Source organism: Gossypium arboreum, chromosome 9, assembly GCF_025698485.1.
Source record: "Gossypium arboreum isolate Shixiya-1 chromosome 9, ASM2569848v2, whole genome shotgun sequence".
NCBI classification, from domain to species: Eukaryota; Viridiplantae; Streptophyta; class Magnoliopsida; order Malvales; family Malvaceae; genus Gossypium; species Gossypium arboreum.
The window spans coordinates 3996081-4068169 of NC_069078.1; the positions used below are offsets into that span (position 1 = coordinate 3996081).

General features: G+C 32.2%; 2 protein-coding genes, 1 long non-coding RNA gene and 2 pseudogenes across 4 annotated transcripts; 1 reads left to right on the forward strand and 4 right to left on the reverse strand.

The window, feature by feature from the left end:
- Positions 1–14124: 14124 nt before the first annotated feature.
- LOC108455036 (wall-associated receptor kinase-like 22) lies at positions 14125–15782 on the reverse strand (annotated as a pseudogene).
- Positions 15783–23787: 8005 nt separating this feature from the next.
- LOC128280824 (uncharacterized) lies at positions 23788–29111 on the forward strand. 2 transcript variants are annotated; one of them, XR_008271002.1, is made up of 3 exons: positions 23788–24019; positions 28530–28643; positions 28751–29111. It is a non-coding gene; the product is annotated as an uncharacterized LOC128280824 (long non-coding RNA). The 2 variants fall into 2 exon arrangements; XR_008271003.1 differs by lacking the exon at positions 23788–24019 and adding an exon at positions 28270–28433.
- Positions 29112–30202, reverse strand: LOC128280746 (wall-associated receptor kinase-like 1). The gene is made up of 2 exons (XM_053019087.1): positions 29167–30202; positions 29112–29122 (listed from the first exon to the last, which is right to left on the reverse strand). The coding sequence occupies exons 1-2, from the start codon at positions 30185–30187 to the stop codon at positions 29112–29114; spliced, it is 1032 nt and encodes a 343-aa protein (XP_052875047.1). The 5' UTR covers positions 30188–30202.
- A 2947-nt stretch (positions 30203–33149) lies between these two features.
- Positions 33150–34309, reverse strand: LOC128280823 (wall-associated receptor kinase-like 22). The gene has a single exon (XM_053019368.1). It carries the CDS (start codon positions 34136–34138, stop codon positions 33632–33634), a length of 507 nt encoding a protein of 168 aa, XP_052875328.1. The 5' UTR covers positions 34139–34309; the 3' UTR covers positions 33150–33631.
- A 26159-nt stretch (positions 34310–60468) lies between these two features.
- Positions 60469–61047, reverse strand: LOC108455038 (wall-associated receptor kinase-like 1; annotated as a pseudogene).
- Positions 61048–72089: the final 11042 nt, after the last annotated feature.

The window sequence follows — 72089 nt, forward strand, 5'->3', positions numbered from 1 at the left end:
TAAAAATATTAAATTAAAGTAATAAAAACAATACTATATATAAATATATTTATATATATATATATATACATAAAAATATACACTAATATATAATAATAATAGTAATAGCAAAAATAATGAAAATATGAGTAATATTAATAATATATTAGAATACAAAAGTAAAGTAATAACAATAGGGTGATAATAATAATAATAATAATAATACAAACAATAATACATATATATATATATATATAATAATAGTAGTCGAAATAAAAATAATAGAAATAACAATAATGATAGTAATAATATAAATAAATATGGAGAGGGTATATATAATACAATAATAATATAAATAATAATATATATGTAAGAAATAATAATAATAATAATAATAATATAAATAATAGTAAAATAATAAAATAAAATAAAACAAAGCTCTCAACTCTCTCCCTCTTTCTCCATTCCGGCCATGGTCCGGTCAAGACCAAAGTGGGAATCAAGCCGCTCGCCATCTTTTGTTGTTGTCATGGCCATCACAAGACTGATGGCCAAAAAAAATATATTATTTTTTGTTTTCTTTTTTATTTTTATATCTAAATATATGTATACTATTTTTGAAAGAAAAGAAAAAAAGAAAAAATGTTTATATGTGCAAAAAAAAGTGAAAATAAAAAGGAAAAAAGAAATAAAAATCTTAACGCGTTTGAATCTTTTCTTCTTCAATACTCGTCTTTTTATTTCAGATTTGCTTGCAAACCTTTTGCTTTTGTATTCTTCTCCTTTTTTTGTATCAAAAAAACTTTTCAAGAATACAATTCTTTCCTCCTATTTTTTTTTTACAATGGACTTTTGGTTTTGCTTTTATAGCCATCTTACATACATTTCTTATCATTCTATGTCTCTTCTCCATTTGATGGTGTAGGTGCAAGTGGGGACAAGGTGGTGGAGTAAGTGCAAGTGGGAGGCAAGGTGGTGGAGTAGGTGCAAGTGGGAGGCAAGGTGGCTAGGGTTTTGTCTTTTTTTTTAAAAAAAAAAATAAGTTTAGGTTGTATCGGGCTAGGGTTTTTATTATTTGAGCTTAGTTTTGGGTCTGATTTTGTAATTGAATTTGTGAATTGGGTAGGATTTAAGTTTGATTTTAATTTGTTGGGCCGGGCAAACTTGGGCCTCTACAAAAGTCAAATGAAAAGTGTTACTCTAAACAAAATTTTTAATTAAATTTGTGTGTTATTTGTGACATTAAATTCAATAAAGGATTTTTTATTAATATAAATCTTATGTTTGAATTTGATCAAATTCAGTATTTCTAATTAAAGATACTTGCCCTTCAAAAACCTTTAACGTGTAAGTTTTCTTTCCCTAAAACTTTTAGGTATAAATTTTGAAAAAGAAAACATTAATATACAAAATGAATGATTGTAAAGACTGATTTTAATCAATTAGCAAAATCTATAAATTAACTGAATTAAAAGAAGAAAAATGAAAGCCAAGCAATTGAAATGACAGCGCGTGACTGACCTGGGTCACCGCAATAGGTGGAATTCCAGTTGAGCGCGGCGGGAACATGCGTGGTTCCAATATTGATGCCACTGGGTAATGGGTAAGCACTACGTACAAAGTACTAGCTAAAGATGAAAGCAGATGCGCATCTGTTGCTGTTAGGATACATGGCTGTCATTTTTACAGTATAGGAAGTGAAAATTTCAGTAATTTCAGTAACGCAGCCAGATTCAGAAGCACAATCGTCACACCTTGGTTGAACGCAGCCGCCAAGTGAATCAGCTTCGTTACTTAAAATAGTAGCCAAATTTTCGCAGCCTACTGACCCGAAAAGATTTTTATCACTTGAGAAGAAAAAGGGAGTGCCTGAGAGATCCACACTCACACTAGCCTCTTTTATATGATTACAATTAATATGAGTAATTGGATTACTGATGAGAATGGCGTCTGCGTCTGCATATGTGGATTCAAGTACCTCCAGATCGATGCCATTTACGTTTATGAAAGGCTTTTCCCCATTGCGGGTTGGTTTGCAAATCACTCTAAACCAAGGTTTAGTATAGCAGCTGCTATGGATTCCAAAAGGGGATGAAATTGTAATATTTCCACATACTTCTTGTCCACAGGCAGGTTCTTGAAATTCTGCTGCTTGTAAAATTGGGCAGAACAGGAAGAGGAAGAGGAAGAGGAAGAGGAAGAGGAGTAGGAGGATGAAGTAAAGCGGTAAGTGAAAACCCATTTCCGTTGAGGGAAATGAATGAAGATTTAGATTGGGTTACTGAAGAAGTCAGATTTTAAAGACAAAAGCAGAGTTAAGTAGCATTTTCTTTTCTTTTTAAAATTAGCACCACTATGATCTGAAAATAAATTATAACTGTTTAGTTGTAAATTTAGTAATATGGTCTCTTAAACTCATGTTTTTATATATATTAATTTTTGATGTGTGAGATAGGTTTATTTCTTATCAAATTGTGTTAAATTAATTTTAAAGTAACATATCTTTCCCTTTTAGGTTAGTATTATTTGAAGAATAAATGGTGAAATATGATGACAGGTGAAAAACCAAACGATTTTTGCCTAACACCCGATTCCCACACAATATTAGTATCACTGTAAAATCTTAAAATTGATATTTCTTCCACCTTTCCTCATCCTCTCTCTTCATGTTTCTTCTTCTGTTTTAACTTTGATTTTAGTTGAAAACTTCAAATTTAAGCATGGTCAAGAATTAAAAGGCTTCTAAACAAAAAATAAATAAATAATTTCCAACACTTCTATCAAATAATGGTCCATACATTTTAAAGTAGGTATACATTATCATTTTAAGATATCCTATACTTTATAATTCAATAAACAAATGAAACTCCGAATATTAAATAATATACTGCACAGGTATTACCATCTAAATGCACAAGATGCAAGAATTTTAAATATTTAATAACATACTGCACATGTTACAATGCCACCATTAAATATTAATCCCATAGTACAAACAAAGGTATTCATACTTTATAGCTCATCCTTTTTAATGTTTGAGCCGTTTTTATGGACTGTAGTTGCCCAACACCATTTGGTCCGCAACATGTGAATGCATTATGGATAAACTATTGTAAAGGTGACTAAACACTTTATTTTTTAGTTACTTAATTATAAAAAATTATAAAATAGTAATTCAATTATTAGTAAATTTTTTTATGGTTACCTAATTATAAAAAGTTATAAAATGATCAATTAACTATTTAATTTTACTTTTTTGGTTACCAACCGGTTAACTAAAACGAGAAACACCCAAAATTTTAAGATAGTTTGGTGACTAAACAAAAATAAAATTGAATAGTTCAATGACCATTTTATATCTTTTCGAAGTTGGGTGAAAAAAAAAATTCATAGTTAGATGACAACTAATGTACTTTACTCATATAATTTAATGTACTTTACTCATATATTATATTATATTATATTTTACATGTAAAAGAACCATATTTGCTAAGAGTCAGTTTTTTTTTTTGTCCTCCGTTACCTCTATAAGGGGTGTAAATAAGATATTGATACTTGTAAGAGTTTTCGAGTTTGAATCGAAAAAATTTTGAATTCGATTCAGTTATTATTGAACTGAGCACGAGCTATCAATCGAGCCAAATTCTAACTTAGTAATACTTGACTTGAATAGCTTGCGAGCCTTAATATGTTTTTCATATTTTTTATATTATTGAGTTACGTTATTGCCCTTAATTATTGAGTTGAATTCAAGTACAAAAATTGATAAACAAGCTTAATCGAGTTCGAGTTCAAGTAGCTCAATTATATCTCAAGTGAGCTTGAACTTAATAGTAGGTGTTCGATTGAACTCAAACCGAGTATCGAGTTCCAAATTTTAAGTTGAGCTTAACAATATTCAAGTTCGACTCAATTACACCCCTACCCTCTACAAGCTAATCAGTAGAGCAAGTATCTGCCCCATAAATTGTGCAATGCACCTCATTTGCTCTCGTGACATCTTCTTTTCTAATTCATTGTACATTAGAAATTTCCAAGAAAAATTTGCAGAGAAGGAGGATAAAATGAAATCCGAAGTTTATTGACAATTTCCTCACAATCAAGCTGAAGTTTTCCAATTCAAAATCTCATCACATACAATCTTTATTTTATGTAAGTTTTTTTTTTTTTCGATTTCAATATATTTTTAAAAACCAGCAAGAACAATAAACAATATCAAATTTGTTCCCACGATATTTGTGGACCTGCTGCTGTAATTTCATCTTAAATGTTCAATATTTCTTGCTTAAAGTAATAATTAAGAGTTCTGTAAATGACTAACTTTACGTGTGGGGTTTTATGATGGGAAACAACTCAGAAACCTTCTTTCAACTTTGGGTTTTAAAAAATAATAATAATGCACTTTAGCAAAACCTAATCCATGATCAACGCTTTTTCACTTGTTTGCCAACTTATTTTTTAGCTTTTAGAGGCCAACAAAACATGATTAATTGGTTCTTAGACTCGTCTAACTAAACGCGGTTTACGCGATATGATAACAAAGAAATTCTCCAATTTGATCCACCTTTGTGCTTTCTTTCTATGTGAAAAACAATAGTCAATATATTAAATTTCACAAAACTCTCATAAAATACCGCAAAAGTTTATCGAGAATTAGCGAATTTCATATGGAAAATTCTAATTCAAGAGTTTGAGACGTCATTGTTGGTAGTTAATAGGTTCTGAATGAGCTTGGGTTAAGTTGAAAGAGAGGAGAAATTGAGTTAATTGAGATTTTTGGACTAAATTGCAAAGGAGATATTCTCCATAATAGCCAAAAAATTGCTTCATCTACTATGGATTGATAGCCCAAACTAGTGTGATATTAAGGATTCTATACCCGGTACATGGAGATAGTTGTTTCTTTTCTTTGGATTAAGTAGTTGAAAATTTTGTATTTACCCTACAAGCATCATGGCTGCTACAATGTTTACACCTATTAAAACATTGAGGATTAAGCACAAATTGCAGATTTTAGCTTTCACATACCGTTGATTCTATACTTGATGAGTAGTAAAGTTTTGTATCACTTTTTTAAGAAAAAGATTTGTTTTTTTTAAATAAACAATTTATTTTGGGAAAGGTCCAATGAAGTTAAATTTGCTAAATTATAAATTTCTTCAAGAATAGGATCTTTCAATAGATTTGAACCAAGGCTTATGTACTGCACCTTCAATAAACAACCAATACAAGAAGGGATTGTGCCACTTAATTTGTTTTGGGAGACTAAAACGTACTCCAATTTCATCAAATGACACAAAGCTAGAGGAATTTGACAAATGAGGGATAAAAGGTTGATGTTCTTCAAATTTTCAAAATTTCAAAATCTTGAGGGATTGAACCTTGAAGTTGGTTATAATAAAGGTACAAAGTTTCCAAATTGGTTAATTGGTATAGAGTAATGGGTATTGAATTGACAACTCTATTGTCACAGAGATCCAAATTTCTCAAATATCCAATTTTTGAAAGGATAGATCTATTTATTTTGTTGCCGCAAGGAATTGAATATTGGAGATTGAATAATTGACCCAAAGCAAAAGGGATTGGACCAACAATTCCACATTGAGTTAAGTGTAAAGTCACAATACCTCTCAAATTCCACAAATTTTAAGGGATTATATTATTACCATCATCAATCTGATACCTATCCGAGCGTAAATGCTTAAGATTGGTCAAAAGCCCAAGAAATGAAGGAATTTGTCCTGTAAGATTGGTAAAACTCAAATTTAAGCTAAAAAGTTTCTTTAGATTCCCTAGTTGTAGAGGGATGGAACAATTAATTTTATAATTGTGAAAAATAAAATAGAATAAAATAAATAAAAATAAAGAACACATAAATTTTACGTGGAAACCCTTTCGGGAAAAAAACCATGGGCAGAGGAGAAGAAAATTCACTATGTCGAAAAATTTTTACTCAAATACAAGAGGAATAGACTATGTCTATTTATAGGCTTGCAAAGCCATATTCTAGTAGGATTGAAACACCTTATCCTAATCAATATAAAATAGATGGAGTTTAATAAGGTTTAAAACCTTATTCTAAAATAAAATAAAAGAAGTCTAGTTCTATATGGATTTTACTTTTATTTTATTTTCCATCGTATTTTATTTAAATAAGAATTTGGGTCACTTAATTCTAACAATCTCCACCTTGACACAAATTCTCAATGAACAAGTTCTTCATCGCGAACTTTCAATAAACAAGTTCTTCACCTCTTCCAAAAAACCCTTAAGGGTTTAACTTCAACAATGAACACCAACCAAGTCTAAGCAATGCTCAAACTTGGTTATAGGAAGTGACTTAGTCATCATATCTGCAGGATTTTCATGAGTGCTAATTTTGCTCACAACAATATCACCACGAGCAATAATATCACGAACAAAATGATACCGAATATCAATGTGTTTTGTTCTCTCATGAAACATTTGATCTTTTGTAAGAAAGATGGCACTGATTGTCACAAAATCATCGTGCTGATTTGAAGGTCTTCATTGAGTTCACTAAATAGTCCTTCAACCAAATAGCTTCTTTACAAGCCTCAATTAATCGCCATGTACTCAACTTTGGTAGACAAAGCGATGTAGTTTGCAAAGTGGCTTTCCAACTAATTGCACAACCTCCGATTGTAAAGACGTAACTCGTGAGAGATCTTCTTCTATCAAGGTCTCCAGCAAAATCAGCATCAACATACCCTATAACTCCATCTTTAGTTCTTCCAAACTGTAAGCAAACATTAGTAGTGCCTCGTAAGTATCTTAAAATCCATCGAATCGCTTTCCGGTGTTCTTTACGAGATTCGCCATGTATCGCTAAGCTGACCGATCGCATATGATAAATCGGGCGTGAACAAACCATAGCATACATGAGAGATCCTCTTGCACTAGAGTATGGAACATGTGACATGTACTCAATCTCATTATCGATTGAGGAGATAAGGCCGATGAAAGTCCGAAATGGGTGCTAAAGGAGTACTAATAGGCTTAGCACTCTGCATATTGAACCGCAAAGAACTTTCTCAATGTACCCCTTCCGACTTAGGTACAATTTACTTGCTTTTCTATCTCTGAGAATCTCCATACCAAGTATCTTCTTTGCTGGTCCTAAATCAAATTCTTCACTTAGTTGGGCTTTAACCTTTCTTATCTCTCTTTATCTTTTGTTGCTATCAACATGTCATCAACATAAAAAGTAGATACACAAATGAACCATCACTGTTTTTCTTAAAGTAGACACAACTGTCAAAACTACTTCTTTTGAAATCATGAGAAGTCATAAAGGAATCAAACCTCTTGTACCACTGTCTTGGTGACTTGTTTCAAACCGTAAAGGGACTTTTTCACCAAGCAAAATTAGTCCTCTTTTTCGAGACTATAAAACCCTCTGGTTGTTGCATGTAAATATCTTCCTCAAGTTCTCCATGCAAAATGCGTTTTACATCTAACTGCTCAAGCTCCAAATTATGCATGGCCACAATACCAAGCAAAGCTCGAATCGAACTATGCTTAACAACTGGAGAGAACACATCTGTGAAGTCCACTCCTGGAATTTGACTATAACCCTTTGCAACAAGCCTTACTTTATATCTGGGTTCTTCAACTCACGAGTCCCTTCTTTCTTTTAAACACCCATTTACAACGAATGACCTTTTTACCTTTAGGAAGTTTTACAAGATCCCATGTTCTGTTTTTTGGAGTGATTCCATCTCCTCTTGCATAGCAAACATCCACTTTTTCGAGTCTTCACACTAATCGCCTCGAATAATTAAATGGCTCTTGATTCGCATCTATATCTTCAGCCACATTTAAAGCATAAGCAACTAGATCAACCTCGGCATACTTCTTTGGAGGTTTAATTTCTCTTCTTGTCCTGTTTTTGGCGATAGAGTATTGCGGTGAAGAAGCAACTCTATTCTCAATTTTGTCTTGGCTTGAGGAGTTGATTACGTATTAATCGATGCTCCACCGCTTTTGGTTTTCTTTATTGGAAGAGTCTTTAAGAGATAAGTTAGGTAGCATAGCGGTTTCATCAAAAACAACATCTCTCGCTAATCACAACTTTTCTATTTTCGGACACCATAACTTATAGCCTTTACACCAGCTTTATAACCAAGAAAACGCATTTAATGGATCTCGGTTCCAATTTTCCATTATCAACATGAGCATCGCAGGACACCCAAAATCTTTAAATCGAATAATTAGCGGGATTACGGACCATACCTCTTGTGGAGTCTTTTTCTCAATGGCAGCGGATGGAGATCGGTTGATCAAAAACATGCGATGAGAGGTACTTCACCAAAATGACTTTGTAAGTTGGCATTTGACAACATACATCGAACCTTCTCCATGATCGTTCTGTTCATTCGCTCGCAACGCCGTTTTTTGTGGAGTATGACGAATCGTCAAGTGTCTCATGATCCCTCCGACTTGCACAATCTATTAAACTCATCGAGCGTAACTCTAAGCCATTGTGCATGCGGAGGTATTTTATCTGCTTTTCCGTCTGCTTTTTCAATCATAATTTTCCAAGACTTAAATGTGGAAAACACATCGCTTTTCGCTTGGAAGAACGCCCAAACTTTTCGGAAAAATCATCAATAAAGGTTAGCATATAATTAGCTCCACCTCTCGAAGGCACTCTCGACGGCCCCCACGGATCGAATGGATATACTCCAACGTTTCCTTCGTGTTATGGATTCCTCTAGTGAATCGAACTCTCTTTTGCTTCCCAAAACACAGTGCTCACGAAATTCGGTTTGCAAATTCCTTGCCCATTAAGAAGTCCTCTTTTGCTTAATTTCGCCATGCCATTCTCACTCATATGCCCTAGGCGCATATGCCAAAGTTTAGTAATATCATCATCGACAAGGAAGAGGAAGCGGCAATTGCATCACCGATAATAGTAGAACCTAAAACATATAACTTGGCAATCTTTCTTTGCCCTTTCATCACAACAAGGGACCCTTTGAAATCTTTAAAACCCCACTTTCAGTGTGTATCTGCCCTTTTGAATCAAGAGTACTCAACGAAATTAAATTTCTTTTCAATTCGGAACATGCCGCACGTCACTAAGTGTTCGACAACTCCATCAAACATCTTAACTTTAATTGTTCCAACACCGCGATTTTACATGAAGCATTATTTCCCATCAAAACAACACCTTGAGATCATTGTTTCATAAGTTGTAAACCAATCCCGATTGGGACTCATGTGGAAGGTGCAGACTGAATCAAGTATCCACTCCTTGCTTACTTTAGAATCATTGATGAAGCAACTAGAAGTTCACCATCATTGTAGTCTTCTACAACATCGACTTCACCGAATTTTTCGGTTGTTTTCCTTTTGATTCGCACCTCCTTTTAATCTTATTTTGTAGCTTATAGCACTCAGATTTAATGTGCCCTTTCTTCTTGCGAAGTTGCAAGTTTTACCTCTGTTTGAAGATTTCGATCTACCCTTAGATTTACCACGAGGATTCCGTTCCTGTGTTCTACTACGATCATCATCAACATTCCGGTCTTGTCTCCCACGAACAATGGGACCCTCTCCCTGAGAGTTGGGTTTAACCACAAGATGCTTCATCTTATCATACGAGGTTAAAGAATCATAAACCTCATCAAGCTGTGAGAGACTCGCGGCTATATAAAATCGTGTCTCTAAAGGTTGAATAAGACGAGGGCAACGAACAAAGTAGAATCAACCCTAGATCTTCCTTATCATACTGAACCTCCATGGCCTCCAAGTTTGAGAGAATTTCTTTAAACACTGTTAAGTGTTCGTGTACAGACGCACCTTCCTCCAAACGATGAGCATAAAGACGCTGCTTCATATGCAACTTGCTTGTTAGAGTTTTCGACATACATATTTGTTCTAGCCTCTTCCATAATGCAGCGGCAGTTTTCTCTTTCATCACATCCTGTAAAATTTCGTTTGACAAATGCAGATGTAATTGTGTTAATGCCTTTCGATCCTTACGCTTCTTCTCTTCATCTGTTAATGTCGAAGGCATCTTATCTATCCCTAGCAGGGCATCCTCTAGATCCATTTGTGCAAGAACTGCTTGCATCTTAATTTGCCACAACGCAAATCTAGTGTTGCGATCCAACAGCGGAATTTCATACTTCAAAGACGCCATTACCGTGATCGAGATGAATAACCCGGAAGCTCTGATACCAATTTGTGAAAAATAAAATAGAATAAAATAAATAAAAATAAAGAACACATAAATTTTACGTGGAAACCCTTTCGGAAAAAACCACAGGAGAGGAGAAGAAAATTCACTATGTCGAAAAATTTTACTCAAATACAAGAGGAATAGACTATGTCTATTTATAGGCTTGCAAAGCCATATTCTAGTAGGATTGAAACACCTTATCCTAATCAATATAAAATAGATGGAGTTTAATAAGGTTTAAAACCTTATTCTAAAATAAAATAAAAGAAGTCTAGTTCTATATGGATTTTACTTTTATTTTATTTTCCATCGTATTTTATTTAAATAAGAATTTGGGTCACTTAATTCTAACAATAATTAATATTATAATGATATGAAATGCTAAGGTACTCTAATTAAGCTAGGTTTCCTAAAGGAGGAGGTAACTCACCAGATAAACCACATCTAGACAAGTCGAGTTATTTCAATTCGAATAGATCACTTATTTGATGCGGAATATTTCCATGAAATTGACAACCACTAAGATCAAGAAGGACAAGATTTGGAAATGAAGGGAAATTTAATTTCCCAAATCTATCTCCAACCTCGGTAATGAACTCATAACATCTCTTAATTTCGGAGGTGCTTCCAGCAGTGTTGCATGATATACCTGACAACTTGTAAGGTTGTGGAGCATTGCTGCCATAGGTACTCCACCACTCACTTTCTACCACAACCATCACTTCGGACTCCAATGGCGGCAAATATGCTGTTGACACAATTGCAACAAAGGAAATTAGAAGTATCCCTAGAACAAGGGAAATGGTTAAGGGTGAGGCCATGTTTAAATTAGCTAAGCTTTTTCACCTGTTTTCCAATTTTTATTAGTCGTAGAATTTAGATGTTAGGTTTTTAATAGATTTAATTTTATTTTTGTATAAAATTTGGATTCCAAAGGTCTTTCAATTTATAGGTTTTAAATTTTCATTTTCTATATTTTAGAATTTTTAAGTTCTTAAGGTTAGATTTTAAAATATTAGAATTTTAACTTTAATTCAGCTTTAGTTTAAGAATTTTATTTTTTTAGTTAACTTTGAAATTTAGATAATAATTGTAGAATTTTGAATTTTTAGATATTTGGATATCTTCACAGTTTCCTCACAATCAAGCTAAAGTTTTCCAATTCAACTTTACTGACAATTTCCTCACAATCAAGCTAAAGTTTTCCAATTCAGAATCTTTTATGGAAAAATCTAACTCTCTTCATCACATACAATCTTTATTATATGTAACCTTTTTTTTCAATATAATATATGAGATTTATGTTGAATATATTCAATATATTTTGAAATACCAGCAAGCTAATAACCAAGTATACATCATTAGCAAGAAAAATAAACAATATCAAATTTGTTCCCACAGTATTTATGGACCTGCTACGTGTGGGGTTTTATGATGAGAACGAACTCAGAAATCTTTTTTCAACTTAGTTTTTTTTAACAATAATAATACACTTTAGAATTATTTAGAAAACATCCAAGCAAAACTTAGTCCACGATCAATGCTTTTTCACTTGTTTTTTAATTTTTTTTAGCCCTACATTTTAGTTGTTAGAAAGTTAATAGATTTACTTTGATTTTAGTCTAAAATTTTGATTCAAAGATCTTTCAATTTATTGGTTTTAAATTTTCATTTTCTACATTTTAGAATTTTAAGTTGTTAATGTTAGATTTTAAAATCCTAGAATTTTAAGTTTAATTCTGCTTCATTTTTAGAATTTTACACTCTTTTTTAGTTAACTTTGAAATTTAGACAATAATTATAGAATTTCGAGTTTCATTTAGTATTATATATTTGGACATCTTCTTTCCTTTAGATTAGGTTTATTTGAAGTCAATTCTAGAATTTCCAAAACCTTAAACACTAAGCTTTGTAGGATTATCTTCGAATAGGTGTTGTGAGGGTACTTTCATCTTTTCTACACGTAACTATACTCTTGAATCCAGATTTGATCATGAGATCGTTCTTTAGTTTCAAAATTTTCCCTTACATTTGTCTTAGGATTAACCTTAGAACTTTGGTGATAGGTGACTAACCGACAAAACTCGAATTGGTTAATGACAACCTCACTTTTTAGATTTTCGTGTCTAGCTTGTTAAGTTCATCTTTAACATGTTATAACAACTTAGCGACTCCACTGCGGACTTTAGTTTCTAGAGTCGATCTACTTTAAGGCTTGGCTTTAAGGTTTTTGTTGTAAGTTGTATTTGTGACTTTATTGATCAATTGATGTGAATTTTGCTTTCTATTACCTGTGATTATATTTGCTGTAAATTGTTATTCACTTTACACATGAATTTAATCCTATTCCCTATATGTCCTATTAGGAACAGAGGTCTCGAGGTTTCATGTGGTCATTTCTATACTATAAATTGTTTTTTAAATTGATAGTAAATTTACCATTTATTTATTTATTTCTTGAAGCATTTATACGTTTATATATATAATTCATTAAAAGCAAAATATATATAGTATTCAATGGTTCAAATATTTTAAAAAATCAATAGTACAAAATTATAATTCAATGTTGTTTAAATCATATTGGATTATCCGGTTGGACTAGGAATCGATCAAGATATCGATTTGGAAAGGTAAAAAAAATTATCTCATATGTAAACTGGGCTAAAAACAGTGAACTAATTGAATTGTATTTTATAATTATTAATGTTTTTATTTTTATGATTTTTAATAATTTTCTTTATTTGAACCGAACATACTGCAAATCGATGGCCTAATTGGTTCGATCACTGATCTGATAACAAAAACGTTGATAAAATATTCTACTTGAATTGTAAGATTTTTTTTTGTTAAATGAATTGTAAGCTTTTAAAATTACGTATTGAGATGTTCAAATTTAATTTACTCTAATTTAATTTGGATTCTTCGACTTAAAAATAACCAAGCTTGTTTAAGCTAAACCTAAGTAGTTTACATCTCTAGTATTTAATATTATTAGCTTCTAATGTCACAAGTATTACATGTGATTTTACGTATTTAATATTTAATTAATTTTTAAATATTTTATTATTAATTATATTAATTAACATAAAATCATATTTCTTATTTGAATTATTGGATATAATTAAAATATATTAACTTATTATAAAATATATATTTCTTAAATTATTTTTGTTAATAACTTAATGTTACACAATTCTATATATATATATATATATATATACACACACATATATGCCGGAAGTAATGGATGCTCAATTATCTGTCAATATGCAGCCTTAATTGGATTTGTGTTTTTGTGTGTTTCAAATATAGTTTTTGTTGGCTTTTCTCTATTTGATGTTATTTTCTTATGGAATTGGATGTTTAATGCTAGTTTGTTTATTTGCAGGGGAAATCTGAAGAAGCATATGAACAATCAGAGGGGTTCCGAGGATAGGAGTTGAAATTGAAGGTTCGAGAGTTGTTGATAGAGTAGGAATGGCGTCGGAGAAAAATGGCGATAAGGGTATATTGGATTCTGTTAATATCCCTTGCTTTATTTACTTGTTCTCGCTCAATGAAGGCTTACTATTACTATGATGAGTTAATCACCTCTTCTTATTTCATCTTCAGATATCAGAAGAAGAAGAAGAAGAAGGTCAATGATAAAGAAGAGCAAAAGGAGATGTGGATAATTAGGGTTACCTTTCTTTCGATGTATGGTATCCTTGGATTTTGTATCCCTGTTTGGAGGTCTTTTTTATTAATGAATTCATCGGCTTAGCAAAAGAAAAAGAAAACATATCAGAACTTGTATAATAAATACCTTCAAGAGGTCAAATAACATTGAGTGTAACAAGTATGAATTTTTGGGCACTCCACCAATGTGACAAATAGAGAAGCTAAAGGCTATCAATCAAGAGAACTTGTTTTAGGAGTTTTGGAAACTAGAAAGATTAATTTAATGGAAAAGTTACACTGTCGGTTGTAATTGTCCTAGACATTGAACAACTAGGATTGGTCTCCCCTGAATGGATCATGTCATCTATTTCAGATTCTTCATCACCACATTCTTCAATAACATTTCCACCTGAAGCTTTAACCAACTCTAGCTCCATTGCTACTTGTTTCATGGTGGGTCTTTTCTTTCCATTAAGATTCAAGCATCTTTTTGCTAGCAGAGCCACTACTATAATCTCCTGTTCTGGACCATCCTTTACTACCATTGGATCAATAATGTTAAACAAGGAATTCTCCTGCATTGAATCCAAAAAATAAGATACCAAGCTTCTCACTGGCTCTGATTGTTCTGCGGAGATGGGTTTTTGTCCTGTTAAAAGCTCAATAAGAACAACACCAAAGCTATAAACATCACTCTTCTCTGTAAATTGACTTGATCGAAAATATTCGGGATCCATGTATCCAAAAGTTCCTTGCACCGAGTGGTTAGATGTGTCATTCAAGTGTAACGATCTTGAAGTTCAAAATCGATACTTTTGCCCTATATTTATCATCCAAAAGTATGTTACTAGATTTGATGTCTCGATGATAAATAGGAGCAGAAGCAGCTGAATGCAAATAGAACAAGGCATTGGCAATTTCGATCGCAATTCGTAAACGCATTTCCCATGTCAATGGTAATTCTTCATTTTGGTTACGAATGAGATCGTATAATGTACCATTTGGGATGAACTCATACACCAATAGAGGGACTTCAGCTTTTAAACAACACCCTAAAAGCTTAACCACATTCCTGTGATTAATTTGAGATAAAATTATCACCTCGTTAATGAACTGTTCAACCTTCTTTTCAGCAAATTTCTTTCCTTCCACCATTTTGGATTTCTTAATAGCCACAATGCTTCCATCTATTAGCATTCCTTTATAAACAGTCCCTTGACCTCCTTGACCAAGGATTCGATTCTCATTATAATTATCTGTCGCCTTGTCCATCTCTTTTGAAGTAAACAACTTAATTTTTTCAACATTACCTTCATTGCTAGACAAATGTTGTTGCAGTAACAAACCTCCATTCCTTTTGAAGTATTTCTGCTTCAACATGATTTTTTGTTTTCTTTTGAGGACTTTGTACATACTCCATGTTGCGAGTAGTAAAAATAGTGTACCAACACTAGTGCTGCAACCTATATAGATATAAAAATTAAAGGTGAATTTGAAAATTAAAATACAGGCTAAAAAACCATGAAAATGTTTCAATAAAGTTTTACTCATATTTGATAGCCATTCATTTTAAATGAACAATGAGAGAACCTTATTACAGCATCCATTACTTTGATATTTAACTTTTACAAATTTAATGATAAATGATTGTTACCGTATCATACATTCAAAAGGAAATAAATCACTACTTGAATTGACATAATCCAATAATCAAAATGATTCTATTTTAAAAACAAAATATGTAAATTCATCACGTACCTATGATAATGCTTTTCAAGCTACGAGTGTTTTGAGTCCGTATTTTGCGCTCGCAATAAAATCCGGTACTATTGTATTTATAATGAGGAGGGCAAGATTCTGACAAGCAATAGTTGCTAGGGGTATTCAAACAAAGGAGTTCGCAAAGATAATTCTCACATTTCCCATCTGTCATTTATGAATTGAAAAAAAATGCTATAGTCATATAGTTCACTTAAAGTATCTGAACGGTCCTTATACTATATGGACTAGATTAAATTAGTTCTTCTATTATTAAATGAATCAATTTAATCTCTATACTATTAAAAGAAATTAAATAAGTTTAAGTTATAACAATGTTAACATTTACTATATAAAATTCCTTTAATTTTTTTTCAATTGCTATTGAATTTCAAACAAAATATTTCATTTACAAAACTATAAAAAATTTAAAAATAATTAACAAATGTTAACTCTATTCTTTGACTTTTTTATTCTTTTTTACGCACAGGATTAGGTTAATTAATTTAATAGTAGAAGGATTAATTTAATCAAGTCCCTACAATTGAGAGACTTTTAGATGCATTCGCCCATATAATTCAATAGATATTAATTAAGTAATGCATGCAAAATAGAAGTTATTTTGATATCTAATTTCATTTTCATTTTGTTGGTTCAAATTATGCTTAGGGTATTCTAGCAATATGTATACAAAACCCTTATTTGAAAAAACAAAATTTAACATATGAAAAAAAAAATCATTGAGTTAAAATATTAGCTATCATGCTGCTTTGTTGAAACTTAGTTATATTCAATTTTTTAGATTTTACATAAAATATAAAATGACAAAATCTCTCATAATGATATTTGTTCTTTTATAAAATAATAGATTTTCATAATTTCTTAACCAAGTCGAGACTTAGTTGATGAGTAATACCAACTCAATTAGCCCTTTAAAAATAATACGAATTTAAGGCACACTCATGATGAGTGGAAAAAGTTATGTAATAAACATATTTATTAAAAAGCTTATATAAGTATCAAATGAATTCTTGGTTGAAATGATAAAGTTAAAATTTAAAATTTATTGTGTGAAAAGTTTCTCACCATGTTAGATTTATTATGGATATAATATAAAAATGTAGGAAAATCAAAATATCCTTAAAATAATATAACTTAATTTGTATATAAAAAGATATTTTAATAAATTTTCAATTGAGATAATATGGATGTAAGAAAAAAAAAGTTCTCTAAAAAAAGTTAACTCGTACCTTTGCATGACTTCAAATAACTGATATCATTGATAACCTTGCATGCACATAGATGATTAGAGCTCAACCTCGACCAACAATATTCACCATTGGATGTACAAGAAGTGTCTGAACTATCATTCAAATAGCACTCTCCAAACATTGGTGTGCCCCATTGCAGTTGCGTTGGGATATGCGTCCTTTTACTTATATCAAAATCATCTAACTCAGAGGTTAGATCAAAACTAAAAGAAATCAAGGAAGCAAATTCGCATGATCTTTTCCTCCTATAATCACTAGAATCAACCCTACTACTCATGTTTACAAAGAATGAACTGAGACCTTGAGGAATAGGAATAGAACAGCCAACAATAGAGGAAGTCTTGTTGTGAATCCTGCAACTTGGTTGCAAACATCCGCCTATAAGATTATTTGTTTCGTTGCCAAAAACAGTAACCAAATTACCGCAACCGGAAGACCAGAAGACATTGAAGAAATTTGAGTAGTAAAAGCCGGTGCCTGTTAAGTTGAGACTCATTCCACTGTGATGGTTTTTTGAACAGTTTAAGTAAGTTATTGGATGGTTGACCTTGACGATGCCATCCAGAAAACTAAAGTCAAGTATTTGCAGATTCATGCCATTTATGTTTAATAAAGGCACTTTTTCCCCATTGGCGGTTTTGTTGCAAATTACCTTAAACCCGTCATTGGAATTATCTTGGCCCTTCATTCTAAAAGGATAGAGAAAAGTAACATTCCCACATGAATCTACATTGTAGGTGTTGATGTTGGTATGTCCTAATCTTGGTCTTCGTCTTGTGCATCCTGCGGGCTTAGCAAGAAGGAAGTAAATTGCAAAATCTACTAAATGTATGTACATCCAATGTTTGTAGGAAATAAAAGCAATGTGTCATTAAAAAAATATATAATTATCTAAAAAGAAGGTACATATGCTAACAATCTATTCGCCTAATGACAAAAATATTATATTGTAGATATGAAAGTTTAGATTTCATCTCAAACAATTCCATTCTTTATCTCTAATTATCAAAATAAATAAATATTTACTTAAAAGTCATATTTAAAGTGTTACAAATTTTAATAAAGGATTTCTTATTATCTTATGGTTGAATTTGATGTCATTCAATATTTCTAATTAAAGATACTTGCCCTTCAAAAACCTTTAAGGTATAAGTTTTTATGTAAAACTTTTAGGTATAAATTTTGAAAAGAAAAATATTAATATACAGAATGAATGATTGTAAAGATTGATTTTAAACTATTAGCAAAATCTATACATTAACTTAATTAAAAGAAGAAAAATGAAAGCCAAGCAATTGAAGTGACAACGCGTGACTGACCTGGGTCGCCGCAATAGGTGGAATTCCAGCTGAGCACGGCGGGAAAATGCGTGGTTCCAATATTGATGCCAGTGGGTAACGGGTAAGCAGGAGGGAAAAAGTTATTTTTAAAGATGAAAGCAGATGCGCATCTTTTGCTGTCAGGATACATAGCTGTCATGTTTACAGTATAGGAAGTGAAATTTCCAGTAAATTCAGTATAGCAGCCAGATTCAGAAGCATCATCGTCACACCTTGTTTGAACGCAGCCGGCAAGTGAATCAGATTCTTTACTTAAAAGAGTAGCCAAATTTCCGCAACCTACTGACCCGAAATTATTCCTGTCACTTGAGAAGAAAAAGGGAGTGCCTGAGAGATCCATACTCACACTAGCCTCGTTTAGATGATCACAATTAATGTGAGTAACTGGATTACTGATGAGAACGGCGTCGGCGTCTGCGTCTGAATATGTGGAATCAAGTACCTCCAGCTCGATGCCATTTACGTTTATGAATGGCTTTTCCCCACCAGGGGTCGGTTTGCAAGTCACTCTAAACCAAGGTTTAGTATAGCAGCTTCTATTGATTCCAAAAGGGGAAAAAATTGTAACATTTCCGCACACTTCTTCTCCACAGGCAGGTTCTTGAGATTCTGCAGCTTGTAATATTGGGCATAACAGGAAGAGGAAGAGGAGTAGGAGGATGAAGTGAGAAGCCATTTCCGTTGTTTGAGGGAAATGAAAGAAGATTTAGATTGGGTTACTGAAGAAGTCAGATTTTAAAGAAAACAGAAGCAGAGTTAAGTAGCATTTTGTTTTCTTTTTCAAAATTAGCAGCACTACATCTGAAAATAAATTATAATTTTTAGATGTAAAAATAAACAAATAATTCCCAAAACTGCTATCAAATAATTGTCCATACATTTTCATTTCAAGATATTATATAAATTACAAATATCCTATACTTTATAATTCAATACACAAATCGAACTCCAAAGATAAGAATATTAAATACTAGCATTTAAATGCACAAGGTACAAGAATATTAAATATTTAACAACATACTGCACATGTTACAATGCATTTAAATGTCACCATTAAACATTAATCTGAAAGTACAAACAAAGGTATTCATACTTTATAGCTCATCGATTTTATTGTTTGAGCCTTTTTTATGGATTGTAGTTGCCCAACACCATTTGGTCCGCAACATGTGAATATATTATGGATAAAGTATTGTAATGCTGATTAAACTACTCAATTTTTAAAAAATTATAAAATAGTCATTTAATTATTAGTAAATTTTTTTTTTGTCATTCAATTATGAAATGTTACAAAACAATCATTTAATTATTTAATTTTATCTTTTGGTCGTCATCGACTAATGTAAAACTAGAAACATCAAAAAATTTAAGATAGTTGGGTGACCAAACAAAAACAAAATTGAATATTTGAGGACCATTTTATATCTCTTTGAAGTTAGATGAATAAAAAAAAATTCATAATTGGATGACAACTAATGTACTTTACTCATATATTATATTATATTATACATGTAAAATAACCTTATTTGCTAAGAGCCAAGTTTTTTTTTGTCCTTCGTCCCTTCTATTAGGGGTGTAAATGAGACATTGATACTTGCAAGATTACTCAAGTTTGAATCCAAAAAAATTCGAATACGATTTAGTAATTATTGAGCTGAGCTCAAGCTATCAATCAAGCCAAATTCTAACTTAATAATACTTGACTTGAATAGCTTGTGAGTCTTAATATGTTTTTCATATTTTTTATATTATTATGTTATTGCCCTTAATTACCGAGTCGAATTCGAGTACAAAAATTGATAAACGAATTTAATCGAGTTCGAGTTCAAGTAGCTCAATTATATCTCAAGTGAGCTCCAACTTAATAGCAGGTGTTCGATTGAACTCAAATCGAGTATCGAACTCCAAATTTTAAGTTGAGCTTACCAATATTCAAATTCGACTCGGTTACACCCGTACCCTCTACAAGCTAATCAGTATAGCAAGTATCTGCCCCCATAAATTTTGCAATGCACCTCATTTGTTCTCGTGACATCTTCTTTTCTAATTCTGTATACATTAGAAATTTCCAAGAAAAATTTGCAGAGAAGGACGATAAAATGAAATCTGAAGTTTATTGATAATTTCCTCACAATCAAGCTAAAGTTTTCCAATTCAAAATCTCATCACATACAATCTTTATTGTAAGTAAGTTTTTTTTTTCGATTTCAATAAAACCATCAAGAACAATAAACAATATCAAATTTGTTCCCACGATATTTGTGGACCTGCCGCTGTAATTTCATCTTAAATGTTCAATATTCCTTGCTTAAAGTAATAATTAAGAGTTGTGTGAATGACTAACTTTACGTGTGGGGTTTTATGATGGGAAACAACTCAGAAACCTTCTTTCTGTTGGTGTTAAGCACAAAGTGCAACCAAGTTCAGCTTTGACTTGAGCAGCAAGGCTCGAGACTTGCAGAAGAGACAAAAACAGAATTCAAGAATGGAATTGAAAGCAAAGAAAATAGATGGGGTATGTGGATGAAATCTGATTGATTTTCATTAAAAACAAACAAAGGCATTAAGCCATTACATATACCAGACAAGCTCGTCAATACAAAACAAGTTTTCACCTAAACAAATACCTAACACCACTAAATTACATTGAAATTTGCTAAATTAACTTGTACATGTTGCATTGCTGAATTTCAGTCAATCAACACCTAATTACATCAAGAAAGAGTTACCAACTAAGTTCAATTCTAACTTGATTACAAAAAATATGACTTGAAGTAACAAAACAAGTTGAAATTGGACAGCAACATTGAACTTCAGCTGCTGCATGCATGGCTCGAGTGCATGTGCTGCTCCTTGGCTGCATGTGTTGCATGGAGACCAACTTCAACACTTTCAACTTAGGTTTTTTTTTTTTTTAAATACACTTCAGCAAAACCTAGTCCATGATCAACGCTTTTTCACTTGTTTGCCAACTTACTTTTTTAGCTTTTAGAGACCAACAAAACATGATTAATTGTTTCTTAGACTCATCTAATTAAACGCGTTTTGCACGATATGATAACAAAGAAATTCTTAATTTTGATCCATTTTTTTTGCTTTCTTTCTATGTGAAAAACAATAGTCAATATGTTAAATTTCACGAAATTCCGATAAAATACCGCAAAAGTTTATAGACAATTAAATTTTTTATAGCGAATTTCATATAGAAAATTCTAATTCAAGAGTTTGATAAGTCATTGCTGGGATTTTGGTAGTTAATAGGTTTTGAATGAGCTTGGATTAAGTTGAAAAAGAGGAGAAATTGAGTTAATTGAGATTTTTGGACTAAATTGCAAAGGAGATATTCTCCATAATAGCCAAAAGTCGCTTCATCTACCATGGGTTGATGGCCTAAACTTGTGAGATATTAAGGGTTCTATTCCCGGTACACGGAGATAGTTGTTTCTTTTCTTTGGATTCAGTAGTTGGAAATTTTGTATTTACCCTACAAGCATCATTGCTGCTACAATGTTTACATCTATCAAAACATTGAGGATTAAGCACAAATTGCATATTTTAGCTTTCACATACCGTTGATTCTATACTTGATGAGTAGTAAACTTTTGTATAATTTTTTAAGAAAAATAATTTTTTTTAAAAAACTAAACAATTCATTTTGGGAAAGGTCCAATAAAGTTAGATTTGCTAAATTACAAATTTCTTCAAGAATATATTTTCAATAGATTTGAACCAAGGCTTATGTACTGCACCTTCGATAAACAACCAATACAAGAAGGGATTGTGCCACTTAATTTGTTTTGGGAGAGTGAAATGTACTCCAATTTCATCAAATAACACAAAGCTAGGGGAATTTAACCAATGAGGGATAAAAGGTTGATATTCTTCAAAATCTCAAATTTTCAAAATCTTGAGGGATTGAACCTTGAAGTTGGTTACAATTAAGGTACAAAGTTAAGTATAAAGTCACAAGACCCCTCAAATTCCACAAATTTTGAGGGATTATATTATTACCATCATCAATCTGATACCTATCCAAACGTAAATGCTTAAGATTCGTTAAAAGCCCAATAAATGAAGGAATTTGTCCTGTAAGATTGGTCAAACTCAAATTTAAGCTAAACAGCTTCTTTAGATTCCCTAGTTGTAGAGGGATGGAACAATTAATTTTATAATTAATATTATAACGATATGAAATGCTAAGGTACTCTAATTAAGCTAGGTTTCCTAAAGGAGGAGGTAACTCACCGGATAAACCACATCTAGACAAGTCAAGTTACTTCAATTCGAATAGATCACTTATTTGATGCGGGATATTTCCATGAAATTGACAACCACTAAGATCAAGAAGGACAAGATTTGGAAATGAAGGGAAATTTAATTTCCCAAACCTATCTCCAACCTCGGTAATGAACTCATAACATCTGTTAATTTCGAAGAGGCTTCCAACAGTGTTGCATGATATGCCTGACACCTTGTAAGGTTGTGGAGCATTGCTGCCATAGGCACTCCACCACCCACTTTCTACCAGAACCATCACTTCGGACTCCAATGGCGACAAATATGCTATTGACACAATTGCAACAAAGGAAATTAGAAGGATGGTGACCTGCAGTATCCCTAGAATAAGGGAAATGGTTAAGGATGAGGCCATGTTTAAATTAGCTAAGTTTTTTCACCTGTTTTCCAATTTCTATTAGTCTTAGAATTTAGATGTTAGGTTTTTAATAGATTTAATTTTATTTTAGTTTAAAATTTGGATTCTAAAGGTGTTTCGATTTATAGGTTTTAAATTTTCATTTTCTATATTTTAGAATTTTTAAGTTATTACTGTTAGATTTTAAACTATTAGAGTTTTAACTTTAATTCAGCTTTAGTTTTAGAATTTTACTTTTTAGTTAAATTTGAAATTTAGGCAACTGTAGAATTTTGAATTTCATTTAGTATTAGATATTTAGATATCTTCTTTCCTTTAGATTAGGTTTATTTGGAGTCAAGACTAGAATTTTAAAACCTTAAATATACTAAGCTTTGTAGGGGTACTTCAACCTTTCCTACATATAACCGTACCCCCAAACTTAGATCTAATTATGAGATCGAGCCTTAGTTTTAAGATTTGGAATTGTCTTAGGATTAGTCTTAGAACTTTGGGTGATAAGTGATTAACTGACTATGTAACGCGCCCAAAAAAATTGAGTTTTTGATTTGTAAATTTTTTTAAAGTGAAGTGATCTAGTTCAATGGTTATGTGTGTTGCTTGTGTGTGTGTGAGGTTCTACGTTTAAATTTCCCTCTTTAAAATTTTTGCTATTTTTTCCCTATCTCTATCCTTGAACATCTAACTTAAATTTTATTCTCGCGCAAGTTTTAATAAGAATAAGTTTATTAGTTTAGTGGTAAAACTTTTAACTTACTCTTTGATCTTGTATTTAAATTTTTGTGTGAGCAAAATGGAATTATTTTTTGCTAATTTTTCAACGTGTTGTCCCATAGTAGTATTTGAGTTGAATTTAAACTCTAGAAAGAAAAAAAAATCTATTTAGATAAGGATCATTTTAGCGGATAAGGGGGTAGTTTAATTTTATTCCCCCATTACTGTCGTCCACTATTTTCCCTTCTATCACGTCTGTTACTTTCTTTTCTTTCTTTTTATTTTATTTTATTTCCTTTCTGCTTCTTCCTTGCACCTTTCTTGTGATACAATCTCTATTTCCCTTTCATTCTTTTGCTCGTATTACCTTCTGCTGGAAATCTGCCTTTCTGTGTTCTACCTTCAGCACTATTAATCTTCCGTGCAATTGAGCGTAAGTGTTTTGCTACTGGATTTTTTAGAGGTTTTTGAAGGATAAATTTGTTACTTTTATGTGGTATATATTTAATATGTGTGAAGCTTTGTTTAGGTGAGGATCTTGAGACAAACGTTTCTCTGATGAATATTTAATTGTTATTGGGAGTTGTTGCTCGTTTTGGGTATATAATCATTAATTGAGCTTGTGGTTAATTGGTGATGTTATTATTATCGATTGGCATTTGTTGTTGATTTGACGGATTAGTTTTCGAGAATCGTTATTGAATTGAACGCTCTAAATGTCGATTTCAGGTTCTAGTATTCGCGTTGTTGGTTTCGTATCAGAAAATATTTAAGTGAGTGACTCAAGCCCCACTATCGACGTCGCACGGCTGTGTGGCAAACCATGTGAGTCACATGACCTTATGGGAAACCGTATGAGTAACACGATCGTGTGCTAAGTCATGTGCTAGACCATGTGGACCACACAGTTTAGATTGTTTAGGTCGTGTGGCCCACATAGACATGTATGAGGTTGTATGGATCACATGGGCTGGGGTAGTTTGGCCGTATGGGCCACTTAGGTGTGTGGGTCCATTTCCTGAAAATGTTGCTTAATTTTGTACTACTGTGTTATTCATATTTAGCTACTCCGTAGGGTCCATACTGAACAAATATGACTCGAAAATATGGCATCCAATAGTATATTATTGTTAGTAATATGGGCTTGGTTTGTGAAATATGTTGACATGATCTGTATTCTGATGATGTTGATAGCATGATTTGATGTGAAAAATATGCTTGACATAAGCATATTTAATTTCTGTTAGTATGTGCATGTGCATTAGGGTGGAATATGATGTGTCAGAGGAAGTGCGATATTTAATAAACTGCCTAATATGGTGGTTTTAACCACATATATCAGTTCTGGTGGCTCAACCACATTTATCTGTTTTTAGCGTTTTACCGTATATTATATTTGCCAGCTAGTCCGCACTATTACGAAAAGTGGCATATGCTCACTTATAGGTGTGTGGGGTTGAATGGGTATTTAATACCCTATTTGTTGTGTAGGGATGGAGGGAGATGGTGTGTAGCAGATGAGAGTAGGATCTGATTTTTGCATCTAAATATGTGAATATGATTATGAAGATATATCTAAATCTGTTTTTGATTGTGCATATAAAAAAGGTATCAGATAAATTATATATGTATGATCTGTTGTTCGAAATATGTTACACACTGAGCTTATAGCTCACTTTTTTGTTTGTTTTTCCCTTAGGTAACCTATAGACTTAGGGCGGATGGTATGGCTAGAGCTTGGTTGAAAATCATTGTTTTTTTTTTCTAATTATTCTATTCAATTTAAAAAGTATTCACCATTGGACTATTTTTGGACTTTTGGGGATTTTTTATGTTTTTTTTTGAATTGCTTTAATGTTTTAGATTATTTCAATTCAAACTGCAATGCACTAAATTTTCAAAATCAAATTACTATTTTCAAAACTCTATTTTAACTTAAGATTTCCATTGCAAAATTTAAGTAATGTATATGTGTACTTCTGGAATTAAAATGAAGTAACTGGAATTAAAATGAAGTAACCGAGTAAGGTAATTCTACTCTAAAAATTGGAAATATCATTTACAAGTATTGTTTTACGAAATGCTTTAGAATTTTAAGTTTCTGGTTATCAAATGAACGTTTGTAATTTCTCAGGATTCGGCCATAACGTTTAGGCCAGGTATAGGGTGTTACATTTGGTGGTCAAACTGTTGGAGAGGACGCATTATCCTAAGCTATGTTGAGAGTGCTTAAGAGGGTCACTGGGGCCTATACTGGATCTGGTAGGTGAGGGTTAATAAGGGAAAGAATTTGGTCTAATAGAGTGGAATTGTTTAGGGGTGTTGTTGAAGTAATATGAGCTTGGTTTGTGAAATATGTTGACATGTTTGTATTCTGATGAATTTGATAGCATGATTTGATGTGAAAAGTATGCATGACATAAGCATATTTAATTTCTGTTAGTATGTGCATTTGGGTGGGATATGATGTGTCGGAGGAAGTGCAACTAGTAATAAACTGCCTAATCTGGTGGTTTTAACTTCATATATCAATTCTGGTGGTTTAGCAACATTTATCTGTTTCTGGCAGTTTACCGCATATTATATCTTGCTGCTGGTCTGCACTACTATGAAAACTGATATACTCTCACTTATAGGTGTCTGGGGTTGGATTTGATTTTATATGAATCTGATTATGAACATATATTTGAATTTGTTTCTTATTATGCATCTGAAAAGGGTATATGATAAATTATATGTGTCTGATTTGTTGTTCGAAATGTGTTACACATTGAGCTCGTAGCTCACTTTCTGTTTTTTTTTTCCTTCAAGTAACCAAACTTAGGATGGATAAGGTGTGGCGGGAACTTGGTTTAAAATCGTTATTTTATTTCTAATTATTCTGTTAATTTTAAAAAGTATTTTCCGTTGGAATATTTTTGGACTTTTGGGGACTGTTTATGTTTTTAGGATTTTTTTCGTTTTGAATTGTTTTAATGTTTTACATTATTTTAATTCAAACTACAATGCACTGAATTTTCAAAACTAAATTACGATTTTCAAAACTTTGTTTTAACTCAAGGTTTCCACTACAAAATTTATGTAATGTATGTGTGTTTTTTTCTGTAATTAAAATGAAGTAACCAAGTAAGGTAATTTTGTTCTAAAAACTGGAAATATTGTTTTCAAGTATTATTTTACAAAACACTTTCAAATTTTAAGCTCAAGATTCGACTATAACATTTAAGCTAGATATAGGATGTTATAAACTAAGCCAAAATTTGTTAATGACAACTCTATTTTTTAGGTCCGTGTCTATTTTGTTAGGTTCATCCCTAGGCTGTTATCATAGTTTGGTAACTCCATTGAAGACTCTGGTTTCGAGAGTTGATCTACTTTAGGGCTTGGCTTTAAGCTTTTTGTTGTAAGTTGTATATGTGACTTTATTGACCAATTAATTTGAATTTTTTCTTTCTGTTACTTGTGATTATATTTGTTGTAAATTCTCATTCACTTTGCACATGAATTTGATTATCTACCTTGATCCGCTTTATTAGGAAGAGTGGTCTCAGGCTTTCATGTGGTCATTTTCACTGCATAAGTTGTTTATTTAAATCGATAGTAAATCTATCATTTATTTATTTATTTATTTCTTGAAGCGTTTGCATGTCCATGTATATAATTAAATAAAAAAATAATATATAATGTTGTATGGTTCAAAGTTTTTTTTTAAAAAAATTAATAGTAAAAAAATTATAATGCATTTTTTAAATCAGATTGAACTAATCAATTGGACTGGTAATTAATCGAGATATCGATCTAGAGAAAGTAAAAGATCAGTTGATTTGCGAATTGAGCTAAAAACAATTGAATTGATAGAATCCTATTTTATAATTATTAATATTTTATGTTTTTAAACAATTTTTTGATTTGAAGTGAACAGACTAAAATCAACTACCTAATTTGTTTGATCATTGATCCAGTTCAAAATATTGATATAATATTTAACTTGAATTGTAAGCTTTTGAAATTATGTATTAAGAGATTCCAATTTAATTTGGATTCTTCAACTTAATGATAACTGAATTTATTTAAGGTAAACCCAAGTAGTTTACAATTCTAGTATTTAATATTACTAGCTTCTAGTGTCACAGGTATTGTGTGTGATTTTGCACATTTAATATTTAATTAATTTTTAAATATTTTATTTTAATTGCATTAATTAATATGAAATAATATTTATTATTTAAATTATTGAATATAATTAAAATATATTAACTTACAACAAATATATATTTCATAATATTAGCACAATTTTTGTTTCTGTCAAATATTTTTTACTAATAATTTTGAATATAATAATAATAATTAATTATTATTATTATTATTATTATTATTATTATTATTATTATGTTTAGAGTTCTATTCAAGTAATAACTCTATTATGAAATTAACACAATTTTTAACTAATAATTGTAATTTAAATTCTAATTATTTTTTAATATGTGATTATTACAACTTCTATTAAATTATAATTATTTTTAAATGTATAATTATCGTAACCTCAATTTTATTTTAATTTTTAATTAATAATTCTAGATTAAATATTATAATTATTTTAAAAGTTAAATTTAGTAATACCTCGTCAAATCGCAAATTGAATAATGTAGGTTCTATAAATGGAGAAAACTGCAAGGAATTAGCTGGATTAGCATATTTGGATGGTTTTTATGGTTGGTGGAGCTTCTTTGAAGGCATTTTCTTCATATTTTGCACAACTATGCTTAAGTTATACATTTTGTGTTTTTACTTCTCTCGATCAGCCTGAGCTCATCGATATCATTTAGTTTAACATCCACAAGGAGCTGGTAATGCATAGTTAAAACTCAAGGAGCTTTGTTGTCGGAAATTTTGATAAATTCTTATTGCAAGAGAAGAGACTAAGCTAGTTTGTTTATTTGCAGGGAAAATCTGAAGAAGAATATGAACAATCAGAGGAGTTCCGACAGGATTTGAAATTGAAGGTTCGAGAGTTGTTGAAAGAGCAGTAATGGCGTCGGAGAAAAATGGCGATGAGGGTATGATGGATGCTGTTAATATCCCTTACTTTCTTTAGTTTTTCTCGTTCAATAAAGGCTTACTATTACTATGGTGAGTTAATCACCTCTTCTTATTTCATCTTTAGATATCAGAAAAAGAAGACGAAGGTCAAGGATGAAGAAGAGCAAAAGGAGATGTGGATAACTAGGGTTACCTTTCTTTCGATTGATGCTATCCTTGGATTTTGTATCCCTGTTTGGAGGTTTTTTTATTAATGAATTCATCGACTTAGGAAAAGAAAAAAAATACCTTCAAGAGGTCAAATAACATTGAGTGTAACAAGTATATATGTATGCTTGGGCAACCACAAGACTCCACCAATGTGACAAATAGAGATGCTAAAGGCTTCAATCAAGAGAAATTGTTTCAGGATTGTTGGAAACTAGAAAGATTAATTTAATGGAAAAGTTACACTGTTGGTTGTAACTGTCGTAGACATTGAACAACTAGGATTGTTCTCCCATGAATGGATTATGTCATCTATTTCAGATTCTTCAACACCATGGTCTTCCATAACATTTCCACCAGAAGCTTTAATCAACTCCAACTCCATTGCTACTTGTTTCATGGTGGGTCTTTTCTTTCCATTAAGATTCAAGCATCTTTTTGCTAGCAGAGCCACTACTATAATCTCCTGTTCTGGACCATCCTTTACTACCATTGGATCAAGAATGTTAAACAAGGAATTCTCCTGCATTGAATCCAAAAAATAAGATACCAAGCTTCTCACTGGCTCTGATTGTTCTGCGGAGATGGGTTTTTGTCCTGTAAAAAGCTCAATAAGAACAACTCCAAAGCTATAAACATCACTCTTCTCTGTAAATTGACTTGATCGAAAATATTCCGGATCCATATATCCAAAAGTTCCTTGCACCCGAGTGGTTAGATGTGTTTGTTCAAGTGCAACTGATCTTGAAGTTCCAAAATCTGATACTTTTGCCCTATATTTATCATCCAAAAGTATGTTACTAGATTTAATGTCTCGATGATAAATAGGAGCAGAAGCAGCTGAATGCAAATAGAACAAGGCATTGGCAATTTCAATAGCAATTCGTAAATGCATTTCCCATGTCAATGGTAATTCTTCATTTTGATTACGAATGAGATCGTATAATGTACCATTTGGGATGAACTCATACACCAATAGAGGGACTTCAGCTTCTAAACAACACCCTAAAAGCTTAACCACATTCCTGTGATTAATTTGAGATAAAATTATCACCTCGTTAATGAACTGTTCAACCTTCTTTTCAGCAAATTTCTTTCCTTCCACCATTTTGGATTTCTTAATAGCCACAATGCTTCCATCTATTAGCATTCCTTTATAAACAGTCCCTTGACCTCCTTGACCAAGGATTCGATTATTGGTTGCCTTTTCCATCTCTTTTGAAGTAAACAACTTAATTTTTTCAACATTACCTTCATTGCTAGACAAATGTTGTTGCAGTAACAAACCTCCATTCCTTTTGAAGTATTTCTGCTTCAGCATGATTTTTTGTTTTCTTTTGAGGACTTTGTACATACTCCATGTTGCGAGTAGTAGAAATAGTGTCCCAACACTAGTGCTGCAACCTAAATAGATATAAGAAACATAGTTAAAAGGTATATTTGAAAAATAAAGTACATGTTAAAAAACCATGAAAATGTTTCGATAAAGTTTTATTCATATTTGATAGCCCTTTATTTTAAATGAAAAATAAGTGAACCTTATTGCACTATCCATTGCTTAATCATAATGATTCCACTTTAAAAATAAATACGTACCTACAATAATGCTTGTCAAGTTATGATTATTTTGAGTCTGTATTTTGGGCTCACAACGAAATCCCGTACTATTAAATTCATAATGAGGAGAGCAAGACTGTGAGGAGCAATAGTTGCTTGGGGTATTCAAACAAAGCATGCTGCAGTACTTATAATTCCCACATTCCCCATCAATCATTTATGAATTAAATAAAAAATTGTTATAATCATATAATTTGGTTAAAGCATATGAGAGATCCTTATATTATACTGATTGGATTAAATTAATTTTTCTATTATTAAATGGAGTAATTTAATCTCTATATTATTAAAAAGAATCAAACAAGTTTAAATTATAACCACATTAACATTTACTATATAAAACATGTCTTGAAATTTATTTTTTTCAATTTTATTCAATTTCAAACAACACATTTCATTTACCAGCCATAAAAACTTTAAAAATAATTAACTCTATTAAAGAGTAAATAAGTATTGGAAAACATTAATAAACATATTGAATTAAAGCTTATATAAGAATTAAATGAATCATTGGTTGAAATGATAAAGTTAAATTTTAAAATTTATTGTGTGAAAGATTCAAATGTCACGATGTTAGATTTATTATGAATTTTATATAAAATTATATAAAAATGAGAATACCTTTAAAATAATATAACTTAATTTATATATAAAAATAGTTTAATAAATTTTCAATTGACGTATACCTATAAGCAATGATAATATAGATATAAGAAACAAAAGTTCCCTACAAAAACATTAATTCATACCTTGGCATGCACTCGAATAATCGATATCATTGCTGTAGCACACACATAGATGATTAGAGCTCAACCTCGACCAGCAATATTTACCATCGGATGTACAATAAGTGTCCGAACTACCATTCAAATGGCACTCTCCAAATATTGGAGTGCCCCATTGCAGTTGTGTTGGGACATATATACACCTTATTACTTATATCAAACTTCAGATCATAGTCATAAGAAATCATGGAAGCACATCCGCATGATCTTTTTTTCCTATAATCACTACTACTCATGTTTACATAGAATGAACTAAGACCCTGAGGAATATTAACAAGACAACCATCATTAGAGGAAGTTTCGTTATTAATCCTACAACTTGGTTGCAAACATCCGCCTATAAGATTATCTGTTTCGTTGTCGAAAACAGTAACCAAATTACCGCAACCTGAAGACTAAAATTTGTTGTAGTAATTCGAGTAGTAAAAGTGGGTGTCTGTTAAGTTGAGACTTATCCCGTTGTGATGGTTTTTGCGACAGTTAAAGTAAATTTTTGGATGATTGACCATGATAGTGCCGTCCGAAAAATCAAAGTCTAGTATTTTCAGATTCGTGCCACTTATGTTTAAAAAAGGCCATTTTTTTCCATCGGTGGTTTTGTCACAAATTACTTTAAACCAGTCTTTGGGATCATCTTGGCCCTTCACTCTAAAGGGGTAGTGAAAAGTGACATCCCCACATGACTCTACCTTGTAGGTGTAGAAGTTGATAGATACGCATCCTGCGGACTTAGCAAAAAGGAAGTAAATTATAAAATCTATTAAATGTATGTACATGAAATGTTTGTAGGAAATAAAAGCAATCCGTTAAAAAAAAAAAAAAAAAAAAAAAAACCTTAGAATTATCTAAAAGGAAAGTGTTACTCTTAACGAAAAATCTTAATTAAATTTATGTGTTATTTATGACATTAAATTCAATAAAGACTTTCTTATTTTTAATATAAATTTTATTGTTGAATTTGATGTCATACAATATTTTAATTAAAAATAAGTTTAAGGGTATAAAATTTCTAAATTTTTAAAAAAATAATTAAGCTTTTATTTTTTGTACTTAATTGGGTACGTATTTGAAATATCAAAATGCATCAAAAAAGTCATTTAACTGTTAAAGTTAATTGCTCATATTTTTTCAATTAAAGCTATCACGTGTCACAACCATAGCGTGATATGTGGTAAAAATAATAAAAAATAAAAATCAATAAAAGATAAAAAATTATTAAAATTTAATAAAAATATTTAGAAGTTATTAAAATTAGAAAAAATTGTAAAAATTATAAAATTTTATAAAAATCATAAAAATAAAATATATAGAAATATAAAAAATTATGATTTTTTATAAAGTTGTAAGAAAATTATAAAATGTAAAGAAATATAAAATTTGTGAAAAAGCATAAAAATTATTGTGTCTCGATTTTATAGCTATTAAATTTTAATAATTTTTATTTTTTATCATTTTGCTACACATCACGCCGTGTTCCAATACATCATAGCTTTAACTAAAAATAAAATAAAATTGAGAGCCATTAACTTTAACAGTTAACGATTAAAGTTAACAGTTAAAAGATATTTTAACCCATTTTAACGCTTAAGAGCTTAATTGCTTTCCTTGATAAAGTTTTAAGTGCTTTTATACTCTTAAACTTTAAAATGTAAAAAATAATTCAATTCCGATTCCTCTTTTACATAATAATATTCTAAATATTAAATTCTTATACCAATGTATAATTCAACTAATGATTTCAAATTTTTTATGGAACTAACGATTCAATTTTCAAAATAAATGAACTTTCATTTAAGACAAAATCTCTATAAATTTTGTGTAAATTATGAAATGAATCCAAACATAATAAAAAGTATTTTTATAAGTGAACAAATTAAGTAAACTATACCTTTCTGCCTCTCTCAAAAGAAATAATAATTTAACATAAACACTTTAACCCTTCAATAAATATATAAATTACATTTTAACTCCTCTAATAATTTAATTTAATTTAATTAATTTAATCTCATTAAGTATTAATTCAAGTTTTTGGAATACAAAACTTTTAGGTATAAATTTTGAAAGCCAAAATATTAATATACAAAATGAATGATCCTAAACACTGACCTTAAACAATTAGCAAAATCATCATTATATTAGCTGAATTAAAAGAAGAATAATGAAAGCAAGCAATTGAAGTGACAGCGCGTGATTGACCTCCCTCACCGCAATAGCTGGAATTCCAGTTGAGCACGGCGGGAACATGCCTGGTTCCATTATTGGTGCCACTGGGTAATGGGTAAGCACTACGGAAAGAGAAAGAGTACTGGCTAAAGATGAAAGCAGATGCGCATCGTTTGCTGTCAGGATACATGGCTGTCATGTTTACGGTATAGGAAGTGAGATTTCCATTAATTTCATGAAAAGCAGCCAGGTTCAGAAACACCATTGTCACACCTTGGTTGAATGCAGCCGCCAAGTGAATCAGCTTCGCTACGTGAAATAGTAGCCAAATTTCCGCAACCTACTGACCCGAAATAATTCATATCACTTGAGAAGAAAAATGGAGTGCCTGAGAGATTGACCCTCACACTAGCCTCGTTTATACGATCACAATTAAAGTAAGTAACTGGATAGCTGATGAGAATGGCGTTTGAATATATGGTTTTTCCAAGTACCTCCAGATCGATGCCATTTACGTTTATGAAAGGCTTTTCCCCATTGAGGGTTGGGTTGCAAGTTACTCTAAACGAAGGATGAGTATAGCATCTGCTATGGATTCCAAAAGGGGATGGAATTGTAATATTTCCACATACTTCTTTACCACAGGTAGGTTCTTGAGATTCTGCTGCTTGAAAAATTGGGCATAACAGGAAGAGGAAGAGGAGTAGGAGGATGAAGTCAGGCGCTAACTGAAAACCCATTTGCGTTGTTATTTTGTTTGAGGGAAATGAATGAAGATTTAGATTGGGTTAATGAAGAACTCATTAATAAATTTTAAAGAAGGAAAAGCAGAGTTAAAGTAGCAGCACTAGATGTAAATTATAATTCTTAAAGTAGCACCACTAGTGTTTTTCTTTTCTTTTTAAAATTAGCACGTTAAAATAAATTATAATTTTTTTTTGAATTTAGTAATATGATAGAGTTTTTTTTTTTTTTAATTTCGTGCCTGAAGTCCAGTAGAAATGTGAATATATAATTTATAGTACAATCAAAGGTACTCAGACTTTATTTTGAGCCGTTTTTATGGACTGTAGTCGCCCAACACGATTTGGTCCATCACAATTGAATATATTATGGATAAAGTATTATAGATTTCACTAAATTACGGTTTAGCCACCCAATTATGAAAAATTACAATATAGTTCTCCAATTGTTATTAAATATTTTTCAATCACTTAACTATGAAAAGTTACAAAATGGTTATTGAACTATTTAATTTACAAAACGGTTATCGAACTATTTAATTTTATCTTTTTTTGTCATCAATTGGTTAACATAAAAATAGAAACACCTAAAAATTTAAGATAGCTGAGTGACCAAACAAAGACAAAATTAAATAATTGAGTGACCATTCTGTAACTTTTCGAAGTTGGGTGAATAAAAAAGAAAAAAAGAATTCCATGGTTGGGTGACAACTAATTTACTTTACCCATATATTATATTATATTATTGTTTTAGCCCAATTTTGTCCCATTTACCAGGAGCCCAAATAAACCCACTGACCTATTTACATTAACCCTAAATTAAACTCCAAAACAGATCAACTAAACCTACCCAACATACACCAAACCCAACTACCATGGCCCAATTTTAACCTAACCCATCCCCAATCAAATCAGAAAACCCTAATCCCTATGTTTGGCGCCGCACCAACTCTCTGCCTTCTGACACCAGCCCTTGCAGCACTCCACCATCATCACCTGTTGCACCGGTCACCAGCTCCGGTCACATCCCACCGCTCAACTGCTCCTGCAAGAAGAATACAATAGAAATAATAATAATAAAAATGCATGTAAAGACTATAAAAGCCATTAAAACAAATGTAAAAGGGTTCCAACAAAAAAATATAATACATACACCACATTTTCGAATAGATAGCAAGTGATTCCAAGGCAAGAAAAAACAGCAATAGAGGGATCTAAACAACAAGAACCAGATTCAAGCACAAGGTGATTTTATTTTTTAAAAAAAAGAAATCAAATCTTTTTTTTCTCATCAACTACAAGACTGTATATATATATATATATTACAAAATAAAGTAAAAAAAAACTAAAAAAAAATTTACCTTTTCCGGCCACTATGCACTGTGGCCTACGCCTGCGCCGGCGACGGTCCGATGACCGGACGGTGGCCGGACTTCTCACCGGAAATCCCCCTCCCCCTCCCTTCGTTTTGGGGGCTGCCCTTTAACCCCAAAACAACATCGTTTTCGCCTATGCTCGACCCGTCCGACCTTACCCGCTAGAGGATCCGTGTGTTTTTGATTAATGGGTTATTTATGCGAGCAGTCCTTCCGCTTTTTCACTCTTGTACAATCAAGTTTTTTTATTTTTAATTTGGCCCGAAAATTTGACCTGCTTTACAATTTAGTCCCGCTCAATGCTGTGCGTTTTAGAGGCTTGGGAAAATTGCCCTTTAGGCCCTCCGTTGTTCCACGCGCGCTCAAATAAGTCATTTCTTTTGTTTTTATTGCGAATTCGCCCCAAACTTTCTGTTTCAATTTCGATTTAATCCTTTTTTCATTGTTTAGCTATTTTGTCATTAAATTAGTTAATTTTATCATTTTTGCTATTATTTATATTACTATTTCCTATTATTATTATTGTTACTAATATCAATCTATTACTATTATTATTATTACTATGTAGTAGTGTATACTTTTTATGTACGTATATGTATATATATATATTTATATATGTTGTTATTTTATTACTTTATTTTAATAACTTTATTATATTTGTTTTTATATTTTACTATTATTATTATCATGATTACTATATATTAGTGTATAATTTTTTATATATGTATATGTTTTTAATATATTTATGTATATACTTATGTAGCACTATTATTAGTCGTTTTATTTCTAATATTTATGTATTATGTAAATATTTTAATATTATATTATGTATATCTATATATTTTTCGTATATATTATGTATATATGTTTTCAATATTGTATGTTATATATATTATTGTGTATATATTTTAACATTATTAGTTATACATCTTTTATACTATTTTATATATATTTCTAATATCATTGTATATTTCTAACATCATTATTATTTATATATCTGTATGTATTTATATAGCGTATGAATAGTTTTTATATTATTATCATTTCTACTATATAAATTATATGTATTTTATATATTATGTATGTATTTTAATGTTATTAGTTACATATATTTCTTATCTTTGTTCCATGTATGTATTTTTATATCATCTTATGTACGTATATAAATACTATGTTATATATATATATATATATATAATATACTTTTAATACAATATTACGTCGTATTATTATTATTATATCTATTTTATCCCTATTATATTTATTGTTAATACTAGTACATACATTTTATTATATGAGTATACATATACTTTTATGTATAGTATTATTTTCATATATTATTATATTTATTATTAGATTATTTATTTTCACTAGTATTATTTTTTTATCGTTATTATACATATATGTGTATAGATATTTTTAAGTACTTACTCTAAATAGATTAATTTCTTGCTATATTATTATATATATTATTTTTACTCATTTCTTCATTTTTTATTTATTATTTTAAATACTTTTATATTATGTATATTATTTTTTTAATATAATATTTTTATATATTATGTACATATTTATATCCTATTATTCATATATCTTATTATATTATGTGTATATATATATATATTTTTACTTTATGTACGTTTTTTAACGCTATTCTATGTATACACTTTTAATATTATTATGTATTTATTTTAATACATATGTACATATTTATGTAGTGTTATTGATATATTTTTTAGGTTATTAGTATTTCTAATATATATGGTATATGTTCATTTTATATATTATGTATATGTATCTTTTAATATTATATCTTTATACATGTCATGTATATATTTCTAATGCTATATTATATTTTTTACATATTATCTTATGATGCGGTCGTTGAGAGCACCAAAATATCCTATTCCCTGTAAAATAATGAAAAAGAAATAGTAAAGGGGAAGTAGGGTCGAATCCTCAGGGACCGGATTATACGAATGCTTGTCTCTCAAAATCCTGGGCAGAATCGTGCCCAAGAAAACCTGCGTTCCTGGAAAAAAAATTAAAAAACAGAATTTAAGAATTGATTTTGGAAGCGAAAATAAAATAAAAAGCAATTTAAAGTTCTTGAAATTATGATTACGAAAATAATAAAAATAATAAAGAGAGTTTTAAGAGAAGAAATTCTTATGGGAAAGTTCCAGCCTCCGGTTGTCTCATTCCACCTTGGGCTCAATCCTTGGCTTTTGGATGATCCTTCTCTACTCAAGTAAGCCAGTTATAGTGGAAGATGACGCCTACGACCACCAGCTCCAAAGATTAGATTTACGATTTTTAGGGAACCTGACTCTAGCCAAGAATCTATGCTAGATCAACGCTTCTCAATGGCGAATCCCATGCCATTTTGTCTCTTTGGCTCGCCAACCTCGTGAGAAGTTAACGAACCGACTATGCAGTCCTTCCAAAACATACAAAGCGCCACCTTTGCATATGCTGAAAAGCTTACTTCTTAAGGGCCATGGACGGAAGCGCCACCAGAAAAGTGAGAAACGATGAATACTTGGCGAGAAGGCTAAGTACGGATTCTAGGCCTCAAGAACCCTTTTTGGGGAAATATTCACAACTTTTGGCTAGAAGGGTTTTTTAGTGGCTCATGATAATGGAGCGAAAGCAAATAAATAAAAATATGGAAAAGGAAATTTTATTGAAAAGAAATATGAAAGAACAAAAGACTTTTGGGGGAGAGTGTTTACAGAAAAAGATGCCCCCAAATAGAGTCACTTCACCCCTATTTATAGTGCTAGGAGATAGTCTAATTGAACTTAAATTCTAAAAGATAAATACATTTAATTAAAGATAAACAAAGATAATTAAAATAAAATCCTAAATTTGAATAATCCTAATAATTATCTTAATATTAATTATCCTAATAGAATAAAATAAAATAGAGTCTTCCAAAATAAAATCTCTTCTATTTGCTTTTAAGTCCTTGTGCCTTCCATGTTCGCACTTTTGGCACCATATTTGTCCCACGTTGCATATTGGCCCATTTAATCTCCAAATTGACGCTTTTTCCTTGAATTTACTTTTAGCCTCCAATTTAGTCCCTAAAAGATAAAAAGACATAAATAGCTTAAATTAGTAGGCTCAAGCTTAAAATAAACACATGATTAATATATAAAAACACGTCATTTTAGAGTATTATCAAATTCCCCCTACTTAGCCCATGTTTGCCCTCAAGTATGGTTCCTATCATTGTGAAAGCTAGATTCGCCATAAAAGAAATACCACTCCAAAGTTTCATAAAAATTAGTTAAAACGATATGAAAAATAAAGAGACCTCTAAGCTTGCTTTAAGTAAAAGCAGAAAAAGTATTCCAATTATTTCACACAAAAATTAAGATCGACTTGAGTTATGCCATTTAGGTAAATTACCAAACCTACTAAGACACCTTAATTATTTCCTCCTTTAGTCCCCAAGTGCAACTTTATTAGTACTTATTTTTTCTTCTTTTTTTCCTTTTTGATTTTTTAAATTTTATTATTATTTATTTACTTAGGAATATATTAAACCTTTTGACTGAGAGAGATGACAACCCAAGCACCCCACCCGGTTACTTAGCCCAACATACTCCTAAAATTATTTATTTTGGTTAGCGGAGTTTTACCCAACACGTCACACAACCTTTTGACGCTAAGTAGAATGACAACCCAAGCACCCTACCCCGGTTACTCAGTCAGTCATGATTTAAACCATACTCATAACCTCGGCTAGCGGAGTTTTACTTGTCACGTCACACAACCTTTTGACGCGAAGTAGAATGACAACCCAAGCACCCTACCCGGTTACTCGATCGATCCACGATCTAAGTCGTACTCATAACCATGGAAAACATTTATTAAAAATTAAACGATATTTAAAATTCTTAAGAACTCGGAAAGAAAAAAATTTAAGTGTCAAAATAAGTTTCAATAATCACCTAATAGCCATGAACATTAATTAAGCATGCAATCATTTTAAGTGTTCACTTTATATTAAACTTGATCAATTTTACGAAAAGCAAGATAGAATTAACCTATTAATCACAATTATTTTAGCCTAATAAAAATAAAAGCAGTGGAGATGGAATCAATTATGGGAAAAATCATAACTTCCTTAGAAGGTAAGAATCATGCATGAAAGTCAAACAGTAGGCAATTCTGGTAAAATCTTGGGCATAAAAAGCAGCAGGATATTCTTAAAATAAATAGGCAGAAACAAGCACAAAACAGCAGCAACAACAATATGATAGCAAAAATAGCAGATAATAATAGTAACAACGAAGAATGCCTCCCCCCACTTAAAACACATAGTCCTCGATGTGAAAGTAAAAGGAAAACAAATAGGTGGAGAAAAAAAAAGTTTAGAAAAACTCCCCATGTAGTTACCGTCGGTTGGTGCACACGGTGGAGAAGAAGATGGCGAAGCGGCAAGAGGTGGAGACGGGGTGGGTGACGTGTGCAATGTTGGTTCGACTTCGGGTTCTCACCATGGTGGCTAAGAAATCGGCGGTGGTTGGTGGAGGAGAAAGGAGTCGACGGTTATGGAGAAATTTGGGGAAAAATGTAAGGTTTGGGGTTTTATTTCTTTGAAAAGGGTATTTGACTGCGGTTTTGGGGATTCTAAGGTGGAATAGAATTGTTTGGTGTAGAGATATGGCATTCGGGTTGGAATAGAACTGTTTGGCAGCATGGATAGGGTTGTTTTGGTGCACACTTTTTTTTTTTTTCTTCGTATTTTCGCTTCATTTCACCTAGATGGAAGAAGAGAAATTTATTAATATTTAACTAAAATAAAATAAAAAGAAAAGAAAAAAATAAATAATAAAAGAAAAAAATAAATAAAAATAAAAAGAAAGATTGGGTTGCCTCCCAACAAGCGCTTGTTTAACGTTGTTAGCTCGACGCCTTGAACGGTTTTATGGTGGTTCTAATTGAATTTTCTCGACCGTGTGGGCCTGTAAATTCTCGTAAAATGGCTTCAGCCGTTGACCATTGACTGTGAACCGCTTTCCTGATTCTTCACTCTCTATTTCAACTGCGCCATTTGTAAATACTTGATCACAATAAAAGGTCCTTGCCACCGAGATCGAAGCTTACACGAGAATAGCTTTATCTGAAGTTATAAAGCAAAACTCTTTGTCCTCTTGAGAAATGCTTCTGAACTATATTTTTGTCATGAAACATCTTTGTTTTGTCCTTATAAATTCGAGCATTCTCGTAGGCATCATTGTGAATTTCCTCCAATTCTTGAATGTCCAATTTCCTTGCCTTCTCCGCGGGCTCTAACTCTATGTTACATTGTCGAATAGCCCAATAAGCTTTATGCTCCAACTCTACTGGTAGATGACATGCTTTGCCAAAAACAAGTCGATACGGGGTCATGCCAATTGGCCCCTTATACGGCGTCCGATAGGCCCAAAGCACATCATTGAGCCGAAGACTCCAATCCTTATGGTTGGGTCGAACCGTTTTTTCCAAAATTGACTTGATCTCCCTGTTTGAAATCTCTGCTAGGCCGTTCGTTTGGGGATGGTAGGCTGTTGCTATACGATGATGAACCCCATATTTTGATAATAGTGCCTCCATGACCTTGTTGCAAAAGTGGGTACCACGATCACTGATCAAAGCTCGAGGTGTTCCAAACCTAGAAAAAATAGTTCATTTTAGAAACTCCACAACAGTATTAGCATTATCATTGCGAGTAGGCTTTGCTTCTATCCACTTAGAAACATAGTCTACTGCAAGAAGTATATATACGTTTCCAAATGAAGAAATAAAGGGGCCCATGAAATCAATGGCCCATACATCAAAAATCTCACATACATGAATCAGGGATAGGGGCATTTGATTTCGTCTAGTGATATTACCTGTATGCTGACATTTATCGCAAGACTTACAGAAGTTAAACGCGTCGCGAAAGATTGTAGGCCAGTATAGCCCACACTCCAATACCTTGTGAGCTGTCCGCTTAGGGCCAAAGTGACCTCCATAAGCTTCTGTGTGACAAAAAGTAAGGATAGAGGTTACCTCAGTTTCTGGAACACATCGTCGTATTATCTGATCTGAGCAATGTTTCCATAAGTATGGATCGTCCCATATGTAATTCCGAGCTTCGCGTCTAAGCTTATTTTTTACGGATTGAGCTAACTCAGTGGGCAGCGATCCCGTGGTTAAGAGATTAACTATGTCTGCATACCACGGATAGTAAGCCTCAGTTGAGAATAAGCTTTCATCGGGGAACTCATCCTTTATGGGATCATCATCAAATGGAGTTTTTATCCTACTCAAGTGGTCGGCCACCAGGTTTTCACACCTCTTTTTGTCACGAATCTCGATGTCAAATTCTTGGAGCAGTAAAATCCACCTAATGAGCCTTGGCTTTGCTTCCTTCTTTGCGATTAAGTACCTAAGAGCTGCATGGTCAGAAAAAATAATCACCTTAGATCCTAGTAAATATGATCGAAATTTATCTAAAGTAAACACAATAGCTACAAGTTCTTTTTCTATGGTTGTGTAGTTGCTTTGTGCAGCATCTAGGGTCTTTGAGGCATAACAGATGACATGAGGCTCTTTCGCTATCTTTTATCCCAATACGGCTCCCACGCTACGTTCGCTTGCATCGCACATAATTTCAAATGGATAGTTCCAGTCTGGTGCTTGTACTATAGGGGCGATTACCAACTTTTGCTTAAGTGTATCAAAAACCTCCTTGCATTTTGAGTCAAACTCAAATTTTTTGTCTTTCTGCAACAGCTCGCACAATGGTTCAGCTATTTTTGAGAAGTTTTTTATAAAATGCCTATAAAATCCTGCATGGCTAAGAAAAGAACGTATCTCTCTAACAGTAGAGGGATATGGCAAAGAATTTATAATGTTAATTTTAGCCTTTTCAACCTCAATTCCCTTAGATGAGACTATATGACCTAGAATCAAACCTTTGTCTACCATAAAATGACACTTTTCATAGTTCAAGATAAGATTAAATTCTATGCACTTGTTCAAAATTACCGTAAGGTTTTCAAGGCATTCAGTAAAACAGTTTCCATACGGTAAAATCATCCATAAAACTTCAATAATTTTTCTACATATTCGAAAATATACTCATCATGTATCTCGGAAGGTAGCTGGTGCATTGCAAAGTCTAAATGGCATCCTCCGTATGCAAAGCGTCTTAACGGGAATGTAAAGTGGTCTTTTCACGGTCTTACAGCGCATAATGAGGATTTGGAAGAAACCTGAATATCCATCAAGACAACAAAATTGAGCTTTACCAGCTAAACGTTCAAGCATTTGATCTATAAAAGGAAGAGGGAAATGATCTTTTCTAGTATAAGTGTTCAACTTCCTGTAATCGATGCAGACACGCCCACTGCTCGCTTTTCGGACCGGTACTAAGTCGCCCTCAGCATTTTTCTTTACTGTCAGGCCCATTTTTTTGGGCACGACTTGTACCGGACTTACCCATCTGTTGTCAGAATGGGGAAAATGATGTCAGCATCCAGCAGCTTAATTATTTCTTTTTTCACCACCTCCATCATATTTGGGTTTAAGCGTCTTTGTGCCTCTCTCCTTGGTTTCGTTTTCTCCTCCAAGTAAATCTTGTGGGTGCATGTCAATGGGCTTATCCCCTTCAAGTCAGTAATGGTCCAGCCAATTGCCTCCTTATGACTCTTTAGTACCTGGATCAAACTTTCCTCCTCGGGTTTAGAGAGTTTATTTGAAATTATAATGGGTAAGGTATTACCTTTTCCTAAAAATGCATACTTGAGATGCGCGGAAGTGGTTTCAATTCCAAACTGGAGCTGCACAATGAAGGTAGAAGTTTAGTTTCGATGGTGATAATAATGTCTTAACAAATTCATAATCATCATATCTATATTGATTCGTCTTCATAAGTTGACTCAAAAGTCTCGTCCACTAATGAGTCAATCAGGTCGACGCGGTTTACGCTCAAGATTTCGCTTGAATGGCTAATGGCATCATAAACATTGAATTTCACGATCTCCCCATCAAATTCCATCGTAAGAATGCCACTTCGGACATCGATCTTGGTGCTAGCAGTACTAAGGAAGGGTCGGCCCAACAGGAGGTCTGAAGATCTAGTAGTGTTGTCCTCCTCCATCTTAATTACGTAGAAATCTGCAGGAAAAATAAGTTCATTAACTTTTACCAAGACGTCCTCGAGGACTCCTTCGGGATGCACAATAGACCTGTCTGCCAATTGAATAATAACACCTGTCTTTGTCAAAAAACCCGCGTTAAGTGATTCATAAATAGAATAAGGCATTACATTTATTGAGGCCCCTAGATCACACATAGCCTTCTTAATTCCCAAATGGCCAATTTTGCATGGAATAGTGAACATACCCCTATCTTTGCATTTAACCGGCATTTTTCGCTGTAGAACTGCGGAAACATTCTCACCAACACTTACCTTTTCATTACCTGTTAGTTTTCATTTGTTGGTGCAAAGTTCTTTGAGGAACTTGGCATACCGCAGAATTTGTCTAATGGCATCTAACAGTGGTAAGTTGATCTCAACATTCCTGAATGTTTCGAGGATCTCCTTGTCTTCCTTACTTTTTCGACACTGATTTAATCGTCCTGGGAATGGAGGTTGGATTTTAGGCAGTGGGGGTTTCGCTCGGATCTGTTCGTCGTTCTTGGAGTTTCCTGGGTGATTTCTTGACCAAGATTCTTGCCAGGAACTGGTTCCAGGATTTTTTCGCTTTGTAACGTTACTGTATTCGCATTCTGCCTCAGGTTTGGTTCTGTTTGTGATGGCAGTTTCCCTTGAGAGTTTAATTTCTCAATTGATGTGGTCAACTCTTTTATGGATGCTTCAGTTTTCTACTGAAAACCCTTCATTTCTCCTTGGAAATTGAGAGTTTGCTGTTGAAAATCAAGGACATTAGTTGCTAATTTATTGACCAAAGTTTCTAAAGAATTACCTAAATCTTGCGACTGTTGTGGGGCTCGATTTTGGTATGGCTGGTTATATCGTGGATTAGCCCCATAACTAAAATTAGGGTGGTCCCTCCATCCTGGGTTGTAGGTATTGGCGTAAGGGTCGTATAGTCTTTGTGGTGGCCCAGGAAAATTTCCCACAGCATCTAAATGGGCCATATAATCTTCACACAGACTAGGGCATGCATCAGTCGTATGTTCAGGTGTAGCACATATTCCACATACTCGGGCTGGTTTCGATTTTTCTGTAACAAGGGAATTCACAATATTAGTAAGTCTATCAAGTCTATCTTCAATGGTAGAATTACTTAGCTAGTGAACCATTCTAGGGGGTTCAGGATTGGCTCGAAATTGCTAGGAATTCGCAGCCATTGTGGAGATTAAGTCTCTTGCTTGTTGTGGAGTCATGTTGACTAACGCTCCTCCACTTGTGGCATCTACCATATTCATCTCCATGGGTTTCAAGCCTTTATAAAAGTACTGGAGCAAAGACTATTCCGTTATACCGTGTTGTGGGCAACTTGCACACAACTTCTTAAATCGCTCCCAATAGTCGTATAGAGTCTCTGTGTCTTTTTTCCTTATACCCACGATTTCTCTTCTTAACTCAGCCGCTCGTGATGCAGGGAAAAACCTGTTAAGGAATAAACGAGATAGATCAGCCCAAGTTGTAATGGATCCAGGAGGTAAATAAAATAACCATTCCCTGGCTGAATCTGCTAGGGAAAAAAGGAAAGTGCGCAATTTAATTTGATCCTTAGTTACCCCCTGAGGTTTCATACTCAAACAAACCATATGGAATTCTTTTAAATGCTTGTGGGGGTTTTCATTTTGTAATCCACAAAAAGTTGGCAGTAGCTGAATCAAGCCTAACTTTAATTCAAAATCAGTATCCATAGTAGGATACGCGATGCATAGTGGCGGTTGTTCTGTCAGCACTTCAGCCAGTTGCCGAATTGTCTGAGCCATAAGTTGAGGTGTTAAATTAGGGTTTTCGTCAACCCTAGTGTTCAGCACTTCTTCAGGGGAATCGACTTCTTCTTCTTTCTAACGTTTGAGTAGGGTTTTCGTTAACCCTAGACTCTACTTCGTCGTCGATTCTAATTTCTGGCGGTGGATTGCTTTGAGTTCCAACCACCACTAACTGCTTTTTCCTTAGTTTTGTTTCCTTTCGCTTTGAGTTCCAACCACCACTGACTGCTTTTTCCTTAGTTTTGTTTCCTTTCGATTAGCTTTGCAGATCTTTTCGATTTCGAAGTCGAACGCAAGAGTACCGGAGTAGATCGGTCATAGAAAACAAAGAAAAACAAGATTAGTATGTTGCCGATCCCCGGCAACGGCGCCAAAATTTGATGCGGTCGTTGAGAGCACCAAAAATATCCTATTCCCTATAAAATAATGAAAAAGAAATAGTAAAGTGGAAGTAGGGTCGAATCCTCAGGGACCGGATTATACGAATGCTTGTCTCTCGAAATCCTGGGCAGAATCGTGTCCAAGAAAACCTGCGTTCCTGGGAAAAAAATAAAAAAACAGAATTTAAGAATTGATTTTGGAAACGAAAATAAAATAAAAACAGAATTTAAAGTTTACTGAAATTATGATTACGAAAATAATAAAAATAATAAAGAGAGTTTTAAGAGAAAGAAATTCTTATGGGAAAGTTCCAGCCTCCGGTTGTCTCATTCCGCCTTGGGCTCAATCCTTGGCTTTTGGATGATCCTTCTCGACTCAAGTAAGCCAGTTATAGTGGAAGATGACGCCTACGACCACCAGCTCCAAAGATTAGATTTATGATTTTTAGGGAACCTAACTCTAGCCAGTAATCTATGCTAGATCAACGCTTCTCAATGGCGAATCCCACGCCATTTTGTCTCTTTGGCTCGCCCACCTCTGACGCAGTAAGTTAACGAACCGATTATGCAGTCCTTCCAAAACATACAAAGCGGCCGCCTTTGCATATGCTGAAAAGCTTACTTCTTAAGGGCCATGGACGGAAGCGTCAGCCCGTAGTGCGGAGAAACGATGAATACTTGGCAAGAAGGCTAAGTACGGATTCTAGGCCTCAAGAACCCTTTTTGAGGAAATATTGACAACTTTTGGCTAGAAGGGTTTTTTAGTGGCTCATGATAATGGATGGAAAGCAAATAAATAAAAATATGGAAAAAGAAATTTTATTGAAAAGAAATATGAAAGAACAAAAGACTTTTGGGGGAGAGTGTTTACAGAAAAAGATGCCCCCAAATAGAGTCACTTCACCCCCTATTTATAGTGCTAGGGAGATAGTCTAATTGAACTTAAATTCTAAAAAGATAAATATATTTAATTAAAGAAAAACAAAGATAATTAAAATAAAATCCTAAATTTGAATAATTCTAATAATTATCTTAATATTAATTATCCTAATAGAATAAAATAAAATAGAGTCTTCCAAAATAAAATCTCTTCTATTTGCTTTTAAGTCCTTGTGCCTTCCATGTTCGCACTTTTGGCACCATATTTGTCCCACGTTGCATATTGGCCCATTTAATCTCCAAATTGACGCTTTTTCCCTTGAATTTACTTTTCGCCTCCAATTTAGTCCCTAAAAGATAAAAAGACAGAAATAGCTCAAATTAGTAGGCTCAAGCTCAAAATAAACACATGATTAATATATAAAAACACGTCATTTTAGAGTATTATCATCTTATGAATATATAATATTTTTTAACTACATTATACACGTATTTTAACGCTATATTATATATATATTTTTTTAATATAGGTATATATTTTTATTCTTATTATTACTTATATATTTTAATACATACATATATTTATATATCATTATCATTGGTTTATTATTATTATTATTATCATTATTATTATTATTATTCTCGCTTTCAATACATATTGTATATACTTTTGATCTATGTTCATTACTATTTCAGGTTTACATTATTACTATTATTATCATGTTTAGTATCATATCCATTATTTTTGTTTTATACTATTATTATCGCATATACATTGTTAATGTTTTATATATTATTTGCTTCATATATTCTTAATTTTTATTATTATTTGTCTGTTCGAATTTAGCCTATTTGTTCATATCTTATTTCAACATCAATATAGTTTCCTTTTATTTTCTTTATCTAGAAATACTTTCATTCTTGTTTTTTAACTAATTTCAATAAATAAGGCAACGCGCCGATTTAACATTAAGCCGTTGATTTCATCACTATGTTGGGTGAATATCATCGGCTCATGTTAAAAACGGAATGTCCTTCTCAAAAGAAAATGAAACTTGAAATTTCTCGTGTTTTGATCGGATCACTAATAAATGTTACTTTGAACTTGCAATTTTGAAAATTAAGACAACACTTGTTTAATAAGATACCAATTTTGGGCATCACGAGGGTGCTAATACCTTTCTCGTGCGTAACCGACTCCCGAACCCTATTTTTCTCTGGATTTTTGTGTAGACCCAAATTTGGCCTTCATATTTGTTCAAGAATAAGTTTTCTTTTCTAAAAAGATGATTTATTAGGTGTCCGATCACACCTAGAAAAAAGATCGGTGGTGACTCCCTTTTCTTTTTAAAACTATAAGTCGGTTTTCAAATTTCTAATAAATCACCTCAATTGGCGACCGAAACCAAAATTTTTACGTCGCTACAATTATATTTCACATGTAAAAGAACCTTTTTTGCTAAGAGTCAGTTTTTTTTATCCTTCTCAATTCCTTCTGTTAGGGGTATAAATAAGATACTGATACTCGCAAGATTCCTCGAATTTGACTCGAAAAAAATTTGAATTCGATTCGATAATTATTGAGTTGAGCTCGAGCTACCGATTGAGCCAAATTCGAGCTTAGTAATACTTGACTTGAACAGCTCGCAAACCTTAACAAGTTTTTCATATTTTTATATTATTAAGTTACATTAATGTCATTAATTATCTAGCCGAACTCAAGTACAAAAATTAGTAAACAAACTTAATCAAGCTCAAGTTTAAGTAGCTCGATTATATCTCAAATGAGCTCAAACTTAAAAGCAGATGTTCGATTGAACTCAAACTAAATATCGAGTTCCAAATTTTAAGTCAAACTTAATAATAGTGAAGCTCGGCTTGATGATACCCCCTACCCTCTACAAGCTAATCAGTATAGCAAGTGTCTGCCCCCATAAAATGTGCAATGCACCTCATTTGCTTTCATGACATCTTTTCTAATTCAATATCCACTAGAAATTTCCAATGAAATGTGAAGTTTATTGACAATTTCCTCACATTCAAGCTAAAGTTTTCCAATTCAGAATCTTTTATGAAAAAATCAACACTCCTCACCACATACAATCTTTTTATAAGTTGTTTTTTTCAATATAATAGACGTGATTTATGTTGAATATATTCAATATATTTTGAAAAACCAGCAAGCTAACCGAGTATACATCATTAGCAAGAACAATAAACAATATCAAATTTGTTCCCACGATATTTGTGGACCTGCTGCTGTAATTTCATCTTAAATGTTCAATATTTCTTGCTTAAATTAATAATTAAGAGTTGTGTAAATGACTAACTTCACGTGTGGGGTCTTATGATGGGAAACAACTCAGAAACCTTCTTTCAACTTAGTTTTTTTTTTTAAATAATAATGCAGTTTAGAATTATCTGGAAAACATCCAAGCAAAGCAAAACCTATTATTCCATGATGAATGCTTTTTCACTTGTTTGCCAACTTACTTTTTTAGTTTTTAGAGACAAACAAAACATGATTAATTGTTTCTTAAACTCGTCTAATTAAACACGGTTTACGCTATATATCATATATGATAACAAAGAAATTCTCCAATTTGATCCACTTTTGTTCTTTCTTTCTATGTGAAAAACAACAGTCAATATATTAAATTTTACAAAACTCTGATAAAATACCGCAAAAGTTTATCGATAATTAAATTTTTTATAGTGAATTTTATATGGAAAATTCTAATTCAAGGGTTTGAGAAGTCATTATTGGCCTTTTGGTAGTTAATAGGATTTGAATAGGGGTGAGCAAAATTCGATTCGATTTCAAAAACTCGATAAAATTTTCGAATTTTGAATTAAATAGTTCGAGTTATTTGAGTTAATCAAGTTATTTGGATCAATTCGAATAAAAAAAATTAAGTTTTTCGGTTTAACTCGAATATGAGTTACACAATTCGAGTTATCTGAAAATCCGAATAAGAAAAGACAAAACTATGCCATTTTGATAAATGTTTACCTTTTCTAAAATTAAAAGTCAAAATCATTAAGTTAAAAGGAAAAACCACTTTTTTTTGATAAATGTTTACTCATTAAGTTAAAAGGCAAAACCATTATATTGTTTATGTAGTTAAATAATTTTATACTTCGTTTACTAGTTAAATAATCGGTTCATGTAAACACAATATTGAGTATAAATAATAGGATTCATTAACTCGACTCGAAATTTTTTTTGACTCAATTCGATCCGATTCGAAAAAAATTCAAATTGAGTTCGGTTGCTAAAATAGGATTTGTCAACTCAACTAGCTCGAAATTTTTTAACTCGATTCAACTCGATCGAATACTTACCCCTAGTTTTGAATGAGTGAAATTGAGTTAATTGAGATTTTTGGACTAAATTGCAAAGGAGATATTCTCCATAATAGCCAGAAAGTTGCTTCATCTACCATGGATTGATAGCCAAAACTAGTGAGATATTAAGGGTTCTATTCCCGGTACATGAAGATAGTTGTTTCTTTTCTTTGGATTAAGTAGTTGAAAATTTTGTATTTACCCTACAAGCATCATGGCTGCTACAATGTTTACATCTATCAAAACATTAAATTCTATACTTGATGTGTAGTAAACTTTTGTATCAATTTTTAAGAAAAATATATTTTTTTAAATAAACAATTTATTCTAGGAGAGGTCCAATGAAGTTAAATTTGCTAAATTACAAATTTGTTCAGGAATAGGATCTTTCAATAGATTTGAACCAAAGTTTAAGTACTGCACCTTTGATAAACAAACCAACACAAGAAGGGATTGAGCCACTTAATTTGTTTTGGGAGAGTGAAAAGTACTTCTGTTTCATCAAATGGCACAAATTAAAGCTAGAGGAATGTGACCATTTAAACTATTATTAGGGAGGGATAAAAGGCTGATGTTCTTCAAATTTTCAAAACCTTGAGGGATTGAACCTTGAAGTTGGTTATACTTAAGGTACAAAGTTTCTAAATTGGTTAATTGGTATAGAGTAATGGGTATTGAATTGACGAACCTATTGTCACAGAGATCCAAATTTCTCAAATATCCACTTTTTGAAAGGATAGATCTATTTATTTTCTTGCCCCAAAGAATTGAATATTGGAGATTGAATAATTGACCCAAAGCAAAAGGGATTGGACCAACAATTCCACATTGAGTTAAGTGTAAAGTCACAAGACCTGTCAAATTCCACAAATTTTGAGGGATTATATTATTACCACAATCTGATATCTATCCAAACGTAAATGCTTATCAAGAAATGAAGGAATTTGTCCTGTAAGATTGGTCAAACTCAAATTTAAGCTAAAAAGTTTCTTTAGATTCCCTAGTTGTAGAGGGATGGAACCATTAATGTTATAATTAATATTATAATGATATGAAATGCTAACGTACTCTAATTAAGCTAGGTTTCCTAAATGAAGAGGTAACTCACCGGATAAACAACATCTAGACAAGTCAAGTTACTTCAATTCGATTAGATCACTTATTTGATGCGGGATATTTCCATGAAATTGACAACCACTAAGATCAAGAAGGACAACATTTGGAAATGAAGGGAAATTTAATTTCCCAAATCTATCTCCAACCTCGGTAATGAACTCATAACATCTGTTAATTTCGAAGATCCTTCAAGCAGTGTTGCATGATATACCTGACAACTTGTAAGGTTGTGAAGCATTGCTGCCATGGGTACTCCACCACCTACTTTCTACAAAAACCATCACTTCGGATTCCAATGGCAGCAAATATGCTATTGACACAATTGCAACAAAGGAAATTAGAAGGATGGTGACCTACAGTATCTCTAGAATAAGGGAAATGGTTAAGGATGAGGCCATGTTTAAATTAGCTAAGCTTTTTCACCTGTTTTCCAATTTTTTTTAGTCTTAGAATTTAGATGTTAGGTTTTTAATAGATTTAATTTGATTTTAGTTTAAAATTTTGATTCCAAAGGTCTTTAGATTTATAGGTTTTAAATTTTCATTTTTCTATATTTTAGAATTTTTAAGTTCTTAATGTTAGATTTTAAAATATTAGAATTTTAACTTTAATTCATCTTTAGTTTTAGAATTTTACATTTTTTTTGTTAACTTTGAAATTTAAAAAATAATTTTAGAAATTTCATTTAGTATTAGATAGTTGGATATCTTCTTTCCTTTATATTAGGTTTATTTGGAGTCAAGACTAGAATTTCAAATCCTTAAATACTAAGCTTTGTAGGACTATTTTCAGATAGATGTTGTACGGGTGCTTTAATTTTTCCCACATGTAACCGTACTCCCTAACTCAAATCTAATTATGAGATCGAGCCGTAGTTTTAAGATTTCCACTTAATTGTCTTAGGATTAGTCTTAGAACTTTGGGTGATAAGTGACTAACAGATTATGTAACACCAAAAAATTTTGAGTTTTTGATTTGTAAATTTTTATAAAATGAAGTGATTTAGTTCAATGGGTAAGTGTGTTGCTTTTGTGTGCGTGTGTGAGATTTTGGGTTTAAATTTTCCTCTTTGAATTTTTTATTATTTTTGTCCCAATCTCTATCCTTAAACTTTTGATTTAAATTTTATTATCGTTCAAATTTTAACAAGAGTGAGTTTGTTGATTTAGTAGTAAGGCATTACCTTATCACTGGTTGTATGTTTGAATGCTTGTGTGAGCAAAATAGAATTATTTTTTGTTAAATTTTCAATGTGTTGTCCCTATAGTAGTATTTGAGTTGAATTTAAACTCTGGAAAGAAAAAAAATCTGTTTAGATAAGAATCATTTTAGCGGATAACTGGTTAGTTTAATTGTATTTTTCTTTTTGAAATTTATTTTCCAAAGCCATAAGTTTCCCCCACTACTTTCGTCCACTATTTTCCCTTCTATCCCGTCTGTTACATTCTTTTCTTTCTTGTTTTTTTTTTCTTTTCTTTTATTTCCTTTCTTCTTCTTCCTTTCGTCTTTCTTGTGATACAATCTCTATTTCCCTTTCATTCTTTTGTTCTTATTACCTTCATGCAGGAAATCTGTCTTTCTGTAATCTACCTTCCGCATTATTAATCTTCCGTGCAATTGTGCGTAAGTGTTTTGCCACTGGATTTTTTAGAGGTTTTTGAAGGATAAATTTGTTACTTTTATGTGTAATAGATTTAATATGTGTGAATCTTTGTTTAGGTGAGAATCTTGAAACAAACGTTCCCTCTGAAGAATTAATTGTTGTTGGGAGTTGCTGCTCATTTTGGGTATGTAATTAATTGAGCTTGTGGTTAATTAGTGATGTTAGTATTATCGATTGGCATTTGTTGTTGATTTGACGGATTAGTTTTAAAGAATCGTTACTGATTTGAGTGTTCTAAATGTCGTTCGCGTTATTGGTTTCGCATAAGAAAATATCTAGGTGAGTGACTTGATCTTGTAAAACCAGTGAATGACGAAAGGTCGAAAACTCCATTGTTGATATCACACGGTTGTGTAGTAGACCTTGTGTGAGGCCGTATAGATCACACGGGCTAGGCCAGTTTGGCTGTGTGGGCCACTAGAGTTTGTGGGCTCATTTCTTGAAAATGTTGCTCAATTTCATATTAATGTGTGGTTCGTATTTAACTACTACGTAGGGTCCATAATAAATATGACATTCGATAGTATATTACTATTAGTAATATGGTCTTGGTTTGTGAAATATGTTGACATAATCTATATTGTGATGATGTTGATAGCATGATTTGATGTGAAAGTATGCTTGACATAAACATATTTAATTTTTGTTAGTATGTGCATGTGCATTGAGCTGGGATATGATGTGTTAGCGGAAGTGTGACAGTTAATAAATTGCTTAATTTGGTGGTTTAAACCACATATATCAATTCTAGTGGCTCAACCACATTTATCTGTTTTTGGCGGTTTACCGCATATTATATCTAGCAGTTGGTCTGCACTATTATGAAAAGTGACATACGCTCACTTATAGGTGTGGTGTTGGATGGTATTTAATACTTTATTTGGTCTGTAAGGATGGACGGAGATAATGTGTAGTGGATGAGGGTAGGATCTGATTTTTGCATCTGAATATGTGAATCTGATTATGAAATATGTTTGAATATGTTTGTTGTGCGGAAGCGTGTGAAAGAGTAAAAATATTGTACTGAAAAATCAGACTAAGTTCAATTCCCAGGAAAGAGAGGTTGATCACGAAGATCATTTAAATACCAAGTCTTTCCTAGCCAGAATATCCCTCTATCGTAATTTAATAGCACAATAAATCACTACAATCACATTCACAAAATATGCAAAATAAATAATAAAGAACACCAGAATTTTAACGAGGTTCAGCAAATTTTGCCTACGTCCTCAGGCACTACCCAATATATTTCACTCCAAAAATTACAAGTGAAATTTACAAATAGGGAGAGAGAATAATGCCTTAAGTAAAGAATGGCAATTATCGGATGAAGAAAGTAAGAAATGGTTAGGCCTATTTATAGTTGAGGTTCAAGGATCAACTTGCAATGTCCCTATACAATTAGGGACCAAAATTGCAATTATCCCATGCCAACTTTTAACCCAACTTGCCAACCAATCTTACTTTCTACTTTTGGTGCCCACCCTTTTTGACTTTTCAAACAATGGGTGGGTTCCAATAATCTCCACCTTGAAGATTTGATTAGGATAATCTTATCTTCACACAATTCTTTCTGCCTTTGACAATAATATTTGATAGTGCCTTATTCAACTGTTAAACTTGTAGGATATTAATCAAGTTCAAACAATGTTCAAACTTGGTTACTGTTACCACCTTGGTCATCATATCTGCGGGATTATCTGCAGTCTTGATTTTCTGAAGACAAATTTTCCCCTCATCAATAATTTCCCACACAAAGTGGAAACGTACGTCAATATGCTTTGTACGTGCATGATAAACTTGATTCTTTGCTAAATAAATAGCACTTTGACTATCACAATACACGTTAATATGCTCCTGGACCAATCCCAAGGTTTTAGTCATACCTTGTAACCAAATAGCCTCCTTCTGACCTCTGTTACAGCCATGTACTAAACTTCGTGGTTGACAACGCATGGCGTAGACCGTAGTGTAGACTTCCAACTTATTGGTCCTTCAGCAAGTGTAAACACATAATTGGTGGTTGATCTTCGCTTGTCCAAATCACCGACATAGTCAGAATCAACGTACCCAATAACACCTTTACCAAGTGTATTATCCTGCTTGAACAGTAATCCAACATCCACGGTCTTCTAAATATACCGTAGAATCCATTTCACAGCTTGCCAATGTCCTTTTCCAGAATTATGCATATACCTGCTCACTATACTAACTGCCTGTGAAATGTCGAGTCTTGTACACACCATTGCATACATCAAGCTACCCACTGCATTAGAATACGAAACTTGTAACATGTATTCTCATTCCGTATTCGTCGAAGGAGATAGTTGTGCAGAAAGCTTGAAATGAGAAGTCAACGGGTACTTACAGGTTTTGTCGCTTTCGTTCATGCCAAGCTAACGTAGTACCTTCTTCAAATATCGCTTCGAGACAAGCTAACTCTATCATGAGCTCTATCTCTCTATATTTCCATGCCGAGAATCTTTTTAGCTTCTCCTAGATATTTCATCTCAAACTCGAGATTGAGTTGAGTCTTCAATCTTTCAATCTCAACTCTGCTCTTAGATGCTATTAGCATATCATCAACATATAAGAGCAAGTATATGAAAGTTCTATCTTGTAGCTTCTGAAAATACACACAATGATCAAATTTGCTTCTTGTGTACCTTTGCCCTTTCATGAACTGATCAAATTGCTTGTACCACTGCCTCAGAGATTGCTTCAATCCATAAAGCGACTTTGTCAGTTTGCAAACCCAATTTTCTTTTCCAGCAACCTTGAATCCATCTGGCTGAGTCATATAGATTTCCTCTTCCAAATCACCGTGTAAAAATGCGGTCTTCACATCAAGTTGAACTAGTTCAAGATCATATTGCGCAACCAAGGCTAGCAAAATCTGAATAGACGAATGCTTCACAACTGGAGAAAACACTTCATTATAGTCTATTCCTTTTTTCTGAGCGTAACCCTTTGCTACCAATCTAGCCTTGTATCGAATTTCATTTTTACCAGGAAATCCTTCCTTCTTTGCATATACCCATTTGCATCCAATTGCCTTCTTTCCCTTGGGTAGTATCACTAACTCCTAGGTCCTATTTTTATGAAGAGACTGCATTTCTTCATTCATTGCTGGCTTCCACTTTACACCATCAGGGTTACTTATTGCTTCTGTATAAGTGGAAGGAATATCATCATCTGCAATTGGAAGTGCATAGGCCACTATATCATCAAAGCGAGTAGGCTTACGAATCTCTCTTCTTGGCCTTCTATATGCAATTGAATCTTGTTGCTGTAGAGGTTCTTGGGTAGGAACTTCTTCATCATTTGTCCCTCCAATATTAGCTGGATCATCGTTAACCTTTTCAAGCTCCACCTACTGCAAAGTACTACTGGTTTTGTCATCCTTTTGTGAATCCTTGTACTTTAACATGGTTGATTAATCAAAAGTCACATCTCTACTGAAAACAATCTTCCTTGTATCAGGACACCAGAGACGATATCCTTTTACTCCATCAGTTATACCCAATAATAATGCTTTCTTTGCTCTTGGGTCTAACTTAGATTCTTTTACATGATAATATGCAGTGGAACCAAATACATGTAAAGAATCATAATCAGTAGCAGATTTACCAGTCCACATCTCTATAGGAGTTTTTCCATTTATTGCAGCTGATGGCAAACGGTTAATTAGATGGCACGCATATGTAACTGCCTCAGCCCAAAATTCCTTGCCCAATCCAGCATTGGACAACATACATCGAACTTTCTCCAGTATAGTTCGATTCATGCGTTCTGCCACCCCATTCTGCTGTGGTGTATCCCGAACAGTGAAGTGTCGCACAATGCCCTCATCTTGGCATACTTGTTGAAATGGATCGTTTTTGTACTTAGTACCATTATCTGATCGAAGTCATTTGACCTTTCGACCAGTCTGAGTCTCCACCATCTTCTTCCATTTCAGAAATGCATCCAAAACTTCACTTTTTCTTGTCATTAGATACACCCATACTTTTCTTGAATAATCATCAACAAAAGTAACAAAATAGTACATACCTCCCAAAGAAGCCACTTGGGTAGGTCCCCACACATCACTGTGAACGTAGTCCAGAATTCTTTTCGTATTGTGAATTGCTGGACCAAAATTTACCCTCTTCTACTTGCCCAAAACACAATGTTCACAGAATTCCATTTTGCAAGAATTTGCACCTTTCAACAAGCCTTGCTTCGCCAATGTCTGCAAAGCTTTTTCACCAGCATGTCCCAATCGCATATGCCATAATCTGGTAGCCTCTGAATCTACATCTTTTGTAGAACTGTTGATGTTGATCCAATAACTGTACTTCCATTTAAAAAGTACAAGTTATTTCTTCTTGTGCCTTTTATCACCGTCAATTGCCCGGCTACTACTTTTAGTAATCCATCTCTCAAAGTGATTGTGAGCCCTTTAGATTCTAGGGCCCCTAATGAGATGAGATTTTTCTTCGTGCTAGGTGCGTAGCGAACATCTGTCAAGACTTGGATTGAGCCGTCGTGATTCTTCAATTGGTATACTTACTCCCATTGTCTTACAAGCACTATCATTGCCCATAAGAACAATTCCACCTTCTAGCTCTTTAAGATTAGAAAACCAGTCCTTATTAGGACACATATGGTAAGTACATCCTGAATCCAAAATCCACTCATCCGTTTGACATGCCATTGCCATGCCAACCAAGCTAAAGTCTGACTCCTCATCATGCTCCTCTACACATGCATTAGAAATAGCCTTGCCCTTTTGTAGCTTAGGACAATTCTTTTTCCAATGCCCTTTTTCATGGCAAAAGGCACATTCATCTTTGGCGGGTCTCCCTTTGGACTTTCCCCTTCTACCAGATTTGCTGCTGTGTGAACGACCTCTTACTATTAAGACTTCTGCAGTTGTATCTCTGTGATCTCTTTTATCTTTCTTTCGAGTCTCGAGATCTATACAACGACTACTGATCGCATCAAATGTGATCGTGTCCTTCCCATGAAGCAATATGGTGGTAAGATGATCATATTCACCAGGAAGGGAATTCAACAACAATAATGCCTTGTCTTCATCTTCAAATTTCTCATCCAAATTTAGCAAGTCTGCTAAAATTTTATTGAATGAGTTTACATGGTTATTCATCGACATACCGGGTGCATACGTGAATCGATAAAGTTTCTTTTTCATATAAAGCCTATTTTCAAGACTTTTCGTTAGAAACTTTTCTTCCAGTGTATCCCATAGCTTCTTCTTGATGTCTCCCTAATGACGAGTACTTACGCTCTTTGGCCAAACATAGGCGGATTGTACCCACCACTGTCTATTGATCTTGGCCCACTCCTTGTCATCCATCTTGTCGGGTTTTTCTTCAAGGGCTATATCTAGCTCTTTGCGACATAAGACATCTAGGATCTCACATTGCCACATACCAAAATTATTGGTACCGTTAAATTTCTCTACTTCAAATTTTGCATTTGTCACAAGAGTCCTTGCGATGACGATCTTCGCTACCATTTTCTCCTCAATCCCAACTCAGATATCGTGAAGCAAGAATGTATACGTAAATAGTACCGTATACGTAAATAGTGTCATATACGTGAATAGTGCCGTAAATGGTCGTATTCCCCAAGTACGAATTTGGCTCTGATACCAATTGTTGCGCGGAAGCGTGTGAAAGAGTAAAAATATTGTACTGAAAAATCACACTAAGTTCAATTCCCAGGAAAGAGAGGTAGATCACGAAGATCATTTAAATACCAAGTCTTTCCTAGCCAGAATATCCCTCAATCGTAATTTAATAGCACAATAAATCACTACAATCACATTCACAAAATATGCAAGATAAATAATAAAGAACACCAGAATTTTAACGAGGTTCAACAAATTTTGCCTACGTCCTCAGGCACTACCAAATATATTTCACTCCAAAAATTACAAGTGAAATTTACAAATAGGGAGAGAGAATAATGCCTTAAGTAAAGAATGGCAATTATGGGATGAAGAAAGTAAGAAATGGTTAGGCCTATTTATAGTTGAGGTTCAAGGATCAACTTGCAATGTCCCTATACAATTAGGGACCAAAATTGTAATTATCCCATGCCAACTTTTAACCCAACTTGCTAACCAATCTTACTTTCTACTTTTGGTGCCCACCCTTTTTGACTTTTCAAACAATGGGTGGGTTCCAATAATGTTTCTGATTCTGTATCTGAAAAGGGTATCTGATAAATTATATGTGTCTGATCTGTTATTCGAAATATGATACTAAGCTTGTAGCTCACTTTCTATTTATTTTTCCCTCAGGTAACTGACAAACTTAGGATGGATCCGTGTGGCGGGAGCTCTGTTCAAAATAGCTATTTTTTTCTAATTATTCTATTCAATTTAAAAAGTACTTATCGTTGGAATGTTTTTGGACTTTTGCGGACTGTTTATGTTTTGATTTTTTTTTTTTTTGGTTTTGAATTGCATTAATGATTTAGATTATTTTTATTCAAACTACAATGCACTGGATTTTTAAAACCAAATTATTTTAAATTATTTTTTTTTGTTAATGTTACACAGTTCTATATGTATATTTGACTAAATTTGTTTTTTTGCATGTTTCAAATAGTTTTTATTGGCTTCTCTGGTTGATGTTATTTTCTTATGGAGTTGGGTGTTTAATGCTAATTTGTCCCATCCAATTCCCCTATATTTTTAAGGCAAGAGAAGAGACTAAGCTAGTTTGTTTATTTGCAGGGGAAATCAGAGGAGTTCCGATCGGAGTTTAAATTGAAGGTTCGAAAGTTGTTGATAGGTTATGTTGGATTCTATTAATATCCCTTACTTTCTTTAGTTGTTCTTACTCAGTGAAGGCTTACTATTACTATGATGAGTTAATCACCTCTTCTTATTTCATCTTCAGATATCAGAAGAAGAAGAAGGTCAAGGATGAAGAAGAGCAAAAAGAGATGTGGGTAACTACGGTTACCTTTCTTTCGATTGATGGTATCCTTGGATTTTGTATCGCTGTTTGGAGGTCTTTTTTTTTTTAATGAATTCATCAACTTAGGAAAAGAAAAAAAAAACCTTAAGAGGTCAAATAACATTGAGTGAAACAAGTATGAATTCTTGGGCAACCACAAGACTCCACCAATGTGACAAATAGAGAAGCTCAAGGCTATCAATCTAAGAGAAATTGTTTCAGGAGTGTTGGAAACTAGAAAGATGATTTTAATGGAAAAGTTACACTGTTGGTTGTAACTGTCCTAGATAATGAACAACTAGGATTGGTCTCCCATGAATGGATTATGTCATCTATTTCAGATTCTTCATCACCATGGTCTTCAATAACATTTCCACCTGAAGCTTTAATCAACTCCAGCTCCATTGCTACTTGTTTCATGGTGGGTCTTTTCTTTCCATTAAGATTCAAGCATCTTTTTGCTAGTAGAGCCATCCTTTACTACCATTGGATCGAGAATGTTAAATAAGGAATTCTCCTGCATTGAATGCAAAAAATAGGATACCAAGCTTCTCACTGGCTCTGATTGTTCTGCAGAGATGGGTTTTTGTCATGTTAAAAGCTCAATAAGAACAACTCCAAAGCTTTAAACATCACTCTTCTCGGTAAATGGACTTGATCGAAAATATTCGGGATCCATGTATCCAAAAGTTCCTTGCACCCGAGTGGTTAGATGTGTTTGTTCAAGTGCAACTGATCTTGAAGTTCCAAAATCTGATACTTTTGCCCTATATTTATCATCCAAAAGTATGTTACTAGATTTGATGTCTCGATGATAAATAGGAGCGATAAATTGAATGCAAATAGAACAAGGCATTGGCAATTTCAATCGCAATTCGTAAACGCATTTCCCATGTCAATGGTAATTCTTCAGTTTGGTTATGAATGAGATCGTATAATGTACCATTTGGGATGAACTCATAAACCAATAGAGGAACTTCAGCTTCTAAACAACACCCTAAAAGCTTAAACACATTCCTGTGATTAATTTGAGATAAAATTATCACCTCGTTAATGAACTGTTCAACCTTCCTTTCATCAAATTTCTTTCCTTCCACCATTTTGGATTTCTTAATAGCCACAATGCTTCCATCTATTAGCATTCCTTTATAAACAGTCCCTTGACCTCCTTGACCAAGGATTCGATTATTGGTTGCCTTTTCCATCTCTTTTGAAGTAAACAACTTAATTTTTTCAACATTACCTTCATTGCTAGACAAATGTTGTTGCAGTAACAAACCTCCATTCCTTTTGAAGTATTTCTGCTTCAGCATGATTTTTTGTTTTCTTTTGAGGACTTTGTACATACTCCATGTTGCGAGTAGTAGAAATAGTGTCCCAACACTAGTGCTGCAACCTATATAGATATAAGAAACATAGGTAATGGCTAAAATTGAAAATTAAAATACATGTTTAAAAACCATGAAAATGTTTAATAATGTTTTATTCATATTTGATAGCGATTCATTTAAATAAAAAATGAGAAAACCTTATTACATCATCCATTATTTTGTTATTTAACTTTTACAAATTTCATGATAAATAACTGTTGCTCCATCCGCATTCAAAAGTAAATAAATTACTACTTGAATTAACATAATTCAATAACCATAATGATTCCACTTTAAAAACAAAAAATGTAAATTTACCACGTACCTACAATAATGCTTTTCAAATTATGAGTGTTTTGAGTTTTTATTTTACGCTCACAACGAAATCCCGTAATATTGTATTCATAATGAGGAGGGCAAGAGTCTGACCAGCAATAGTTTTTAGGGGTATTCAAGCAAAGCATGTTGCAGTACTTATAATTCTCACATTTCCCATCTGTCATTTATGAATTGGAAAAAGAGAGGCTATAATCATATAATTCAGTTAAAGTATTGAATCAAATTAGTTCTTATATTATTAAATGGATCAATTTAATCCCCACACTATTAAAAAGAAATAAATAAATTTAATTATAACAACGTAATCATTTACTATATAAAAAGCATTTACAAAACTATAAAAATTTGACTTTCTTTGATTCTTTTGATTCCTTTTGACACGTAGACTAAATTAATTCATTTAATAGCTTTCTAATTTCCTTTTCCTTTTGTTGGTTCAAATTATTCTTAGGAGTATTCTAGCAATACGTATGCAAAACCATTATTTAAAAAAAAACATGAAAAGAAAAATTCATTGTAGTTCGTTTGTTCAAATTTCATTATACTCATTTTTCTAAATTTTACATAAAATATAAAATGATAAAAATTCTCTCATAATAATATTTGTTTTTTATAAAAGTAATGGATATTCATAATTTCTTAATCGAGTCGAGACCCAATTGAACACCAACTCAGCTCTTTAAAAAATAATACAAATTTAAGGCACATCCATGATGTGAGTGAAAAAATTATGTAATAAAAATATTTATTAAAAGCTTATATAAGAATCAAATGAATTCTTAGTTGAAATGATAAAGTTAAATTTTAAAATTTATTGTGTGAAAGGTTCAATTCTCACCATGTTAGGTTTATTATGGATTTTATATAAAATGTAAAAAGATGAGAATACCCTTAAAATAATACAACTTAATTTGTATATAAAAGATATTTTAATAAATTTTCGATTAAGGTATTAAGTAAGATAATATAGATATAAGAAAAGAAGTTCCCTAAAAAAGGGTTAATTCATACCTTTGCATAATCTTGAATAACTGATATCACTGTATCCCTATTGCACGAACATAGATGGTTAGAGCTCAACCTCGACCAACAATATTCACCATCGAATGTACAAGAAGTGTTTTAACTATCGTTCAAATAACACTCTCCAGATATTAGTGTGCCCCATTGCAGTTGCGTTGGGACATGCGTCCTATTACTTAGATCAAAATCATTAGTTAAATCAAAGTCATAAGAAATCAAGAAAGCAAATCCGCATGATCTTTTCCTCATTTAATCACTTGAATCAACCATATCACTCATGTTTGCAAAGAATGAACTGAGACCCTTAGGAATAGTAACAGGACAACCAATAATAGAGGAAGTCTTGTTATTAATCCTACAACTTGGTTGCAAACATCCGCCTATAAAATTATCTGTTTCGTTGCCAAAAATGGTAACCAAATTACCACAACCTAAAGACCAGAAGATGTTGTGGGAATCTGAGTAGTAAAAGCGGGTGCCTGTTAGGTTAAAGTAAGTTATTGGATGGTTGATTTTGACGGTGCCATCCAAAAAATTAAAGTCTAATATTTGCAGATTCGTGCCATTTATGTTTAAGAAAGGAACTTTTTCCCCATTGGCTATTTTGTTGCAAATTACTTTAAACCAGTCATTGGAATCATCTTGGTCCTTCATGCTAAAAGGGTAGTGAAAAGTAACATTCCCACAAGACTCTACCTTGTAGGTGTTGAAGTTGATAGGTCCTAGTCCTGGTCTTCCGCATCCTGCGGGCTTAGCAAAAAGGAAGTAAATTGCAAAATCTACTAAATGTATGTACATGCAATGTTTGTAGGAAATAAAAACAAAGTGTCATTCAATATATATATATAATTATCTAAAAACAAGGTGCCTATAATAACAAAAGTATTATATTGTAGATATAGGAGCTTAGGTTCCATATCAAGTAACCCCATTCTTTACCTCTAATTATCAAAATAAACAAATATTTACTTTAAAAAAAATCATATGAAAAGTGTTACTCTAAGTAAAATTTTAATTAAATTCATTAAAGGATTTCTTATTAATATAGATACTGGTTGAATTTGATTTCATTCAATATTTTAATTGAAAATACATGCCCTTCAAAAACCTCTAACGTACAAGTTTTTTACCTAAAACCTGTTAGGCATTAATTTAAGTTTTTGAAATACAAAACTTTTAGGTATAAATTTTTTAAAAAGAAAAATATTAATATACAAAATGAATGATACTAAAGACTGATTTTAAACAATTAGCAAAATCTATACATTAACTGAATTAAAAGAAGAAAAATGAAACCCAAGCAATTGAAGTAACAGCGCGTGACTGACCTCCGTCACCGCAATAGGTGGAATTCCAGTTGAGCACGGCGGGAACATGCGTGGTTCTAATATTGATGCCAGTGGGTAATGGGTAAGCAATACTGAAAGAGTACGAGCTAAAGATGAAAGCAGATGCGCATCTGTTGCTGTCAGGATACTTGGCTGTCATGCTTACAGTATAGGAAGTGAAATTCCCCGTAATTTGAGTAAAGCAGCCAGATTCAGAAGCACCATCGTCACACCTTGATTGAACGCAGCCGCCAAGTGAATCAGCTTCGTTACTTAAAATAGTAGCCAATTTTCCGCAACCTACTGACCCGAATGCATTTTTGTCACTTGAGAAGAAAAAAGGAGTGCCTGAGAGATTCACACTCACACTAGCCTCGCTTATATGATCACAATTAATATAAGTAACTGGATTACTGATGAGAATTCAATGCCATTTACTTTTATGAATGGCTTTTCCCCATTACGGGTCGATTTGCAAGTTACTCTAAACCAAGAATGAGTATAGCAGGTGCTATGGATTCCAAAAGGGGATGGAATTGTAATATTTCCACATACTTCTTTACCACAGGCAGGTTCTTGAGATTCCGCTGCTTGTAAAATTGGGCATAACAGGAAGAGGAAGAGGAGTAGGAGGATGAAGTAAAGCGCGAACTGAAAACCCATTTGCGTTGTTATTTTGTTTGGGGAAATGAATGAAGATTCAGATTGGGTAAATGAAGAACTTATTAATAGATCTTAAAGAAGGAAAAGCAGAGTTAAAGTAGCACCACTAAATGTAAATTATAATTCTTAAAGTAGCACCACTAGTGTTTTTCTTTTCTTTTTAAAATTAGCACCACTATATGTAAAAATAAATTATAATTTTTAGATGTAAATTTACTATTACGATAAGAAAGAAAAAAATTTCTTTAAATTCGTGTTTTATATATACTATACGTTTTATACGGAGTTCGCTCCTAAAAATATAGTCATCTTTATCTCTCACGTCAATAAATGCAGTTCATTATCCATTTTTATTCGATCACGACGGGGTCAAGATAAAATAAAAATACTCACATTGAATTTAGGGATAATCAGGCTGAAATTGATGATTTTCACCACGTCAAAATGACACAAAAAAAATGAAGAGTTTAAAAGTAAATGTTGAAAAATCAAATAAATAATTTCCAACACTTCTTTCAAATTGTACATTTTCATTTTAAGATATTATATAAATTACACTTTATAAATGAATAAACAAATGAAACTCGGAATATTAAATATTTAATAATATACTGCACATGTTACAATGCATTTTCAAAACAAAAGAAAAGAAAAAGAAATGTGACCATTATATTATAGTACAAACAAAGGTACTCATACGTTATAATTCATCATTTTTAATGTTTAAGCCGTTTTTATGGACCATAGTCGGCCAACACGATTTGATCGGCAACAAGTGAATATATGATGGATAAAGTATAGTAGAGTTCATTAAATTGCAGTTTTTTAGTCTCTTGATTGTGAAAAGTTACAATATAGTTATTCAATTGTTATTAAAATTTTTTAATTATTTAATTATGAAAAATTATAAAATGGTCATCGAATTATTTAATTTTATTTTTTTAGTCACCACATGGCTAACATAAAAATAGAAATATTTAAAAATTTAAGATAGTTGGATGACCAAACAAAAACAAAATTGAATAATTGAGTGACCACTTTATAACTTTTTGAAGTAGGGTGAATAAAAAGGAAAAAGAATTCTATAGTTGGATGACAACTAATTTACTTTACCCATATATTATATTATATTATATTTCACATCTAAAAGAACATTATTTGCTAAGAGTTAGTTATTTTTCATGCTTCTCAGTTCCTTCTAGGGGTGTAAATAAGATATTGATGCTTGTAAGATTGCTCGAATTTGACTAAAAAATTCAAATTTGAATCGATAATTATTGAGCTGAGTTCAAGCTATCAATTGAGTCAAATTTGAGCTTAGTAATACTTGACTTGAACAACTCGTGAGTCTTAACAAGCTTTTCACATTTTTACATTATTAAGTTACGTTAATGCCCTTAATTATCTAGCCAAGCTCGAGTACAAAAATTGGTAAACGAACTTAATTAAGCTCGAGTTCAAGTAGCTCGATTATATCTCAAATGAGCTTGAACTTAAAAGTAGATGTTCGATTGAACTCAAACCGAAAATCAAATTCCAAATTTTAAGTCAAGCTTAATAATATTCAAGCTCGGCTTGATCACACCGCTACCCTCTACAAGCTAATCAGTATAGCAAGTATCTGCCCCCATAAAATGTGCAATGCACCTTGTTGAGGCCCAATTTTGGCCTAACTTAAACCAAAAAACTACCTACCCAAATAACCCCAAAACCCAATTAGATCCAAAACCCAAACCCTAGCCCAATACATTAAAAAATCAAAAAAAAGAAAAAAAACCCTAGCTAAGTCCCATCGCCCCATACCTTCTGCCTTCAACCACTCTCTGCCATCCCTGCAAAATAAGACCAAAATAGCAAAGAAACAATGGCAAGCAAAAGCAAAACAATACAAAACAGTGATTGAATAGTGACAAGGCAGAGAAGAGTAAAAAAGAAAAAAGCTATGACATGTACAAACGACTATAAATGCCGAATTTACCATGTAAATGGGGGATTTTTTTTCCCTTCCTTTTCGAAATACAAAAGAAAGATATCATCAAAAGAGGCTTCTTTTTTTCTTTTGAAATACAAAAAAGGGAGAATAACATCAAATACCTTCAAATATTAATTCAAAATCGCGGCAAGAACACCAAAACCGAATCAAAGGTGGATTTATTTTTTTATTGTTTTTTTCTTTATTTTTGAGATCATTTGTGCATATTAATCTCTATTCTATTAAGAAACAACATATACACTTAGATAATTTTTTTTAAAAAAAATACCTTTTTCGGCCACCGTGCAGGCCGACGGCGGTAAGGTGACTAGACGGTGGCCGGCTCTCTGGTCAGAAATCACGGGAGAGAGGGCAGAGAGCTTTTAAGTTTTTTTTTTTTTTTGAAATCTAAGGAAAATGAAGTTTTTGGGGAAAATTGGGCTATTTATATAGCATCCAAAACGACGTCATTTTGGACTTAAGCCCCAATGCCAAAACGACGTCGTTTTGATCATACCCGATCCGTCCGACCCGACCCGCCTCAGGATCCGCGTGTTTTTGGAAAAGGGGGAATTTACGCGTGCGGTCCTTCCGCTTTTTCAAGCTTTTGCAATCAACTTTTTTTTATTTTAAAATTTGCCCCGTGAAGTTGTCGCGGAATTCGTTTTAGTCCCGTACCAGGTGCTGCGTTTTGAAGGGAAGGGAAAATTTCCTTTTTGGTCCTCCTCTATTTTTGTGCATTGCAATAAGGCCCTGTTTCCCATTTTTATTTCTAATTGCACCCCAAGAACTCTGTTTTGATTCCGTTTTCATCCTTTTTGCCTTTTTTATTTTTAAATATTGTTTGTAATATTATATTTTTGCTATTATCTATTATTATCATATTTATTATTATTTTCTATCCTATATATTTTCTTTTTAGTATCAATCATATTATTATTATTACTTTCCTTTTATTATTATCTTTAACATATCGTTATTCTTTTAATATTATTATTAATTATTATATTATATTTAATAATCTTTTGATGTTCTTCTAAAATCGTATATATATATATATTTTTATCCGCTATTATTATTTACTACTTTATATTTAATATTATTATATTATATTTGTTTTTGTATTTTATTATTATTAGTATTACTATTATTATTATTATTGTTAATATTAATGTACATTTTATATGTATATACTATTACTATATATCTATTTATGTAACATTATTAATAATTATTTTTAACATTATTATTATTTTTAATACATGCATATATATTATGTGTATATTTATGTAGTATTATTAATAGTTGTTTTAATATTATGATTATTTCTAACATGTATATATTGTACTTACTTCTAATACTATATATTGTATATTTCTAATACTACTATGCTATTACCATTACTATTATTACTACTATATTTTTTACTCCTCTATTATGCATTACCAATATATTATTACTACCATTGTTCTTGAATTATTATTGTTACTTGTTATTACCCTCATCACTATTATTATCTATACTTTCTTATTGTCACTTATTCTTTTACTATTGTTATCTATTATATCATCATTATCATCATTTTATTTTACTATTGTAACTTAATATATTAGCATTGTTATTTTTATTGTTGTTATTATTATTATTATCATATTATTACCATCTTATTTTATTATTATCAACACTCTTTAATTATTGCCACTATCATATCTTTTATTTAACATATTATTGTTACCAACTTTTATTATCATTATTATTATTATCATTGTTATTATTGCTATTATATTACTATTATATTTTTGCCTATTACTCTTTAAATACACTAAATTATTTCTACTCCTCACTCAAATTATATATTCTTTATCTATATATATATATTTATATGTTTTATATATCGTCTGCACTTTAAAATATTTATTATGTATATTATTATCATTACTATTACTATCAATCTTTTTAAAAATTTTATGTAAATTTTATTTTGCTTTCATCGTTATCATTCAAGTTTGCATTTATATTCATTCTATTACGCCGAGATTTGTATTCATGCTTTCTTTATTACAAACTTATGTTGTATTAACCTAGTCCCTAAGAAAATAACTTTATCATAAAAAGTTATACTCCGTATTTGGAATTTCGAGAAAATCGTGCCCTAACTTACTGGGTTTCGATTTTTCTCATTTAATCTAAATAACAGAATATTCTTTTAAAAATTGCAATACGAGTTAAAAAAATGCTTATTCTCGGAAATATGAGGTGTTGTGCCCTAACTTACCGGGTATGACATTTTGTTACCTCGAAATAAGATTTTTCGTAAGTAAAGGCAATATTCGGTGTTTGGAAATTCGAGGAAACGTGCCCTAACTTACTGGGTTTCGATTTTCCTCGTTCACCCTAACTAACCGAATATCCTTTTGAAAAGTAGTTAAAATACACGGATTTTTAAGTAAAAGGCAAGCTCATTCTCGAAAGTTCGAGATGTTGTGTCCTATCTCACTGGATATTACATTTTGTTGCTTCGAGACGAGAAGGTCTTTAACGTTCAAATGTTTTTTACAAAAAGAAGGATCATATTTTAAAGTCTTTCAAGTTTTTTTAATTTTCGACACTAAGGCACTAATTAATCAACTAGGTACCAATTTTTGGGCGTTACGAGAGTGCTAATCCTTCCTCGTGCGTAACCGACTCCCAAACTCATTTTCTGATTTTCGTAGACCAAAAATTATCGTTTTAGTAAATCTTAATTTTTATTAAAATGATTAATTTAAGGTGACCCGATCACACCTCATCAAAAAGGATTGGTAGTTTCTCAAAAAAATGGTTACGACACACTTCATTTGCTCTCATTACATTTTCCTTTCTAATTCAATATCCACTAGAAATTTCCAATGAAATCTGAAGTTTATTGACAATTTCCTCACAATCAAGCTAAAGCTTTCCAAATCAGAATCTTTTATGAAAAAATCAACACTCCTCATCACATACAATCTTTATTATATGTAAATTTTTTTTCAACCAGCAAGCTAACCGAGTATACATCATTAGCAAGAACAATAAACAATATCAAATTTGTTCCCACGATATTTGTGGACCTGCTGCTGTAATTTCATGTTAAATGTTCAATATTTCTTACTTAAAGTGATAATTAATAGTTGTGTAAATGACTAACTTCACGTGTGGGGTTTTATGATGGGAAACAACTCAGAAACCTTCTTTCAACTTAGGTTTTTTTTTTAATAATAATGCACTTTAGAATTATCTGGAAAACATCCAAGCAAAGCAAAAACTATTCCATCCTCGATGTTTTTTCACTTGTTTGCCAACTTACTTTTTTAGCTTTTAGAGACAAACAAAACATGATTAATTGTTTCTCAAACTCGTCTAATTAAACATGGTTTACGCGGTATCATATATGATAACAAAGAAATTCTCCAATTTGATCCACTTTTGTACTTCCTTTCTATGTGAAAAACAATAGTCAATATATTAAATTTCACGAAACTCCAAAAAAATACCTCAAAAGTTTATCCATAATTAATTTTTTTATAGCAAATTTTATATGGAAAATTCTAATTCAAGAGTTTGAGAAGACATTGTTGGGCTTTAATAGGTTTTCAATTAGCGAAATTGAGTTAATTGAGATTTTTGGACTAAATTGCAAAGGAGATATTCTCCATAATAGCCAAAATGTTACTTCATCTACTATGGATTGATGGCCAAAACTAGTGAGATAGTAAGGGTTCTTTTCCCGGTACATGGAGATAGTTGTTTCTTTTCTTTGGATTAAGTAGTTGAAAATTTTGTATTTACCCTACAAGCATCATGGCTGCTACAATGTTTACATCTATCAAAACATTAAATTCTATACTTGATGTGTAGTAAACTTTTGTATAAATTTTTAAGAAAAATATTTGTTTTTTTTAATAAACAATTTCTTCCAGGCGAGGTCCAATGAAGTTAAATTTGCTAAATTACAAATTTGTCTAGGAATAGGATCTGTCAATAGATTTGAACCAAGGTTTATGTACTATGTAACAGCCCGTTTTCAATGAAATCGAAATAGTGATTTTGGGACCACAAATTCGAGGTCAGAAAATTTATTTTTATATTATTTTATGATCTATAGCATGATAGTATTATCATATAAAAATTTCATTAAGAAATTTTAACGTTTATATTTTCAATTTGATGAAAAGGACTAAATCGCGTAAGATGCAAAAGTTGTGTTCTATTAGCTAAAGGTATTAAATAGCTATAGAAATTTAAAGTGGAGGTCCTTATATGGTAATTAGACCATTAAATGAGTTAGTGGATGTGCATGGCTTGGTAATTATGAAAATTTTAAAGTTAGGTAAGGGTAATTTGGTAATTAGCCAATTAAAGAATAAATAAAACAAAAATTAAAAGGCTTCATCTTTTTTTTCTCTTTCCAACTGAAAATCAAGTGAAGGAGAAGCCATTGAAGCTTGAAAAAAATTCGACTAGACTATCCCTTGCGTGTAAGTGCAATTTTGTTCCGTTTTTAATGATTTTTATGTTTCTAGGATCGTTGTAGCTTAACCTAGCTAGCCTGGGGATTAATTTGCAAAATGGTTGAATGTCTAGGGTTTTACCATGAGTGTATTTTATTTGTTTATGAATTTTAATGGAAGAAAATGAATCCTTTTTGTTAGATAAATAACTTTTGTTAAGGGATTTTTGATGAATTTGTCAATTAGGGGTTAAATTGAAAAATGTGAAATATTCATGGTAAAAGTGTGAAATTGTGAAATTTATGGGCTGCTATAAACATGTATAAAATTCGGATAGGCTTAGGTAAGGATGAAATTACATGAATTTCATTTTACGAGCCTAGGGACTAAATTGTAAAGAAACCAAAAGTATAAGGGCAAAATGGTAATTTTTCCAAATCATGAGTTTTTGATTGAATTGAATAGGATGAGGTTTGAATTAGTTAAATTTTATTATATAGATCAAGAAAAGCAACATGCGGAACTAGATCGGGGAAAAGATAAAGTATTAGATTGAACGATCGTTTTTCTTCGTACAAGTTTGAGGTAAGTCCGTGTACTTAATTAGAATTAAATTATATGTGAATTAAATGCTTGTGTGTAATATTATTAATATTGCGACTATAAAAAAATAGCCAACGAAGTTTCAGCGACTTACGGATCTTGGTTGAACCTTAGGAATAAATAGGATACAAATGACATGTCATTAGGGGTTACCGTGTTTTGGGTGTTAGTCTCGTACGTCCTACCGGTGACTGAGTTTCCGACATATGTTGCAGTTACTTGACAACTTGTGTGAGCAGCACTGTGTAGCTATGTCTTAACTGATAGCTTGTGTGAGTAGACCCAGTTATAGCTCGAGAGAGAGCATTGATATGAGATCGGAGATAGTAGTGGTTTCAACCACATGTTGGCACATACTGTACGAGATACCCGCATATCCGATACTATTCTAAGTGGTTCAACAGGCACTATGTTGTTATGAAGTTATATGTGTTTGATACGAACTAGTACAGGTATGTACGTGAATTAAGTGGAAA

Excerpts from the sequence above, each read along its gene's own strand:
- LOC128280746 (XM_053019087.1), bottom strand. The coding sequence starts at position 30,187 with ATGTACAAAGTCCTCAAAAGAAAACAAAAAATCATGCTGAAGCAGAAA.
- LOC128280823 (XM_053019368.1), bottom strand. The coding sequence starts at position 34,138 with ATGGGTTTTCAGTTAGCGCCTGACTTCATCCTCCTACTCCTCTTCCTC.